General features: G+C 39.3%; 2 protein-coding genes across 2 annotated transcripts; both read right to left on the bottom strand.

Moving 5' to 3' along the window:
* Nucleotides 1–11498: 11498 nt before the first annotated feature.
* LOC100135389 (myelin and lymphocyte protein) lies at nt 11499–20404 on the bottom strand. The gene is made up of 5 exons (XM_031902699.1): nt 20333–20404; nt 19776–19988; nt 17183–17350; nt 15086–15205; nt 11499–13546 (listed from the first exon to the last, which is right to left on the bottom strand). The coding sequence occupies exons 1-5, from the start codon at nt 20402–20404 to the stop codon at nt 13469–13471; spliced, it is 651 nt and encodes a 216-aa protein (XP_031758559.1). The 3' UTR covers nt 11499–13468.
* A 3750-nt stretch (nt 20405–24154) lies between these two features.
* Nucleotides 24155–39455, bottom strand: LOC100494563 (myelin and lymphocyte protein). The gene is made up of 4 exons (XM_002940339.5): nt 39163–39455; nt 28717–28890; nt 26883–27008; nt 24155–24415 (listed from the first exon to the last, which is right to left on the bottom strand). The coding sequence occupies exons 1-4, from the start codon at nt 39259–39261 to the stop codon at nt 24341–24343; spliced, it is 474 nt and encodes a 157-aa protein (XP_002940385.1). The 5' UTR covers nt 39262–39455; the 3' UTR covers nt 24155–24340.
* Between the last annotated feature and the right edge of the window lie 14529 nt (nt 39456–53984).

Genomic DNA, 53984 nt, shown 5'->3' with positions numbered 1-53984 from the left:
TGGCAGCTCATCTGCACTTCCTGCTATTGCAATGGTTTGTGCAATGAGCACGTTAGAAAGGCAGCCTTAAGCCAAAGGGTAGCAAACTACCAGATAGTATGGAAGCCCTAACATATATATAAATTGGGAATCTAAAATAAAGTCTTTTTGATTTTTTTACACAAAGTCCTGCGAGTGCAATACTTTTTCCTTCTATCCATGTATTTTTATTAGCACCCAGGCAGTCTATTTGTCTTACACTCGAGTGCTCCTCTTGGCTACAAAAAGAAAAATAAAATAAAAAAAAAAAAATATATATATATAAAGCATACCGAATCACATCATTTATTCACTGTGCAATCCAACGTTCCGGTCCCTCCTGGGACCTTTATCAAGGACAATGTGCAATACCAATACCAATATCCAATACTATCACAGTGCAGGTCATATACTTTTAACCAATCAATTTATGTTGATATATAAAATATAGTCAGTGTGATTTTAATTTCTCATAAATTAAAATCACACTGACAATATTTTATATATCAACACTTTTGATAAATGTATTGGTTAATAGTATATGACTGCACTGTGATAGTATGGGATAATGAGTTTATGCAAATTGTGATGTCACTGGAGCTTTTTTCAAATTTTTGTACTATTTAAAGTCTGTCTGTCACCCAGGCATAAAAAGCTGTATAATAAAAGGCCATTTCAAACTCATTTTTTTATTAACACATCCATACCCATTATAAAAGAATTTAAAAATCCCAACAGTCAATCACATATTGCCTGCCCCACCTCTATGCTTTAAGCATAGAGGTGGGGCTGGCAGTTACTTTCACTTTCAATTCAGATTCTTATGTTGCTGAACTCCTCACATTCCCCCTCCCTTCTCACAATCTAATTATGTAACCAGTGCATGGGTATGGGTATCAGGTCCCCCCATACTGGCACAGAAACAAGATTTTGACAGGATGCAAAGCTTGCCTTAATAACAGTGTCCACAAAATGCCCCCTGCCTAAATAAGATTAAACTAATTTTTATGGTGTAAGTGAAGTTTATCTTGCTTGACAAACACAATTGAAAACAATCTGGAATTATTTCTTAGGATGACAGGTCCCCTTTAAGTTTGTGTTTTTTACTTGCACATTGTTCTTGATAAAGGTCCCAGGAGGGACCAAAACGTTGGATCGCATGGTGAATAAAAAGAAGATATTAATGTGATTTGATGTGCTGGTCCTTTCTATAGGTATATATATATATATGCTGTTTTATCAACTTTTCTAAAAGGACATGTCAACCCCCCAAATTCATTTTTTGCCTAATGAAAAAAAAGATATTACTGAGCAACTTTCCAAAACGAATTTATTAAACGTTTTTAGTGCTTTAAAAGTTATTTGTAAATGTAATTGCTACTGAAAGCAGCATTTGCTGAACTCCTGGTTGTTACTTTTTAAACAATGTTGCAAAGGTCAGTCTCCTCCAGCAATACAGGTCTGTCAGTCTGCTGCCCTGTGTTACATTGTTTCTGCCAGAGCCCCCAGGGCAGAGAATAGAAAAGGACAGACAAATAATGCTTTTAATAGCAATTATATACACCAATAACTCAAAACAATTACAGATTTGTAATAAATGTAAATTGCAAATTTGCTTAAAATATTTTTTCTTTTATTAGGCAAAACATTATATTTTAGGTTGCTCTTTAAGGACCATGGCAAATCTATGTGCTACATAATGTTTCTGGCTCAAACTGAAGGCTCCTCCCACAATTCATGGGGTCCTAGGCAGAAGCCTGCAGAGACTTAAAAGGAATTATCTGGCTGTGCTGTCATTAAGGGGTGCTGGAAGCAGTGCTGTTTTTGATGCTTCACAAATAACCACCCTGTTCTTACTACAGCCTTTGGCAGTGATGGGCCAAGGTCTTTTAGCACCCAAGTCAAGTGCTTTATTTGCCCCCCACCCAACTTCCTTCACTATTCAATCATGTCAGCCTCAGATGAGATTAGATTAAGATAACTGAAAGGCAACAGTGCCTGCTTAAAGGAACAGTAACACCAAAAAATGAAAGTGTATAAAAGTAACTAAAATATAATGTGCTGCTGCCCTGCACTGGTAAAAGTTGTGTGTTTACTTCAGAAAGTCTACTATAATTTATATAAATAAGCTGCTATGTAGCCATGGAGGCAGCCATTCAAAGGAGAAAAGGCACCGGCACATAGCAGATAACAGATAAAACACTATTGTATTCTACAGAGCTTATCTGTTATCTACTATGTAACCTGTGCCTTTTCTCCTTTTTTCCAGCTTGAATGGCTTCCCCCGGGGCTACACAGCAGCTTATTATATCAATTATAGTAGTGTTACTGTAGCAAACCCACCAGTTTTACCAGTGCAGGGCAACAGTGCATTATATTTTTATTACTTTAAAGCTCTTTCATTTTTTAGTGTTACTGTTCCTTTAAACTGAGCTAAGCCAAAGTGCTACATACCAACCACTCCAGGACAGGCTTGGGGCGGAGATCAGGCCTGGCAATCTGTACTTTTTGGCAAATGCTGGGGGAAGTCTGGGTGACAGAAATTATTTAAGCAAAAAAATACTCTCCCTCCCCCTGTGAAATGCACCACTAATGATTGTGCCCCTGGCACACGCCTCTTTTACCCTAGTTTTAGCCCTGGCCTATGTTTGGTCCACTTCTTACTGTACTTTTATGGTGGCAGCCTGCCAATATCCTTTTAGAATTATAAGGGCAAATAGTTAGCACAGGAAGAGGCTGTGGAGAAGAAATAAGTGTTTGCATGAATTCATGATTTATAGACAACATTTGTTCTAGAAAACAAGTGGTTGGTTTCATTATCCCCACTCAGACACATGCAGTTCTATAGGGGATGGGAGTATGTGCGCATCACCGGCACAGCAGCCATCACCGGGGAAATATTGGGGAATACTGAACATGCGAGTCAGATCTTATACTAGGATCTTGCAATCAAGGCATGAGAAAAATGTGATAGTGATACATTGTGATGGAATGTTCAGAGCCATGAAACTGAGTTAATAGCTAAGTTACATGAGCAAAATGTAAGCCAGGGTTTCAGGTACTATATAAAAGGGTAAAACAAGAGCATGAAAAGGATCTACAAAGGTTCAAAATTACGGAAACTGATCAATAAACTGATGCTCTTTTAGGAGGTAACATTAAAGAATGAACAGTGATGCTCTTAATAAGCATGAAATAAGTGCATCTTTATATATAAAATGCATAAATAAGTTTTAGATTTTGAACTGCCAAACCTGAGGTTTCTTGAGACTTGATTGCTTTGTTGTGGGATTGTGGTTGGAACCCAGAGTCCAGGGCTATTAGGAATTCTGTAAGGAATTAATACTGGGGTGGGTTCTGGCGCCAAGTGGCAATTGTTTTTTCTAGAACAGTGTTTCCCAACCAGTGCCTAATGAGCAACATGTTGCTTGCCAGCCCTTTGGATGTCGCTCCCCGTGGCCTCAAAGCAGGTGCTTATTTTTGAATTTCTGGTTAGGAGGAAGGCTTTGATTCCATTAAAAACAGTGTAATTGCCAAACAGAGCCTTCTGTAGGCTTCCAGTTAACATAGGGACTTTTTTCATGCTTGTGTTGCTCTCCAAATATTTTTTTAGACATCATGGATTCCTGCCAACACTTATACGTTGTTCAGGAGGTAGCACCCAGAAATAGCTTATGACAGAGTAACATAGTTAGTAGAGGCTTTCATAAATGTCAACACCAATAGTGTTGAACAAAAGTTTTACAGAAAGACCTATTCTAGATAATTTACTTGAGTGACAAATGAAACAAGAGGTATCAATACTAGTGCTGGTCTTGGCTAGTTTGTAGGGCTGGTAGGATATCATTGGTAATTGGGATAAGTCTTCTCAAAGGAACAGGAACAGGACCAGAGAAAGAAAGGATTTGTTTTGGTAACTTTGGAGAATTACACATAGTTACATAGTTACATAGTACAAAAAGTTTTAAAAAAGTATGCAAGTCTGTATTGTTTCCAGGGCTGGCTCTATATTCAAATTCCACCCTTAATGCATTTTTTTTATATGAGGCACAAGACCCCCAGATATTCAAACAGCAAAAAAGAAAAACAAGTGGTGAGCGCCTATAATATGGTTTGTAAAAACATTTTAAAAAATGGCAAATAGCCTTTTCCCAGTGTGCAGGTAACAGTCTGTTCAATTAGGTTACATAGCATGTGGACATTATTTGGCATACTTTTTCTTTAGAGACCTGGTATGTAAATTGTAATCCCATATCATTCAAATGAATTTTCCTTAGAAACCCTTCCACCCTTCCAATTTTCTAAGGAAAATTAATTTGAATGATATGGGATTACAATTTACATACCAGGTCTCTAAATTAAAAGCAGAATTTTTAGATCTAAATATCTGGCATGACAATGGGTCTATTATTACCACTACCCATCATAAAGAAGTGTTTGTTAATGGGTTTCTACATTACAGCAGCTGCCACAGTAAAAAATGGCTTAACAATGTTCCAAAGAGCCAAATGATTAGAAGTAAAAGGAATTACACTAAGATAGAATCTTTTGAGAGTGAGGGCAATCGGTTTAAACATCAATTTATGGAAAAGGGATACCCGAATAGAATTGTGGAGCAAGCATATAATATAGTCCTGGGAACAGCAAGATCAGACACCCTAAAGAAAAAACAAAGGTCAGTGAATAATGAATTAGCACAAATGTCAGTTTTTGTCACAGAATTTAATCATTCTAAAAAATTACAAAATATTATTCACAAACACTGGGGTATCCTCCAAGCAGACTCTATGTTAAGGTCTGCCTATCATGGGCCACCTAAGGTGATCTATAGGAGAGCTCTTCCAAGTAAATCTATTATTGCTAAGGGGAACTGCCTAAATAATACCCCAACAAAAAAGGAAATTAGAGAAAAAAGAAGGGGGGCGGTAAAATGTAACAAAAATAAATGTACACATAAAAGGGACGCATAACTGTCTGTCATAATATGTAATTTATGCATTAGAATGTGGATGTCCAGGGATGAGATATATATCGGAAGAACAACCAGAACACTTAATACACAATTCTTGGAACACAATAGAGCCATTAAAAAAAGGAGAAGGAAAATATACAGTTCAAAACATATTAATATGGTACACATCAGATTATGGTAGAAGTGCTTGAACAAATTGCAGAGAGTTATAATGCAGGTGATAGAATGAGAGCATTATGTTGAAGGGAAAACAATTGGATTTTCTTTTTGGATGCACTAATACCTAATGGGTTAAATGATAGATTGGAGACCCATATATTTTAGAATCAGTGCTATAAAACAGGGGTTAGGAAAGGTAATGTAACAATTCATGTAATATATCTGTTTGTCCAATTGGATATGGGATAATGTAATTGGAGTTAACTTGTGCCAGCTTGCCTTTAAAAGGAAGGGGAATTCAGAGAGGAGCATCCCCTTATGACGGATCACATGACCTGAAACACGTAGGGAGCTGCTATACAGGTTTTCCCAAGGAGCAGGAACAAGCTGACCCACCTTCCTTCACTGTTTGCTGGGGATATGAAAGAAAACTGAAATTCCTTCAGCCAAAAAGACCAGGAGGAGGACTGCAAAGGTTCAAAAATACTGGTGTTCAGTGGAGGAAAAGGGCTCTGATATGTATACTAATTAATGTCCACATGCTATGTAACCTAATTGAACAGACTGTTACCTGCACACTGGGAAAGGCTATTTGCCTGATATGTTTTTATAGAACTACGCTGAGAACAGTGTTTTATTGAATAAAATACTTTTTAAATGTTTTTACAAAACATATTATAGGCGCTTGCCACTTTTTTTTTTTTTTGGTATAAAATAAGTATTCTGCTTCTCTAACTAAAATCAATTTGTCATCTTACAATCCCTGCAATGCATTTATAGCTAAAAAAGTTACAGTAGGGATCCACAGATCAAAGATATAATTATAATGAAAAAAATTAAAGGCATGGGTCAAATATGCGATGCATCTGTAAGGTGGAGTACAAAGAAACAAGCATTCATGACACACAGCTAAGGTTAAGTGAGAATATTTTGTTGGGGTGGGGAGCTACAATTTGTTTTATAATGTTTTTAGGCACCTTGGTTACTACTGCAGCAGCAGCACAAAATAACCGACAGCAGCAGCCAATGTGGACTCAACAACCTGAATTTTCAAGACCCATAAGAACTACATTACACTACACTTCACTGTTAAAAAATTAAGATGGGAGCAGAGAGGGGAGAGGTGGTGACTGAGGCTGATAGCATCTGCACCCCATGAGTGTTGACAGTTCTGATTCACAAGTCCTGCAGCTAGAGGAGGTATTTTTTCCATGGAATCAGTGCGCTGCCTTTACCCTATATGGGCCGCAAATGACTTGCAGAATGTACCTTACAGACATACGATGCTTACTCATACAGACTGTACATTTTTTTGGAAGGTGTGTTAAAATCTTGCAAATTCTTATTTTCTCAGAAGTACAGAAGTTGATTTTACAACAGGTTAACAGGTTTCTAAAAAAAATAAATATGCTCCCCATTTATATCTGCACATGAGGTCTGCCCTCCCACCCACCTCTGTTAGTTCACTGTTAATGGACAGGGTGTTATTCCCAAACCCAATGACAGCTGAAAGAGACCCCCCCCCCCCCCCCCCCCCCCGGTACCATTTAGCTATATGTGATCTGATAGGGACACAGTAATTGCTTTTATGATGTACCTTATTGTGAGCAGCATTACACAGTCTGATCACTGATAGGGCTCCTGACTTCTGCAAAACTATATAGGACCTAGGGCAGAGCATATTTGTTCCGTGCAATTTAAATTCACAAGGACATAATTTTTTTTTTTTTTACATCATCCTTATTATGTAAATGATAAGTAATAAATAAGTGTCTAGTTGAAATCCCATACATCCTCTCTGGCCCAAATTTGAGTTATGAGTAGTGGGCGTGTCCTAAGAATTCCAAGAAAGACAGTTGGATGTGAGTAGCCAGTCACAGCTCTACCTCCACACATGGAAAGATAAACCTCCTTACTGCTGGCTGCCCACCTATGAAATGGCTTTGGTTGACAAAAGTTCGAAAATGCTTTCCTGCAAAGCTTAAAAAAGGAGCCAACTGGAGGTTGTTGCTAATAGTAAGTTTTTAGAAAATTTTCATTAAAACAATACAAAAGTTAACTATTAAACACAAAGCACTAACATGGTTGTAACATTGAGTAATTCACACAATGCACTCACTAATTAGTGCGCACTGCCCAATTGTACACAAGTTATGGAGGGCACAACATATGCTGGAATTCTGGCTAAAAAAAAATCTGCATTGTCAGTAAAAAAAAAAACACATGGTGGGTGCTATCACTACCCCCACCCCACCAAACAGTAGGCAGGCCATAATTTAATGACTAAATTGTAACGTGATCACTTTACATAAAAATATTATACAGGGATAGGATCCCTTATCCGGAAACCCGTTATCTAGTAAGTTCCTAATTATGGAAAGGCCGTCTCCCATAGACTCCATTATAAGCAAATAATTCTTATTATCTGTAATAATAAAAAAGTGCATTGTACTTAATCCCAACTAAGATATAATTAATCCTTATTGGAGGCTAAACAATCCCATTTTGGTTTAAATGATGTTTATATGATTTTTAAGTCGACTTAACGTATGGAGATCCAAATTACAGAAAGATCACTTATTCGTAAAGCCCCAGGTCCCGAACATTCTGGATAACAGGTCTATTAAAATATTTTTAAACTGAGGCCATTGTGAATGAATGAAGCAGAAAACCAAATGAAATGTGTCGAAGACAGCATAGACATAAACCAGAAGAGTAAAGCTGGGCATACACAAGCAGATTTAAACTGACCATTTGGCCCTTTCAGATTGAGTTGGCAGCAGTTGGACTGGGCCGCCAGACCCGACCCCCACAGAGAGCTTCAAAGATCCTCTGGTCTCTCTCCCCATTTATAAGTGCTTGGGGGAGGCAGAAGCCCCGGTGGGCCTGCAAGGTGCTTATTATAATTCAAGAATGCCATATGATCGGCCCAGAATGTACGTGACCAAATTGAGTAAAAATTCACTCGTTTAGCACCCACAATGTGTTTTGCCTCCTTTACTCTGATTTAACTGCTATTATTTACCTGGACTGGAGCTGTAATCACTGCCAGTTGGAACAATACTGTATATTCCTCTAAATTTTGACAGTCTTTATTTTTGTACCCTCCCTTTTTTTAAAAATTGTGCAACAATATCACAGGGATTGTCTGGGCGCAATTACTGAATTAATAGCATCTGAGGTAGTGTCTACATCCGTGTTATAAGGAACAAAGGGACACTGCAATCCTTTATAGGATAGATCCAGCTTCTCTGCATTAGAGAGCTTTGCTAATGACAAAGGAACAGCTTGGTTAATAAGGCTGGAAAAAGGTTTTGTGATTCAGATTCCGTAATTTGAATCACCATACTTAAAGCCTTCTAAAAAATCATTTAAACATTATATATACCCAATAGGATTGCACCATAGTTACCATGCAGCTTAGTTACCATCAAGTACAAGGAACTGTTTTATTATTACAGAAAAAGGGAAATCATTTTAAAAAATTAACATTATTAGCTTAAAATGGAGTCTATGGGAGATGGCCTTTCCCCATCAGTATAAGAAAAGGTTTTTTTTTTTATTCTGAATTCTGTCAGATTTTGGAGTTAACTACCAGCAGAGTAATTTCAGTTTCACACATTTATAAATAAGGGTTTTTGCATTGCTGTGTTTTCTATGTTTTGGAGTAATCTGATATATTGCCCTATGGTTCTGTGGGCAGGCATCCAATCAAAAGATTTTGTAAGGCATACCCAATACAAGTAATTCCCTGACTTGCTCCATGGCCGATCAGCCCTTTTTAAATAGAGACTGGGTATATCCCGCCCATTTTGTCACCCCACACACCCATTTCCCTGCCCTTACGCCCATTCCCCACCTAGCCCACCCACTTTCCCACCCCATGACGTCATTGACCACCCTCAAGTGACATTACTACCAGCTCCCCAAACCCGAACTGTAAAGAAAAAAAGGTGGCACCCAACTCCTAACGTATTTGGCATTGTCCTGATGGGGGCCTATTTTGATTTGGATTTCTGAAAAGGGGGCAGTTACTGAAAGAAAAAAAAATACAGTGGAACGCCCATTTTACATTTTTTAATGGGGCCAGAAGAAAATTATGTCAAATCTGGGAAGATGTAAAATCAGGGAAATGCATTGTGCATTATATATTGGTGGAACCACAGAAAACTGTGTAAAATAAGGGAAAACTTAAAATCAGGGCATGTAAAATTGCATACAAAAAAGGGGCTACTATCGGGGAGATAGACCTTATAAACTGGACAGACAAAAGCAGGTCTGCTAGAGGCATGAAATATTTATTTTGGCTGCAGTTTTGCTTAACGTATATGAATGTCTAAATTGCTAAATGCTAAATTGTCTATACATTACTGGGATCACAACTACACCTCCCACCCATGGACCGACTGACTTGCCGTTTTCCTTTGGATGAAATAGACTACAGAGCTCACCAGTAAGACTGCACAGAGCTATAGCTTGTCCCTTTGCCTTTGGTTAATAGCACGTTAATAACATGTGCTAATAATACTAGGGGAGTCGGTGCAGTTGCAGCAGGGTTAACACAAACAAACTCAACACAACACTTTTGCACCTGAATCGATTAAGCAAGGAACAGGTTTTTCCAGGTGGATTAATCTGTCACATTCATCAGATTACATTAATACACGTGAACAGCCTACAAATAAAAACTTGGCAGCAGCTAAATACAATAATCCCTTGTTACCAAACAAGCAGCTTCTTTTATTATAGCACTCTCTAACTGGCCCTATTCACATGGCCTCACCCGTCACCTTCACTAGTGAAGGTCATAAAATAGAGTCCATGCAAACAGGAAGCAGGAAAGACAACAGCATACCGCCCAACATTTTGAAAATGAAAAGAGGGACAAAAAGAAATGCCGAAATTTTTTTGACCACACCAATTTTTGCAACCACACCCCCTAAATAGTCCCATTTGACTAAATTTGAAGGTTATTTAAAGTTGAACACATTTCTGGGGGTTTTGGGGGTCTTGTTTTATGTGTTATCACAGTTTTGTTAAAAAAAAAAAAAAAAGCTGAAATTGCCCTTTAAGCTGCAAGTCTCAGTTCCTCCAACAGACTTGTTTAGCTTATTAGTTACAATTGTATCTTAGTGCAGGTGTGGCTTGTTACCTTTCTGGGCTCTCTGCCAAAAGCCCACTTATTTAATTAAATGAGAGAAACAACGTATCTAAGTGCAGGTGAAGCTTGTTTAACTTTCTGGGCTCTCTGATAAAAGCTACTATTTGATTAAATTTGTACCTTTTTTAGCTTCAGTGCAGGAGACCAAAGGGAAATGAGGGACTTTTCAGTAAGAATCCGAGACTGCGGGTTGAGCTGTCAAAAGAGGGACTGTCCCACGAAAATTGGGAGCTATGCAATAGTACTAGCGGGGCTTTCATAAAAATATATGTAGAAGTCACAAGGGCTAATTTATGAAAGCAAGTGCAAAGTGCAATTTTGAGCTCAAGTGAACTTTTTTTATTTTTAAACTATAAATTCAGTTTCACCACTACACAACATACCTAGTACTAATGCAAGCCCAGACTGAGATTCAGCAGCCCCTCTGGAATTTGCCAGAATCCACAGATTGCCAGTCTGGCCTGCACTGATGGTTCTCACAAACCTGCAGCAACCCAAAAATAAACATGAAATGCTTTTTAGCATTCCCCAAAATTTTCCTAGCAATTTATAAAATTCTGACTGCTTTGTGTTTTTTCTGTGTTCCCAATGCCACTACTAAAGAGGGTATGGCCAAAGCCTATGAAAAGATGGCATGTGTTTAAGGAGACAATGGGTTGGGTTAAGTTTTGGTGACTGTGAGGCATTAAGGGAGGGTCATTTACAGCCTGGCACTCCACCAAGAAGTAGAAGGTGCAGCATCCTAATGGGGTTATAGAATGCAGAGAAGTCTAGCAATAGCAAGGCCACATTCTTAAAGTGACAGTGTTCGACAAAACTCTTCCCTAGCTCTTCAGAGTCAGCACCCTTTTAAAAAAAATATATATCACATGATATTTTATTACATAGGTATGGCTAGTGAATATGCAGTGAAGACATAACATCAGTGCTGCCATTCTGCTTATAAGCTTATGGGAATATGTAAAGGTTATGTCCAAAGTTGTTGGCTTTCTTGTAGCTGCAGAAGCTGACATTTTACCCGGCCTTGTAATAACTGTGTTAAAGTGTAGTCTAACTTTAGTTGCAAAATTAGACCCAAACTCCAGTGAATTTTTTTTTTTAAAAATGGATCTTTAACTTGCCATATGCTCTGAATTTTAGTTTTGCCTTAATTCCATATTATCGACAGAGGCTATTCACACTTTCAAATTCATGTATAAATCTTTATTATACAGCAATACTTACACTCCTACTTCCATTAATTCTACTGTACAACAATATTATCATACATAAGAGCAACAAATAACTTTAAATATATCCTTATAAATGGTGTTTATTGTCAGTATTTGCTGATATCACATGACTTTTGTATCATAAATAATAATGTACCACTGCTGTAAAATATTAGAAGCCGCCTCTGAGTTCTCTGACTTGTATAAAGACACTTGTCTTGCTGCCTTGTGTACTTATAAGTTATAGATCTCTGCAGTGACTTATTATTTCATTATAGTACACAAGAGCACTGAATATCCTTATAAATGGTGCTTAGTGATGTCATCAGTTATAATCAGTGCTTAGTGATGTAATTTCTGTCACATAACTTGACTTGTGTTTTATAAGAAATAAAATACCCTTTATTGTAGACTATGGCCTTTGAACTCATGCCTTTATATGAGCATGTAACTCCTCAGTAACTTATAATTTGCTTATATGTTACAATAGGGGAACATTATTTACTATAAGGTGCATTCATGTAACCAGACACAGTGTGCAAAGTACAATTTTAAGTGTAATCACCATGTTTTTTCCCACAATGCATTATTAAAGAAAGATTATAAAGAAAAAAAATCAGCATCATTTCTGATTCAAACAGGCAAATATCTTGATGTAATTGTGTTGTGCCTACTGCAGCTGTGCCTAGCTTGCCAAAATGGATGTAAATGCATGTGCAATTCATTTCAAATTGCGTGCACTTGTGCCAAATATGTTCTAAAGGTGGCCATACACGTAGCAATTTCGATCTTTCATGCAATCATTGGTCACACTAAAGATCGTTCCCAACCTCCACTGATGTTCAGGGCTGAATTGTCAGATATGGAGGTAGAAACAATAGGAATTCTACCTCCACCCACCGATTCAACCCTGAACGTAGATTTTGCCTGGGCGCCTTCAATGGCACCCGATCAAGAAATCGACCGTTATCCGCAGCCTTTTGCGATATCAGAGCAGCCATACATGCAAACGAATATCATATGAAACGAGGTTTCGTACTATATTATTGGTGAGTGTATGGCTGGCTTAAGTCTTCCTGGCATCATTTCTGGTGTTTAGCGTGTTTCTGACATGTTTTATTTTCTGCCTTTCTGCCTTTTTTCAGCGCAATTGTGGGCCTAATAATGCAGAATGCCAAAGGAACCCCTGAGCTACCGCCTGGTCAGTAGGTGGCAGAATCTCCAGGATTTCCCTGTGTCAATAGGTGCAGAAGCACATGATTAAGAACAGAAGGCAGAAAGGACTAAGAGGTTCAGAGGGCAACAATATGGAAGTGCAAAAAGAGCATTTTGACCTTTAATGAATGTAGTTAAGGTGCAACTCACTGTGGAACAATAGGGGGTACATTATTCCAGTATAAGTAGCTTCTCTCGGAGCCAGATGAATAAAATCATGTTCTTTTGTGACATATTTCATGTGTTCCCATGGTCCCCACTAATATTTCCTGTATCACATAGGGATTTACAGCATGCAGTTGTGATTGAAACGCTTTTTTAAACAATAAATTTAGTTTCAAATATGAGCTTTTCCAGTTCTGTGTAAATGGTAGGAATCTATAGAAGTTATTTGTTTTCTTGTCATGGAATAATATAATTTTTTGCATACATTTCCGATGGCGTCTGTCTCTCCATATGGATAGATGGTCATAGATATAAGTAGATGTTTCCTATAATTTATTCACTAATTTAGATGAGATATTAGAAACCTTTCTATGAAAAAACATTCACAGTATGATGGACACAATGATGGAAACAGCTCAGTGGCCTGAATACAAAAATATAGATATCACATTATAAATATCCCCAAGTTTCTGAAATTTACTTTACAATATAAATAGCATTATTGGCATTGCTTGACCCATATGTCACTTGTCCTTGGAATGCATTTTAAAAAATGAGTATTTGGATTTATGCACTCTTCTTCCATCTCATTAAAGAGAAAATCGCATGGATTAAGTATAGCAATGTTGCAATAAAAGCAAATACCTGCAAAAAAATTAGATCAAAAATCAGTTTTATTGAGCATTTGAGCAAAATCAATTCTAAATAGGTAGAAATGCACTGCTTTTCTCTCAGACTAAGATTCCTGGCTTCATGGAGCTGTCGATGGAAATACCTTCATATTGCTGCCAGTGTACATCACTGTGTGTAATATAGTCCCATAGTGTAATGGGGTGGAAATGTGAAAGGCAGAGTTATTGAATAATTACAGTGTATGCACTAGAACTATCTTGCATGCAGAAATTCACATAGGCAGAAACACCAAGGTTTCCCACAGTCACAATATGCCCCAATGTGCCATTGCACCAAAATCCCAGCCTGAAAGTGAATTAAGTTGAGATTTGTATTGAACAATTTGCCTTTAAATTTAGTATGATGTACAATTTGCAACTGGTCTTCATTTTTTATTATTTGTGGTTTGTGCATTTTTCAGCTTTTCGGTCAGCATCTCTCCAGTTTTGAATTTCAGCAGCTGTCTGGTTGCTAGGGCCCAGTTTAACCTAGCAACTATGCAGTGGTTTAAAACTGAGATGGGAAGGGACTAAATGGTAAGACAAGCAATAATAATAGTCCAAAAAGAAAGGCAAATAACTAAAAAAAAAGATGCAAAATAAAAAAGGAAGAACAACTGCAGTTGCTAGGAACTGGCCATTCTATAACATAGTAAAAAATAATTTAAAGGTGAACCTTTAGACCAATGTAGCCAAACATGTTTTCCTGCACAGAATTTGAGAATCCTCATACAAGGCTCATTACAAAGTAAAAGTAAAAGAATATTGTCATATTGCTCCCTTATATACAGTAAGCTCAGCTATAGGGGGAGTGCAATGGAATAATTGCATTCATTTTTGCGCATGCCTGCAGCTGCAGTTGTTGTCATAAATAAACCCTTTTGTCTTGCAAATGGCTTTGCTCAGAAACCTTCCATTGCAAATCTTATGATAAAACTGTGTGTTTTGACAGTGTAACAATACCTATATGTCTTTATTTAACTATTACCCACCTGCAGGGAACATGGCCATATATCATTTTAGTAAATAAGCCTAGCCTAGTAAAATGGCCTAAAATCACACAGCAGTCAATTGGCAGGTTTAAAAATCCCATGTGGCGCGGAGCACATTGGCTCCTTGATGTTAACCTCGCCCCACCAGTCCACATCCTGTCAATGTAATTCATTTGTTTGGCCCTCTGGGGAAAGATCCACTAATTTTGCCACCTTAAGACTATATTAGAATGGGTTGCAAATTGTACAAAGAGTAACTGCACCTCATCAGACATTACAAGATGCACCAGGAGTTTATAAATGCTCAGGTGCTCTGTGTAGTGCAACAGCTTGTGGCCATTACCCACCCATTATTCTATGTACAGGAGGAATGTTCAGGGTGCAGCTAAAAGCCTCAAAAGTCTGCCACACCTTGAACGCTGCTCTGACCTCCCATGTGTTGTCATTGGAAAAATCAGGGTGTGGATTGCTCTACCTGTAAGTAAATGTTCTTAATTGAATTTCTAAGTGACAAAACTTACTGTTGCAGCAATATTTTCCTGGTATATCTTTTGCGAATTCTTGGTTGTTATTGTTGCATTAGCTTGTAACACAGCGGCACTTAGGTAGAAGAGAACAGCAATACAGTGATAAACGGCATCCTGTGGTTTAAAAATACATGATCATTAGGGATCAAAAAGCAACACTGCTTAATAATGTTTCTTTAAGTACTAGTAAGACAATTAATTCTATGGTCATCACTGGAGGCCTTAATAATTAGGGTGGCAGGTTGAGACATGGTTCGCAAAGGTTTTTTCCTTAACACCTATAACAGTGATCTTCTTCATAATGTAAACATTATGATAATTCAAGGATATACAGTTTTATATAAGATTGGGAAACCGAACCAAAATGTGTTAAGGAGCCCCACGCAACACAGAAACCCCTAACATACCTATCACTGTAATCTGCTACTTCAAAATGTATGAATAAATACAATTTCTATATGCTGAAATCTAGCTGCACAACAGTTCTCCTCTTTCTGAATCATTTGAAATCCTGGCAGGGGAAGAGGGACTAAAACATTGATGTTTTAAATTGTAACAACTCCACAGCTTACAGACAGCATGCATGAACTACATAACCCACAATGCATTGCACTGCAATGTTCCTTATTGGCATCACATGTGCAGGAGATTGTGGGATTTGTTGGATGCAGGCTGAAGGCAGGCTGAGGACAGTCAACTACCTCTCCCCACTGCTCCGTATGGGAGTTCAAATGTTTGCACATGCGCACTCGCGCGCCACCGGGGGGGGGGGGGTGTGTGCGCGTTTGTGCATGCAATCAAGGGGGGTGGCCTTGGGGCGCCTGGAATGCAAATCCGGCGCTGCTTTTAACTGATATGCAACTTGCATGTACATTATTCCCCTCTGCCTATTAGGCATTATCATGTGCAGGCTTGGCACTGAGAGCAACCACTTAGTATTCCACCTGGTTTGATAAGATGCCATGGCTGGGTAAAAGAAGGCTGCCTGGTGTAATTGAGTTGAACAAACTAGGAGCCTGATGGACAAGAGGAATTTAGTAACTTATGCTTTGTAAAATGCTACCCCCTGGCAGTTTTTTAGCTGTAATTGAAATAATCAGCAATTACAATATTGCTTTCAACTCTAAAAGTGCCCTTAAAAAAGCATAGCATTAAATTGAAAGAAACAGCCCTTTTGTTCTCGGCACTTCCCACATAGGCAGCCTTTATAGTTAACTGCTTGATTCAGGTGGGACTTCTGCAATAAACTGTGTTATTCTGACAACTGAGCATGTTCTTTAGGCCTCAGCATGAAGTTTAGCCATGTACTTTGGGAGTGCAAATGGAGAATGTAGTGAAGCCTTTAATTTTAGGCAATGTAAGAATAAAATTGGCTAAATTTATATGCTTGGCAGTTGCAACCAAACCCATATTTCCAATTAAATAAATACATGCCATGTTTATTATGTCCACTACAGGTATTATTAAAGTCTACTATAAAATATTGTAAGGTAATAACACCTATTATGCATTTATTGTAACTATTGGTGTGTCTTTAGTCATGCAAGTCCATTGAATCTTGCATATTAATAGTTGTACAGTAGATACAGGTGTATGAATAGGAGAGGCCTGAATAGAAACAAAAGTAATAAAAGTAACAATAAAATTGTAGCAAAATTAAAAAATTAAGACCAATTTAACACTTGCTAAGAAAAGGTAATTCTATAGCATACTAAAAGTTAGCCAGAAGGTGAACCACCCTCTTTGGAGATAAATATCACTGGTGATGTTGTCCATAGCAACCAATCAGCAATTAGATTTGGACAGTCACCTACAAGTTATAAATCAAAAGCAAAGATCTGATTGGTTGCTATGGACAACATCACCGGTGATATTTATTTCCAATCTTAGCAAACACGCGCCTAACTCCTAACTAGTTGCATTTTAGTAAATATTTTTGTATGTAGGAAATAAAATCTACTTAGCAGGTTCGTGTAAATCTAATTGTAATTTTGTCTGTGACGTTTCAGATGGGTGAGGCTTGGGTGTTGGCTATGGCAGTGAGGTGTAAGTAAATGTTTAGGAGAGGCTTCTCTAATGCACAGAACTTACCATAAGTATCCATGAACATCTATCTTTGTGGCTTCCAAGAATGTACATGATCAGGAGTAATAATGTTAAGACAAAGAAGGTAACCGACACAAACATCACCCATCCTTGTAGCAAAGGCAGAAAGACCCTCGTAGCAGCAACCAAAATCCACACCAAACCTCCAAATATCTAAAAGGAGAATATTTATGAATAGTTCATGTAGAATCAAAGCCAGAATTTAGAAGATCACATTTTCCTGCATATATATCTGCATCCATTTATCCCATAAATATTACTGTTTGAAAAAAGGAGTCTAACCTAAAGGGCACACCTATAATACTGTACATCCTAAGGTAAAATATTATACTCACATATTAGTGTATGCAGGAGAAATATCCATTTCTTTAGGCCATGATACTGCAATGTGTGCTGCAAGATGGCATCACTCTCTTAAACTATCAACATGGCTCTGCTTTGATACAGAATTAGTTCATGTCCTTAAAGTAATGTTGGCTGTAAGTGAATGGCTTCCTAATTATTTTGAGTATATCTCTGTTTAAAATCGATTGCTTCTTTTTTTTTTGCTTTATTTACATAAATTTTTTAAAATTTTTATAAAAGTTTTCTCAGCCTTATGGCTTCTGCATTATACCAATCAAGCAAAAATATGTCTTCCTAGCAGCAGATTAATTGCCCTAAAGAGCAGCCATTTACAACTTGCTCCTTGCTTTGCACAAAGAAAAAAATGCTGCTGGGCTGCGCCCTCCAAAACAGAGCCCAAGCCCATGGAGCCTGATGAATACAACAATGCCATCATTAGGGGTGGGGTGGCACTATTCAACAGTTAGCTTTTACTAATCTAGTTTCATACAGTTATGCATTTCCATTGTTTCATAAGTACATGTTAATCTTATTGGTTAGATACTAATACATTACAGAATGACAGAATTTTTAGAGAACTTAAATACTCAGCTTGGCAGTGGCACTTTGACCTGTAGCCATGGTGATGTTAAATGATGATAGTCACCAGGCCCGGACTGGGATTTAAAATAGGCCCTGGCATTTCAATACACAGAGGCCCAATAACCCCCCCCCCCACCAGCCCAATAAATAGTGACTGTCTATGGGATCTTCAGCAGCCCCTCTGGCATTTGCCAGAATCCATAGATTGCCAGTCCACACCTAATAGCCACTCCCTTAAAGATAAATAAAATGAGTATCGGCATGAATATATATATATGTTACAAATCAAGTAATCATTGTGTAACCTGCTATTACAATTAAAATAATTGTCAGCAATATTACAACACTCCCAGAAAGGGTGGGGGAAATTTTAGAAAGTTAGGGCGAGGGAATAAAGGAATCTCATACCAAAGCAATTAAGCAGTAAGGCTTCCTAATCAGGCTGACTGGCTATTCTTCCAAGACTAAACATACAGATGGGATTCCTTACCCAGAAAGCTCTTGAATTACAAGAGGGCCATCTCCCATAGAGTCCATTCTAAGCAAATAGTCCCATAAGCAAATAATTCAAATTTCTTTAAATGATTTTCTTTGTCTCTGTAATACTAAAACAGTACTTTATACTTGTTAGTAAGTGAGATGCATAAATTTGCTTTGGCAGTGGTGTTTCAGCCCCTAGTACCGCCCTGAGGCAGCATATGTGATGCCACGACCCTCTGTGCGTAGGTTTTTTGCGTTGGAGGGGGCCAAAGGCAGGGCCACATCACTAGTGCAGGGAGCGCAATAGCTTAGATATAGCTGCAACTTGTGAATGAAAATTTGCAAACATTTTGAATAAAAATTTGCCATTGGTATAAAGTAAATACACTTCTTAAAATTAACCCAAGGAGTTGTAAGAAGTGTGACATGCACATTGCTGTTAATAACTTGCAGTTTCTGGTAGAAGCTACTAGATGCAGACATATTCATGTTGTTTACATTTTTTGATTTATCAGTTTCTGTTACATTTCCCCATAACTTGAGTTTAATCAGAAAAGAATAATTTGCAATGGGTAGCCCCATCCCCTCTAAAAATGTTTATAGCATCACACAGCAAGCAGGCCACTTTAAATGCAAAAAAAATGATTCATATTTTGTAAGGATTGCTGAAGATCACTCCAATTTGGGAAGAAAGGTAAGTGCTGCAAGCAGCTGGATTATGCACCTGTCTGTTCGTAGAAAATAATGGCAGGTCCTGAGCAATTGCTGTGCTTTCCATTCTACCCAATCAGAAGTCCCCCATCATTAAAACTGAGATCTAACAGCTCCATGTACCATAGGCTTTAGAAAATAGTTACTTCTTACCTAAACCAAAAAATTATAAATTATTATTGGCTTTCAAACTGTTCTCTGTGCTTCAGGATACTGTTTAACCCAATATTTTGTGAATGGTGTTTTTTAGTAGACACAAAGGTGCTATATTAACTGAATATGGAATTTTTAGATAATAGCAATTTTAGGGGTCTAGTTACAGGTATAGCATCTTCAACAATCCATTGATGAATCCTGGGTTTAAAACCACAAACTGAGATCTAGCACAGAATAAAGCAGCCTGTGTCACTATATCTATTATAGTTCCCATAATCCTGTCTTCAGCATGCAATATACTCACCAATTCTAATATCATGAGGGCTTCAGGAAAACTTAGAAAAGTTCTTAATCCAGAGGGTAACGGTGAATTTGTTGCATAGGTCTGCGCTATATTAACTGCTGACATTATTAAATTTGATAAAGTTCTTGGATGTCTTGTTCCTTGCAAATAAGAGAGGTTTATAATGACCAGCTCTGCAACAGCAGCTTCCCAAGAGAGGAGAAGCTGCGAGAACTAGTATTTAGAGCTTAATTACCCACGTGTTACTCAGCAATTAAGGGATGGTAAATTTACACCCATTGCATATCCATACTGGTTTGGTGTGTATGTGTCACATCCCAGAGCCAAAAAAGCCACAATATAAATATTTTCATTTATGTGCATGGCTCAGCATATGAATGGATATGATGAAATATTATGAATTCTGTGCAATGAAAAACACTTGCTTTTATAGGACAGACCATGTGTTCTTAAACAATTCATCTATACTGCCTTGATACTGTGCTGCAGATTGTAAAAACTTTATTAAAAAATCATTTGCAATAGTAATTACTCCTATTTATTTCAGCAGCAGTCACCTGGGCAGTGTTTGTGTACAGTATGATATTGATGGGGAAGTTGGCACCATGGCTGAAAGAAACTGGCAACATGATCTGGGTTTTTTTTTTTGAAGAACTGCTGTAGTTTAGTGGAAAGGAGCTTCTTAACAAGGTAGCAGGTTGCTTTCCCATTGGACTCCAAAGCATTAACACAATTTCACAGTTTTTACTGAATTTTCAGGTTGGACAGAACAATGCTATGTCAGATTCACTTGCATGGGCTGATAGGTCAGAAATAGCGATGATGAATCTGTCACATTTTGCTTTCCCGAAAAATATGCAAAACTGTGAAAAAAAATTGCAATACTGCAAAAAATCTGTGAAACACAACTTTTTTGCAGTGTGTGACTTATTTGACGGCAAATTTTTTCTGCTCTGAATTTTTGTGCCCGTTTAAAAAAAAACAAAAAAAAAAACACCAATGGCGAAACTCGAAAATTTGCTGCAAATCCATGCCTGGCGAAACATTTCTCTCATTGCTAGTCAAAAAATCTGCAGCTTAGCAAGTATATGGCCACCATGACAGCAGAGAAAAAAGGTATTGTCATAAAGCATTATTGGCACTCAATTAAACAACAATATAACTGAGAAGATTGCTTTGATTGCTCAACATCTGAAATTATCCTGAAGGATTCTGAGGCAAAGATCGGATCATACTGTGTAATATGAGGACCCACTGGGAAAGAACAACATCAATGTGCCAAAGTGGTCCTCATCCAGCAGGCTCGTATAATCTGCCTGATAGCTATCTGGATGATTTTTTACCAGATATTGGTCACACAAACCATTCGAAAGCTCCATACAAGGACCAATAATCTTGCCAGACTAATTTAGTCGCCTTTTATGAGGAGATGAGCAGGAACCTCAATGCTGGAATGGCAGTGGATGTTATCTACTTGGACTTTGCTAATGTGTTTGATACAGTCCTTGGTCCTTTGCTTTTTAACTTGTTTATTAATGACCTGGAGGTGGGCATAGAGACTACTGTTTCTATTTTTGCTAGTTCCATGCAGGATGCTGCCGCTTTGCAGAGCGATTTGACAAAATTGGAAAACTTGGCAGCGAAATGGAAAATGAGGTTCAATGTGGACAAGTGCAAAGTTATGCATTTTGGTAGAAATAATATAAACGCAAGCTATCTACTAAATGGTACTTTGTTGGGGGTTTCCTTAATGGAGAAGGATCTAGGGTTTTTTTTTAGATAACAAGTTGTCTAATTCCAGACAATGTCATTGGGCAGCTACTAAAGCAAATAAAGTGCTGTCTTATAAAAAAAAAAGGGCATTGACTCAAGGGGTTAAAACATAATTTTGCCTCTTTATAGGACCCTGGTAAGGCCTCACCTTGAGTATGCAGTGCAGTTTTGGGCTCCAGTCCTTAAGAAGGATATTAATGAGCTGGAGAGAGTGCAGAGACTGCAACTAAACTGGTAAAGGGGATGGAAGATTTAAACTATGAGGTTAGACTGTCGAGGTTGAGGTTGTTTTCTCTGGAAAAGAGGCGCTTGCGAGGGGACATGATTACTCTGTACAAGTACATTAGAGGGGATTATAGGCAGATAGGGGGTGTTGTTTTTTCCCATAAAAACAATCAACACACCAGAGGCCTCCCCTTTAGATTAGAGGAGCGGAGCTTCCATTTGAATCAGAGTAGGTGGTTTTTCATGGTGAGGGCAGTGAGGTTGGGGAATGCCCTTCCTAGTGATGTGGTGATGGCAGATTCTGTTAATGCCTATAAGAGGGGCGTGGATAAGTTCTTGAACAAACATAGTATCCAAGGTTATTGTGATACTAAAATCTACAGTTGGTATTAATGTTTGTATATATAGCGTATGTAAGTAAGTGCATAGATAGGTTTGTGTGTGCTGGGTTTAGGCTCGGGTGCAGGCACATGTAGCCGATATACGCATGAAAACGCGAGAGAATGCAAAGTCTCGCGTTTTCATGCGTATATCGGCTACATGTGCCTGCACCCGAGCGTATTCCATTCATTCGGGTGCAGGCACAAGTAGCAGGCGTAGGGCTGATTTTTCGGCAAGCGTTTTTCCGCTTGCCGAAAAAATCAGCCCTACGCCGCGTGTGGCATCAGCCTTACTTAGAAGGGTTGAACTTGATGAACTCTGGTCTTTTTTCAACCCTTTGTAACTATAAGCTTGGTAGCTTATAGTTACATAGGGTTAAAAAAAGACCAGAGTTCATCAAGTTCAACCCTTCTAAGTTGAACGGAAGGGCAAAATTGGTCATATTATAGACCAATATATATATGTATGTATACTTTTATTTATAAAGCGCTATAAGGGTAAGCTACCTTTAGTCACACCTTTCTGATGTATCCTACATCTAGTTGATTAGAACAAATTGTTCTGTATAAAAATTATTTTTGTCAGAATTCCAGTTTATCTTATATATTTGTATTAATATGGCTGGTTTCTCTCTGGCCGTTGGTACACAGCACTCCAGTGGCTTATCATGCCAATGTTTAGAAGCTTCCTTCTCACTGATTCATCTCTACCAGTACCTGTTACACAACATATATATTTGTATTAACTGTCATTACACATTGCCCATTCATTCAACGTATATCTTTATACAATGCTAGTAAGATAGCATGTGAGCATGTCATATTTCCATGAAGTCAATTGCTATATGAGCTGGAAACAGATTTAGAATGTGCTTTTCAAAAAAAACTATGACTGCAATACTATGCATCATAATGCTCTAATAATCAGGGAAAATCACAAATCTTTCTTTATATACAGTTTTATCTTTTCTATATACTGGGCACATTCATTTTATCCTTGTTTGTAGGAGTACACTGAATCCAGAGCCGAGGTTGGAATGTGGGTTAATCCATGACTTTTTACTTTGGCACATTTTCAAAGTAGATGGAATATTCAGCCAGACCATGCAATCGGGGGTTTAGGGCAACCATGTCTATCTTTTCCATTCCAGAGTAGTCAATGGAGTATTGACAGCTAAATAGAGTTTCTGCCTATCTATCTTTCTAATTTTGTTTTAGCATATTAAAATGGCTTGATTGGCAAGCTGCAGCCTGCTTCTCATTGGTATGCCAGTGCTACCATTGCTACACATACTATGGCAACTAATGCGATAATATTGACATTAACTGCAGCACCACATGATTAAATGTGAACAAAAAATGAACAAAAAAAAATGTATATCCTGTTTGTGATAAATATATATATTTTAAACACCCAATTTCCTTCCAAATGCTTTGATGCATGATAAAAAAAACTTGATAGCAAAATATGACCAGCAGCCAAGAGACATTATCATCAGAACTTTGAATCAAAAGAACATATATATACAGGTATATATATATATATATATATATATATATGCCTGAAAGGGTACATGTCCCTGGTAAACAGGGACAGATGGGAACCGTAGTCTGATATATTGGTTACAGTTTAACAAGTTATTTGAGAATCATATACAAATACTGATGTTCTTTAGGCCCTAAAACTGAATAATAACCTTGCAATTGTAACTAAATTATCTTTGTAAATGAAGCCTTTATTTCAGTAACACAGTACTGCTTGTTGTAGGCACAGGTTGACAGCCAATGAGAAGGATTAAGTAAATGATATTGATTATAGCACTGAAAGGGTTGCAATATGTTGCAACATGTTGGATTGAAAAATGCAACTTCCTATGAAAAATGTAAGAGGAGATTTCCATGGAGTGAACATTGGTAGAGCAAACAGTAATACTCCTATTTCAGCTGTTTCAGTATCTTAATACACTCTTATAAACTCATAAACATTTAATTAGGAATCAATATGTTTTCATAATACATAATATGTATTTTATTGCATCAATGTATACAAAACAGGGATCCTATAAGGGGCAGTAAAAGAAGTTCTTCTAGTGTAACACATAATGGTATTGTAACATTAATGGCAGTTACAGTAAGGTAAACTGATAAATGATTTCTGTAGTTTACACTGAAAATATCTTTTTGGAATTAAGATCTCTTCCATCTTGATAAAGAGAAAATTGCGTGGATCACGTAAGATGTCGTTGCTAAATAGGCAAACACCTGCAAAAAAATGAGAAAAATGTTACTCCAATCTCTAATGGGTTTATACAATAAAGGTTTCTGGGCTCCTGTGCTACAAGATTGTGTAGAAGAAAATTGTTTCAGACTGTTGCAGATCATATAGGAATTATAGGGTCAAGGAAGTAATGCATAGCAACAAATCCAATTTGAGCATTAATGATTCTAACTGCAGGAGACTAGCAAAAGCTACTTCCTGATTGGCTGCTATGGCTTATTAGACCTGGATGAAACGCTAAACATTTCATCCACATGTAATGTAAAGGCTTGAGACATTGGTGTAATATTGGCAATAAATACATCATTTGAATCCTTCTGTGTCAAAAAGCCAACTTTTTTGTTAAAGTTCAGCTTTTCACTCTACTGCGCATGTGCAAGTGTGCGAAGAAGGAAGAGGAGAACACGCTCACAGGTGCCCCGGGCTGGTGCGGTTTTCTCCTAACAGGGGCACCAGCCGGGGGTAAAAGGTAAGCGATTAAAGTCACTTGGGGATGCCTAATATTTTGGCACCCCCAAGTGACTTAGCCTTTCCTTCTCCGTTAAAACCATTAAAACATTAAATAAACCCAATAGGATTGTTTTGTCTCCATTATAGATTTCTGCAGCTTAGTTACCATCAAGTACAAATTACTGTTTTATTATTACAGAGAAAGGGCAAATCATTTTTTAAAATTAGAATTATTTGCTTGTACTCAGTGGAAGATGGCCTTCTTTGCACACTTGTGCATGCGCAGTAGAGTTTTCAGGATAATGGGTTTCCAGATAAGGAATCCCATACCTATACCGTATGCATTGCCAGTTACAATTCGACTGCAAATCATGTAACACTATGTACATGTAGGAAATATGTAACCTACTACAAATTATTGATTTTTGGAGGTTTTAAAAAATATTGCCCCCCTTGACTTGCATGTGAATTGCCAGCGAGCACTAGTCGCTTGAAAGCAAAGTGGTCTGTATTTTCAGGCAACGATTGCCTGACGGGGGGCCGCACTCACAGTAATCACCAAGGTGCTAATGCCCTTAAGGGGGTTCTTCACTTTTGAGTTAACTTTTAGCATAATGTTGAGAGTAACATTCTGAGACAATTTGCAATTGGTATTAGTTTTTTAATAATTACGGAAAACACAACCTACTGTTCTTCCACTACAGTTTTAGGGGTACAACACCCAGACTCTCCACACTTCTTCGCCCTATAGCGGAGCAGGTTGCTTGTGCTTTTCTAAGCGATCCCATCCTTCATCTTTTTGTGGTGCCGCTCCGATCGCCCCAATTTTCCCATTGACTGTGACAGGGAAGATTTTCAAACTGCTGCCACTCTTGCAGCTTTGAAGCTACACTCCCCAAACTTGAATAACATAATCATGAGGTCACCCCAAATGATACAGCAAAATTTGTTGGATGATCCGAAGTAGGAGGAGCTAATAACAGCCAATCAAACTTCACTTATTGACTTTCAATGGGTAAATTTTAATTTGCTGCCACTTTTACAGCTTTGAGGCTACACTAACCAAACTTGAAACACATAGTCAAGGGGTCAACCTGAATGATATTTGTTATATAACTAAAAGTGGGCAGACCGCCAACTGCTAATCAGATTTCACCAAATGAATTTCATTGGTTTTATTTAAGCTGCTGCCTTTCTCACAGTATTTATGGCAGGATCCCCACACTTTGCAGATTTAGTCACTGGTGGATTGCAATTCAAGGTTAGTAAAAGTGGGAAAAGCCACCAACAACCAATCAGATTTCATTCAGTGACTTCACATGTTTTTCAAACCAACATAAAGTTTGTTTTCAATTCTCCTTTCTAACTTTTTTGTTCAGCGACTCCCAAGTTTGGAGTTTTAGAAGTTATCCTGTTGCTAGGGTCCAAATTACCTTAATAACCAGGTAGTTGTTTGAATGAGAGACGGGAATATGAATAGGAGAGGGAATGAACAAAAAGATAAGGAATAAAAAATAACAACAAAAATACAATTGTAGCCTCACAGAGTAATAGTTTTTTTTGCTACCGGGGTCAGTGACCCCCCATTTAAAAGGTGAAAAGAGTCAGAAGATGAGGGTAAATAATTCAAAAACTATAACAAATAAAGAGCAATTGAAAAAGTTTCTTAGCATTGGCCATTCTATAACATACTAAAACTTAACCTAAAACTAAACCACCCCTTTAAAGATAGATATGTTTATCCTTCCATAACCTGGGCTTGCTGGGAAAACTTTCAGTCGTAACATTGAAATGGTGGCTATAGGGGTTTTTAAGGTTTTTTGGCAATACCAGAAAAGTGTTTAAAGCCTCCACTGATGATCACTTAAACAAACGGGCTCCTTGATGCACACAGGCCAGCACTTAATGGACAACTATTACTTGGTGAATATCCATTTTCATTGGATTGGATTAACAAAAAAAAATTAAAAAAAAAAAAGGCTGTCCACTTTCCAAACTTACCACAGCTGCAACGTTTTCTTGGTATGTGGGCCCTGTGTATATGTAACCCATTAACACAGTCGCATTAGCTTGCAGCACAGAAGCACTAAGGTAGAACATTGCAGCAAAGGAGTGGTAAAATGCATCCTGGGGAAATGAAAAAAAAAATGAATGCAGTTTTAGTCATGGAGTGTCTAACTGAGAATATGTTTTGCATTAAAATTGACGCGCAAAAAAATGCATAAATCGCATGTGTTAAGTCGCATATCGCGTGCGTTAAATAGCGTGCAACCGAATGCGTAAATTTTACCGCATTGTGTTAATTAGCGCGCGGAAATAATACTAACGCATGATTCACAAACACTTAGGGGCTAATTTACTAAGACACGATTTAGAATCCGAATTGGAAAAATTCCGATTGGAAACGAACATTTTGCGACTTTTTCGTATTTTTTGCGATTTTTTCGGCGTCTTTACGATTTTTGCGTAAAAACGCGAGTTTTTCGGCGTCTTTACGATTTTTGCGTAAAAACGCGAGTTTTTCGGCGTCTTTACGATTTTTGCGTAAAAACACGAGTTTTTCGTAGCCATTACGAAAGTTGCGCAAAGTCGCGATTTTTTCGTAGCGTTAACACTTGCGCGCAAAGTCGCGCCTTTTTCGTAGCGTTAAAACTTAAAAGGCGCGACGTTTCGCGCAAGTTTTAACGCTACGAAAAAATCGCGACTTTGCGCAACTTTCGTAATGGCTACGAAAAACTCGTGTTTTTACGCAAAAATCGTAAAGACGCCGAAAAACTTGCATTTTTACGCAAAAATCGTAAAGACGCCGAAAAACTCGCGTTTTTACACAAAAAACATAAAGACGCCGAAAAAATCGCAAAATTACCGATCATTACGAAAAAAACGCAATCGGACGAATTCGGCCCGTTCGTGGGTTAGTAAATGTGCCCCTTAGACGCGCTAAATATCTCATTAGTCTGTGCGAAAAGTAACACCTACTTGGGGCAGGCGGTAATTATAGAAAAGTAGAGTTAATGAGCTTTTGGCAACACAATAAGGACTTTGCAGTGTTATTTATTCAAGTATGTGTTGGCCCCAGAGTGATGCAGCCTCCAGTTTGCAGGGAAATGGTCATTTTCAAAAAAAGTAGTTTTACAAACGTAATGCTGTGTATGGCTAATATGGCGTGCGCATGATAAGTAGCGCACGTGAGTTAATTAGCTTGTGTGACAAGTTACGCGCTGCGTTAATTAGCATTCATTGCGTAGAATACCGCACGAAAACAGTCTTCGCGACTTAAATAACGCAAACAGCATTGTGTCTAAATTAATGCAAATATCCTTTTAGTGAATCGTGCGTTAAGATACGAAAAATTAGACGCAATAAAAATTTTAACGCATGCTATAAATAGCGCTTGTTTTAATGCACTTTAGTGAATCAGCCCCTCTGTGTCTTTGTAAGTTTTTATTCTCTCAATCATATTAATGTATAACTTTTTATAAACAATTCTGCTCGTTGCTTCTTAAATATTCTGCATTTTACAAGCAGATACAAGGAATGGTTATTGAGAGTTTTGCATTCTGCAATTAAAATTTCATACATATTGCCCTTAAGGGTGAAGACACGATGAGCTTCTAGTAGAAGCTACTTTTTCATTGCTACTTAACTCCAGAAAATACCCTGCCATAGGCAATACTGAGAATTGCCTAGAGACAATTATCAATAAATGGTCAGCATTGTCTATTTTAGTAGCCGTGACAAGTAGCTGCTACTAGGATCTCCTTGTGTCTTCACCCTAAACCAATTTTTCTCAACATCAATGAAAATACAGTTTAATCTTAAGCACAAAACATACCAGAGATGTCCAGGAGGGTCTTTGTCCATGGGCTCCAACACAATACAATATCATAAAAGCAGTTGTAAATACAAAGCAGCCAATTGACACAAACATAACCCATCCTTGCGATAATGAATAGTCAGGAGGCATTGTAGTAGAAGCTACCAAAGTCCAAACCAGGCCACCAAAGACCTATAAGAATTAAAATGCAGATAACAAAGTTAGTTTCACATTTATAAAAATGTTTACCTTTTCATAAATATGCCATATATCAATTTGGATATAAAACAAATTTGCACGACTTGGAAGTTAAAGGGGTGGTTCACATTTACATTAACTTGTAGTATGTTATAGAATGGCCAATTTGAAGCAAATTCTCAACTGGTCTTCATTGTTTTTTATAGTTTTTAAATGATTTGCCTTCTCCTTCTAACCCTTTCCAACTTTTAAATGGGGGTCACTGACCCCGGCAGCCCAAACTCAGTGATAGCCCAAACTGCTCTGTGAGGCTACAACTTTATTGTTATAGTTACTTTTTATTTCTTATTTTTCTATTCATGTCCTCCCCTATAAATATATCATTCTCTCATTCAAACCACTTCCTGGTTGCTAAGGAAATTTGAACCCTAGCAACCAGATAACTGCTGATATTCTAAACTGGAGAGCTACTGACAAAAAGTGAAATAGTTAAAAAAACACAAATAATAAAAATGAACATCAATTCCAGATTGTCTCAGAATATTACATTCTACATGATTCTAAAAGTTAACTCAAATATGAACAACCCTTATAAGATTAAAGTGAGAAACTAACTTCCCTCAACTCTTAGGGGCACATTTACTAATCCACAAACGTCCGAAAAGCATCCAAATGCGTTTTTTCGTAATGATCGGTATTTTGCGATTTTTTCGGAAATTGTCGCGACTTTTTCGTAGCCTTCGCGCCGAGTACGAAAGTTTTGGATTCATTCAAGCTTCAGTATCGTGACTTTTCTTGGGCCAGGTTGGAGCTGCACAGTGCCATTGAGCCCTATGGGAGACTTTCCTTGGGCCGGGTTGGAGCTGCAGAGTGCCATTGAGCCCTATGGGAGACTTTCCTTGGGCCGGGTTGGAGCTGCAGAGTGCCATTGAGCCCTATGGGAGACTTTCCTTGGGCCGGGTTGGAGCTGCAGAGTGCCATTGAGCCCTATGGGAGACTTTCCTTGGGCCGGGCTGGAGCTGCAGAGTGCCATTGAGCCCTATGGGAGACTTTCCTTGGGCCGGGTTGGAGCTGCAGAGTGCCATTGAGCCCTATGGGAGACTTTCCTTGGGCCGGGTTGGAGCTGCAGAGTGCCATTGAGCCCTATGGGAGACTTTCCTTGGGCCGGGTTGGAGCTGCAGAGTGCCATTGAGCCCTATGGGAGACTTTCCTTGGGCCGGGTTGGAGCTGCAGAGTGCCATTGAGCCCTATGGGAGACTTTCCTTGGGCCGGGTTGGAGCTGCAGAGTGCCATTGAGCCCTATGGGAGACTTTCCTTGGGCCGGGTTGGAGCTGCAGAGTGCCATTGAGCCCTATGGGAGACTTTCCTTGGGCCGGGTTGGAGCTGCAGAGTGCCATTGAGCCCTATGGGAGACTTTCCTTGGGCCGGGTTGGAGCTGCAGAGTGCCATTGAGTCCTATGGGAGACTTTCCTTGGGTCAGGTTGGAGCTGCAGAGTGCCATTGAGTCCTATGGGAGACTTTCCTTGGGCCAGGTTGGAGCTGCAGAGTGCCATTGAGCCCTATGGGAGACTTTCCTTGGGCCGGGTTGGAGCTGCAGAGTGCCATTGAGCCCTATGGGAGACTTTCCTTGGGCCAGGTTGGAGCTGCAGAGTGCCATTGAGCCCTATGGGAGACTTTCCTTGGGCCAGGTTGGAGCTGCAGAGTGCCATTGAGCCCTATGGGAGACTTTCCTTGGGCCGGGTTGGAGCTGCAGAGTGCCATTGAGCCCTATGGGAGACTTTCCTTGGGCCAGGTTGGAGCTGCAGGGTGCCATTGAGCCCTATGGGAGGCTTCCAAAATCATGCTAAGTCTGAAAGTTTTGCCCGCAGTTAACGAGCGCTCAATACGAAAAAGTCGCGACAAGATACGAGCAAATCGTAATGGCTACGAACAATTCGCGCAAGTCGTAATGGTTACGAAAAAGTCGCAACAATTTACGAAAAAGTCGTAACGGCGACGAAAAAATCGCAAAAAATACGAAAAAGTCGCAAAATGTTCGTTTTCCAATAGGAATTTTTCCCATTCGGATTCGGATTCGTGGGTTAGTAAATCAGCCCCTAAGTTATTTCAAGAAATGCCATTGCCACAAACAGGTCTCCCAAATGCATGTTGGTAGGCCTTTAACTTTATTAGTTGGTCATTTTCGATTTTTCCCTATGGAAGAAAAGGGAATGGGAAAGTTGGGCTGAAGATATCAGGAGAGCTTAAATACACTGGGGAGACTAATAATGGGACAGATTTATCAGAACATACTGATTCGCTTCACCTTGGCTAAAAGGAAAAGTTGCTCTATTGTTTTATTTTATTATTTAATACACCACCCCTTTCACCATGTAATGATTTATAAGGAGCAGTGATGTTTTATATATTTAGCATTACTTATATGCAGTTTACTGAGTGATGTGTTAAAGCAACAGTTCTTTTTCAATCGCTTAAAAAAAGACAGACATACACACTCTACTCTGCCTCAATAACCCTCACAGCAGTTGAATCCTGCCATAGCACCTTTGCTTCTTTACATTTGCTTCAATACTCTACAGAAGCACACAGAACATAGAAGTCCATATTGGCACGTATTTATTCTGTAGCAAGGCTAACCATTGTTGCATATCATATATTATTCTTTAAATATTTGAAAAAAGATCACTCCCGACTCCTGTATCAGTTGTAGGTATATTCCTATTGCAATACATATTCTGTCTTTCTAACCCTCGGAGTTTAGTGTGTGCAACAGCACATATAGCAGGAACAGATTTATACTCAGACACAAGACAGCTAATTGCCATGAAATTAACCCAAACAGTTTATAAAATAGACTACCCAAGGGGCCAAAAGCAATGTAAATAGGCCTCACTTGAAAGGCTATTAAGGTTGCCATAAGATGTTGTTTCAGCCCCTTCAGAATGAATTGGCAGATTATCTGCCACTGTATGGGACACACTGATGGGCCTGTCCAACCAAAATCTGGCTGGAAATCATCAAAATATCAATTAGGCAGGTTTGAAAATAGAATGAGATGAGGAGCACATCCCCCCCTGAAGGTGTCCTTATCCAATGCATCTCAGTTGGACTCCCTTAATGATGCGATTGTTGGCTCTGAGGCCAACCATTGGAGCAGCTCAATATTGCCAGTTTGCTTGGTTTTTGCCCACCATGCCAGGCTGCTCATCTGGTGACCTCAAAATCAGGGTTACATATAAATAGGTGCAAGGTTCGGAACTGGTCTAATCACACAGAGCAACCAATCAGCAAGGACAGAAGCATTTACTAGTCACCCATGTGAAAGCAAACATCTCAGCATGGGCATTGTTTACCACACCAGCACATTTATTCTCCCAATGAATGGAGACACTTTATAGAATACGTTCTCTGTTAGAAATGAGGAAAAAAAAGCAAAAGGAATGAGCATGAAAAAAATCTCATGCGTCAGATTCTTTTCAGATGTCTTTCCTGTGAATTGTAAAAATATGTAGCCTGAACTTTTGGTATATACTGCATTATTTCAAACAACAAAGGAGAGGTACCTTGCCTCTGCTACGTATAATTCTTGTCTGTTTGATACATAAGATTATTCATATTTAGTTCTCTTGCCCTTTGCAAGTTTACGTGTGACCTTACTAGAACTAAGTAGCATACTGAGTTGACCTACATGCTCATGAGGAATTTTGACCACCACAGTATCTTAAGCAGGGGTCCCCAGCTTTGTTTTTACCCTGGAGCCACTATCAAATATAAAAAGAGCTGGGGAGCAACGCAAGAATGAAAAATGCATCTGGGGTTACAAAAATGGAGCTGCAATTGGCTATTTGGTAGCCCCTATGTAGACTGGCAGCCTATAGGAGACTCTATTTGGCAATATACCTGTTTTTAATGCAAACAAAACAAAACAAATACGTTGCTTCAACTTTCCGAAGTTGCTGGAACTCCTTGTGAGTTCTCCTTATACTATTGTTTTCTATGTCACCCTAAAAGTGAATTTAAAGGTGGACTATCCCTTTAGTACTAGAGAAAATGTGTAATTACCATATGATTAATACAGGAGGTAAAATAGCAAATGCCACTTCAGAAAAAACTATAATCCAGAAGGGGACCTGCCACCTATTAATTCCAAATTAATTTTTATTTTTCTGGTCAAGCAAAATAAACTTAACTTACACTATTTAAATTTTCTATTCCTTCAGTCTTTGAACTCATAATCACAGCAGCAGACAGGTGCCATTGTGTAGGTACTGTTATTAAGGCAAGCTTTGTATCATTCTCACAGTTAGACGATGAGGACAGAGGGGGGAAGAGAAAAGTGCAATGACACCTAGGTAGTGCAGAAGGAACAGAGGTGGGGCAGCCAATGTATGATTGACAGCTAAACATTTTTAAATACCCAACAGGTATAGATGTTTTCATAAAAAAAAACAGATTTTAGGTTTCAAGTTTTTACAATTTTTTTTATGTCTGCCTGACAGACCCCTTTAAACACACATTGGTGTTTGGTCGCATTTTATTGTTTTTTTACGTCATATTTTATTCTATGTTTTTAAAAGCCTAAGAGTGAGGGGTGGGTGATGATATCAATGGAGGCAGACAGTATCATCAGGGGAGGGTCTATGTGGAAAGCAAGAACTAAGCACTTATAAGAGGCGATAAGGCAGCAGAGTAGTGTTGAGCGAATTTTTGCGCCAGGCAAATTTCTACATTTTGCCATTGGCGAATTGTTTCGTGAAACTTCTGTGAAAATTCGTAAAGGAAAAATTTGTTGTGCGGTATTTTTTTTGTTGTGGGTCAAATTGGGCAAATGGGTCAGGTAAAATCGGGCGCTGTTGCGTAAAAAAAAGTTGCGGTCGCAGAAAAAAGGGTGTGGTCACACCAAAAAGCGCGGGCGACAAAAAGAATATACGCGGGCGACAAAAAAAAATCGCACAACAAATGTGAATTTTTCGCCGTTTTGCAAATTTTATGGTGAAGCGAAATGGGACAGATTCGCTCATCACTACAGCAGAGGACATCATCGGAGGAAGGTATTCAAATACAATGGCAGTACATTTGTAATACCGGCTCTAGCTTGTGATTTACTGGCTAGGCTGGTCAAATACCAGGAGGGTAGCAACCCTATATTAAAACTGAGCGCATTGAGCATAAAAATGTGGTAACCCATAGCAAATGTTGTGGCTTTAGGGTGGAGGCAATGAAAAAAACATCACTAATCCCTGCAAATACCTATATCCCTATTTGTACTTTTAGCAGAGATGTTTCTGATGGGCAAGGCCTGGGCGTTGACTGCAATAATTACTCTATGTGAGGCCTTGGGAGAGAAACCTAAAGCCCTCAGTATATTTCTATTTTAACTGGAGAACAAATTCTTAGTGACAGGTTCTTAAAAAAATACAGATAAAAGGCATGCAAACGCTATTTTCCCATCCGCTTACTATGTATCTCTGCATGTCACTGCACTGTCACTATCACATACATAAACAAGGATTCCCACCTAGAATTTCGAAACAATTCATGTCTATGAAGCTTCTCAATCATCCATGTCATGATATACAGTATCTAGTAGAATAAAGTCTAAAGAAATTGGAGTTTTTTTGAGTGGCTTGTTCCATTCAACTGAGTGGTAGGGAATTCGGTGAGGGAAACTCACGGGTGTGTGAAAGTGAGATCCAGTCACATGATTCTCACTGATGCAGGTGTTAATCTTTCAAGACTGAAAGTGTGAATTGTTGTAAAATGCCGGGGTAAGGACGTCAAAGCGGCATTGTATGTTGCTGACAGGTGGTGTTGCATCCTCTGTTCAGGGATGGTTTTTCCAGTTTGGCAAAAATGGCCTCTTTCACACCTCTTTCTAACCATCTGTCTTCTCTGTCCAAAATATGCACCTTCTTGTCCTCAAAGGAGTGTCTCTTTGAGATGTAGATAGACGGCTGCGTCTTAAAAAGTTAGCCCTCCTATGTTGGGCCGTTCTCTTACAGAGCAGTTGTTTTGTCTCCCCAATGTATAGATCTCTTCACTGCACTGGGCAACATAGATCACATAACTTTTTTTATGTGTTTTGGTGTTGGGTCTTTAGGGTGCACCAACTTCTGTCTCAGGGTTTTGCTGGGTTATAAAAACACAGGAATGTGATGTTGAACTGAAGCCATTCGGATGAGCGGTGAAACATTTTCAGGAACACTCAGAAGGTCCAGTTGCAATTCTACCAGATATGTTGTTTTGATGAAATGTTACCTGTGGTACTGAATTGAGCGTTTTCCACTTTTACTAGTAAATGTGCTATTTTCTCTATGTTATTTCCTATCTTGGCTGTGGTCCTACAGTGTTTGAAATAATTCAGCAGGCACGAATTCGTTGTGAATTTTCACGTTTTGCCATTGGCAGATTATTTCGCGAAAGGGGCAACAAAATTTGTTGTGCGTGTAAAAAAATGACGCGCGTAAAAAGAAAATGTCGCGCAGGTCAATTTTTTTTGACGCACAGCATTTTTTCCTGTTTTGTGGATTTTTTGCTGTTTCTAGATTTGCAAATTTTCAAAGAAGCAAAACGGGACAGATTCGCTCATCACTAATTATTATTTGTTCTTAGTTTTCCAGTAGTATTGCAATTAAAACATTACAGGACCTCACCCCTACTTACAGTAAGTAATTTCACCTTAGAAGCTATTTTTCTTTTGCAAGTCTCAGCTCCATCATTACTATTGCAGATATACAATGTTAGGATTTAAAAGTTGCAAACAATCTCCAAATGAACTTGTGTTTGTTTTAGCCATGCTTCCTTGCTCAAAGTCTCTTCCTTTAACCCCTACTATTGCCTTATTCTGTTCAAATACAGTATCTCCACCCATGCTCCCATCAATATATTCAGGCACTTACACACAATGCCACTTTTCCTCCAGCTTTTACTGACCTCAAGGGGGGTTTCTCTAAAAAACCATGGTCCCTGTTGCATACTTACCTTTGCCTAGACCATTTTCGCTCCTCTTTCAGATTCCCATACTTCTGCTTAGCTCCCCCTTTGTGTGCTCTTTTCAATATTTGGGCTTTAACTATCAAATCTCCATTGAAGGGGAATTGGCACCCAGATATAAAAAGCTGTATAAAATGTCCTTTTCAAATTTAACATGAATCCCCAATTCTATAAAAACATATATCTCAGCTGTCCAGGGCCGGAACTAGGGGTAGGCAGAAGAGGCAGCTGCGTAGGGCACAACGATTAGGGGGGGACCCCTAGTCCTCCTTCTTTGCCATTGCCCCTGCTGCTTGTCATTAGTGGTGGGGGCAATGACCCCTCGCATCACACCCCCCCAAACTGCCCATGCACGCCAAAGCACGGGGGAGGGGTTGAGGTGGCCAACCAGGCGCCCTTGGTCTGCCCCTGCAGCTGTCAATCATATATTGCCTGCCCTCATGCCTCAGGCACAGAAATTATTTTCACTTTTATTTTTGTATTTCTTAGAAATCACAGCCCTCCTCACGTGGCCCCGCCCTTCTCATTGTCTATAACTGTGTAACCTGTGCATGGGCATCCGTTCCCCCATTCTGGCCAATACATTAGATTTTGGTATAATTCAAAGCTCCATTAAAGGGACCATTAAACCAGTCACCCATACATAAAAAGATGTATAATAAATGAAACCCCAGTTCTTTTTTTATTAAAACATCCATATATCTTTAAAAACAAATACTTTTACTATTATTTCTGCACTTTCTAGAAGTCACTGTGCTCCTCACATGATTCCGCCCTTCGTACTGTCTATAACTATGTAGCCTGTGCATGGGAATATGCATCAGTTCCCCCATTCTGACCCATACTTGGTATAATGTTATAATGCAAAACTTGCCTTGATAACAGTTTCACAACATGGTGCCTGCCTATATGCTGTATTGAGGAATACAAAAGGAAACAAGATTTCAAAAAATGATATAGTGTAACTAAAGTTCATTTTGCGCATCTGGCATAATAAAATAGGATTTTAAATCCTTTGTTAAAGTAACAGGTCCTCTTTAATCCACCTGTTTTGCTCAGCATCATTATTTGTCTTAACAGAAATTTTCCCTGAATGATACTGCCATTGCCTCTCTGCTCTCTCATGGTGGCCCCTCCGTCTCTTATACTCCTATATATATGTATATATCTATACAGACCTACCTCAGCTGTTTCCACCAGATTCACTGAAGAATATTTACAGACCTGCTAGCTTTTGCTGACTTGGCCACCCTATTAGTCCAGTCAGTGTCAGGATAACTGAAGTCACCCATGATAACAACTTAACCTAATTGGGAAGCCTCTTCCATTTGCAATAGTAGCTGAGCCTCACTGCACTAAAAATGTTGGAAGTGTCAATTCATATTCTATTATTTTATTATTTCCTGTTAGCTCTATTTATGTATTGTTTGAATGCACAGTGCTAAATATACAATTAGCTCTATAAACATACACTTACATACATACAATTACATACAATTATTTAAGCACTTTTGAATGTAAAAATGAGAAATGATACTCTTCAAGAGCGCAATGCACATGTGCCAATCACTGGGGAAGCAGGTATCCCTCTCAGCTCTGCTGCTGAATTTAGCAACTATGTAGCGGCAGGCTGGAGACATATTTTCTGCATTTTTTTAGTTTACCATAGAAGTACCCACAGGCAATAGATTTTTCTGATTATGGTTCATCTGGCCAGTTAAATTCACCCTAATTGTATTTCTTTGTAAAAGTAGGAGAAACATATCAGAGTGTCCCTAAAATTGGACAACAAAAGGAAAAATTTGATTGAGTGCCAAAGGGAAGACTAGACTGGGATTCAGATTAGGCCCTGGCATTTCAAGTAAACAGAGGCTTTAACAGCCCACACCAGCCCAATAAATAGTGACTGTCTATGGCATCTTACAGCAGCCCCTCTTGCCAGAATCCACAGATTGCCAGTCCAAGCCTGCCATAGAGTACTGCCCAAGTGCAAATTTCCTAGTGTTGATAGATGAGATCTACAGTGTAATGTAAGGGGAATCCTCTCTTTAATGCCTCAAAGACAGGCAAATGTGTTAATTGAATATTTATTTATTTCCTGATTTTATATATAGCACAGACATTTTCACAACGCTTTACAGAAATTTAATGTCATTCACATCAGTCCCTGCCCCAGAGGAGCTTACAGTCTAAGGTCCTATCACATTCACACACACTATGGTCAGTTTAGTCAGAAGTTAGTTAACCTGCCTGTATGTTTCTGGAGTGTGGGAGGAAACACTTACAGACACAGGGAGAACATACAAACTCCTTGCAGATAGTGCCCTCACTGAAATAGAACCCCTGCACAACAAGGCATTGCACCAACGTGCTATGGGCGAAGTTGCTTGAAATTATGTTTTCATTTATTAGGCAAAATTTTATCTTTGCGGTTGACATGCCTTTTAAAGGGGACCTATCGCAAAAGTTGAAACCCAATTTGAACTCTCCAAACATAGATCAATGAAAAATTCTGTACCGGTTGCAAAATAATCACGTTACTCATCACTCCCTACGCTTACTCTCTTTCTCAGCAGCTAACTTATTTCATTCAGGTCTCAGGTTTCAGAAGCCTGATTTGACAGTTAGGTCTAATACAGCCTTTGGGGGCTCCTTTGATAACTTAAAATCGCCAGAAATCCTGTCTCTATATATCCAGGATTTGCACCAAAGTCAGTTATGTTGTTAGTTTTGAGCAAACACTAAAACATGTTATAGGAAAGAGAGTTCCCCCCTCTAAAAGATATATTAGATCTGTCAATGAATATCTGACATCCAACTCCTGCATGGTGAGAGAAAGAAGAAAACAGATGCTGAGAGGGGAAGAGTGGGGACTAACTTGGTTATTTCAGAAATAAAACTTTTAATTGATGGCACTTAGAGACTTTCTTATCTCAGCATGATGCCTATTAAATGTTCATTTTCGCAATAATTCCCCTTTAATCTGTCTAAAAAATAGCATTTTTAAAAACTAAATTCTAAGCAAGTTTAGCTTTCTAGAGCAATTGTATTATTTGCCTCTGTAGTACATTTTAGCTTATGTAAAAACTTTTTCGCCGCCTCAATCAAATTAAGCAGAGAAAATGTAGCTCAAAAAAACCACCAAGAATAAAACGAAGGAATATTTGGGATTGACATCTGTAGTCCATAGAACATTCTCTGAACAATGCGCCACTGCAAGTGTATCAGACAAATATATCTAAAGAGATGTATCAATCGCACAAAACTACTTACAAATTCACATATCATAAGCGCATCTGGAAAACTGCGCAGGGTTCCACAACCTGATGGTAAGGGGTCGCTGTAGACAGGTGCTGCGGCGCCAGATGCCATTGTAGAATTTGTATCTTCTGCTGGATATTCTTTCGAACTTGCAGAGCTCTCTCAAAAGAATCCTTCTACCCTCAGCCACACCAAATACAGAGCTTTTGTGCTTTCTGCAGAAAAATTAGAAACTCAGAGTCATCACCCCACCTTTTTGTGATGGCTAAATTATGCTCAATCACACATAAATGCCTTCATTTGCTTTAAGAGTCAGGAAACAATGTCACCAAACCACTCTTTCATTGTCCTAAAGAGGTGGGTGCAAAACATCCTCTTCTATAAGGCTCTCCTCCCATGGTTTATATACTAGTATGCCTATTCATGTGTGTTGCTTTCTAAAAATATTTGTATGCTGCTGCTTGTGCTTCATAACTGCCAAACAATACAAGAAAAATTAGAGGTGCTAAAAACTTTCCAGGTTAACATACCATAACATAAAATATGTGTAAACTGCTCAACATTACCAATAGCTAACAGTCAGCAATGCCTTTTGATTTGACAAAAAGTAAAAGCAAAGATCCGAGTGGGGTTCCACTGCAAGTAAAGTTTAGTAATAGTGATGAGCAAATCTGTCCTGTGTCAAAACAAAAGGCGCATACGGCAAAAAAAAAAAAAAAAAAGGAAAGTCGCGTGTGTCAAAACAAAATGTTGCATGCATCCAAAGATTTGACATGCAACATTTTTTTGATGAGCATGATTTTTTTTTGACACGCACTGGGCGCTCACTGATTTTTTACGCATCTTATTTTTGTGAGCCATTCATGCAAAAAATCCGCCAATGGCAAAACGTGGACATTCAGCACAAATCCATGCCTGGCGAAAAATTTCGCTCATCACTATTCAGTAGTGAAGTGGTTAAAAGAGGTTGTAACTGAGTTTCTATAATGCATCTGCTTTATATTTTGTATTTGTTAAGAGTCAAAGTATAGCACAGCACTACAACCATTCCTTTTGTGATTATACAAAAGGCAGCTAAGCATTAGTGATGAACAAATCTGGCCCATTTTGCTTCACCAGAAAATGTGCAAAACTTTGAAAAGAATCATGAAAAAAATGCGCAAAAAATGATACGTGTCAAAAATTTTCCCATAAATCCATGCCTGCCAAAAATTTCACTCATTACTACTAAGCATCATACACAAACTAGGACAGCAATAAGCAGTAGAAGAGGTTGTTTTTTATTCTGTTGCTGCTGTTGGCAGCAGAGTTTGCAGCTGATGCCAATTCTCTTCTCACTGAATAAACCCAACTTTATGAATGAACCAAGCAGTTGCAATCCCCAAAATTTCTCCAAGGTCAGTTACATGTAAAACCTCTCTTAATATACTGTTAATACTTGGGTGAAAATGGACTTCTGTATAATTGCGTTCTGCTCCATCTCCAGACTCGATTGCATCTCCAGGTCACTCTCACCAAACACTGGAAATGTCTCCAGAATTCTGTCCGAATTGTGATGAAATTCGCACACAGTTGCCGTAATTTTGGTTAATTGGCCGATTTGTAGTAGCCACAGTGCAATGGCACCAAGAACATTTTCCCCTTGTGAAGGCAATAGCACTCATGCCACCCATTGCTACAGCAATAGGTTACGTAATATCTATGTGTAACCATATCAATAGCAGGCAAGGATCAAAATAATAAAAAAATATTAAAATAATAAAATTATGGACAGCTTTACATAAACTCATGCATGCTGAAGCTCACACATGCCTGCTTCCACTTCTGGCCCTGATATTTGTTGTGTTGATGTACAGGATAGGCCCTAACATTTTAGAGTTTTGTAAGACTGAAGAGGTTCTTTTAAGTTGATAAAAAATAGTTCTACTAAAGATATTAGGGTTCATTTACAAAGGAGTACTTTTATAGAAGGAAAAAATTATATGATCAAGTGGTGCATCAACTGACAATCACTAGGTTTTGCCCTCATAATAAAAAGGATAATATTCAAGCAAAGTTTTAACATTTCACATTTATTCTTCCTACATGTAAATGTTATACATCTAAATACCCACAGCTAATGATTTTACCCCCCGAAAAAAAAGTCTCCATGGAATGGAAAAAGTCTCAGCGAAAAAACGCCTATTGACATCAAAGCATTTTGCAAAGGTTCACAATGTGAGCACAATGTTTTGAAGATTTTTCACCAAAGCAAAACAGGACAGATTCTCTCATCGATATTTTAAACACTTAACAACTTAATAACAAACCTAAATTGTTGTAAAAGCTTGCATGTTAAGCACAAGGGATTATTCTACAAGTCTAGTTGTGGTCTCTGCAATTTCCCCGCAGTCAGTAAAACCCCTTTCATTAAAGTTGCACTTCCATATAGTTGCACTCAGGTTCCCTTCCTGCCTTTTATTCTAAATTGAGCGCTGCTGCACCTATTGACGCAGGGGAGCCCTGGAGCTTCTGACACCTCTGGACCAGGTGGTAGCTCAAGGGTTCCCTCAGTGCCCTGTGTAAATCGCTGCAGTTCTGGTACACAGAAAGAATAGGGCACACATGTCACTTGCATGCTGAACACGGGAAATGATGCCAGGCAGACTAAGAAATTATGCAGTGCAGTTGTGCCTGATTTGCAACAAAGCACACAAGCAATGTTCATTTTGGCAAATCGGACACAATTGCAGTAGGTGAAGCACAATTGCATCGAGAGCATCAGCACTTTGCAACAGCAATGAGGCCTGAATTCTTGGAAAAAATGGTGTATGGTGGCAAAAAGCATTCTGCGCTCAAAATTGTTCACTGCACTATTCATGTTCCTCTTCCTATAAAAGCCATACATAAAATCCAGTATTACTGGGGCACCAACTATTTTTGTTTAAAAAAGCACCCAAGCTGGCCCCCCTGAACTAGTACTATTTAGCTCAGAAATATGCAACTTGTGTGTGGGAAAATGCTGCATTTTGATTAAAGCCATGGTAGAGTGTGTGAAATCTTGTTCTGTAAAGGGCCTCTATGGAATGTAAAGTGCTCTTCTGGCTTCATCCTGTATAGCAGTGACACGTGTCAAGTCTCTGCATCACAGTATGTTGCATTAAAGTAGCTTGATTAATTGAACTTTGCATGAAGCTTTGTCAATGGTGGTTGTCTAGTATCTGCTGTCTGGAGCCAGAAGGAACTCATTAAGGACAGAGACACACAAGGAGATTAGTCACTCCGCAATTTATCTCCTCTGAATGCTTTCCTACCAGCGAAACTTTATCCGACTTCAGAAAGCCATAGCAACACATATGTATTCCTACTGCAACTAATCTCCTTGTCTGTCTCTGGTGTAAATGACCCCTTATTTTTAACCAGATTTTTTGTATTACAATTGAAAGTTTTGAAAGACCTTTCCAGCTGTAAGTGGACACTCAAAATGAGATATTTTCTGTGTTACAATTCTGTGCAATTGAAACTAATCTCCACCTATCTGTGGTGTCATGTAGAAATCCCGGATCCCCCTATCAAAATTTATTCAGGGGGTTCCCAGAAATTAGGCTCTTTTAGTGCAAAGAGCTCTCTGTACTATTGATGTGGGCCCAATCAGTCCAATGGGAGTGCAGAAAAGGTAACTGTGACGGGGGATGAGGGAAATAAAGAAATGCCCCTGATGACTGTGCATTTTTGTGAGTGCAATGAAAATAACTTGTGGGTGGACTTATTGTAGTTTCTGTGTTTGGTTCTCAGGAAAAAGAAAGTGGGAACCACAAAATGAATTACTGTTACAAGTGCATTCTTCTGTGACTATAATCCCTACTATCGCCATGTCAGTCATCTCGTTGTTATCCAACATACTAATATAACCATGCAATTTTTGCTTATCAAGGCAAGCTGTAAAAAAATGGTGGATATAGAGCTCTCTAGGTTTGCAGAGCTAGAACTAGAAAATAAATGTTTAAACCTTAACTACAAGTAAGCAGAGCCTTCAGTATTCTTATTAGATGATCCTTTCATCTGACCCTTTGGCACTGGAAGGCTTGAAAAAAGTTAAGTTTTATTATGCTTAATTATATACCTAATGGGAAGTTTCAGAGGATTTGTAAGCCAATTTTTGTGCAAGGAAGTAGTGCTGATTGATACCCTTGTCTTGCATCACATAAAGATGTTGTGCTTACTATAGAGGAATTTATATGGGGAACATGCATGTCTGCAAGTACCGTGAGCAAAGTGCAATTTTGAGGGCAATCACTATGTTTTTTTCCAGCATCAGAGGGCAACATTGTGTCCAATCACTGCATGTGCATTTTGTTGCTCTGAATATTTTCTAAATCTGCCTGGTGTAATTTCTGGTGTTCGCCATGCAAGTGACCTGTGCGCCCTATTCTTTCAGTGCACCTGAACTGCGTGGCATCAAGCACAACTTCATGGAGGTGCAAGGAGCACATTTTGGTGCAAGTAACTTTAGTGGTAGTGGTGTTAAATGCAACTTATTGCGGAGAAATTAGAAGGACCACAACTGCACTTGCAGACATAGATGAGCGCTATAGTGTTTAGCAGCAACCCTTCTAGGGGGAGTTTGTTATCTTACTGTACAGCCAGCTGAAAATAGGGTGCACACTTTATGGTAAGAGAGCTAGTAAGCAGTCATTTGTAGCAAGGCTTAGATTAAAGAAACCTTGAAATCAACGTTTTTCTGTTTCATGTGAGAGTTGCATCATTACAAGATTTTTTTCCCCAAAATGTTTATAAATTCTCAGTAACTGCCCATGCTACATCCCCAAATCCACATTACAAATGTTAGATTGAATACAAGCTGATTTTGTTTGGGCCACAAAAGCACCAACGATGGCTAGGTCAACACTGCATGCCCCAACTTTGCCCCATCTAGGCTTAGCTATGCCCAACTTTGAACTGCACCACCTAGCCTCTCAGGTAATATTGATACTGAAAACATTGCATCTGTATTTAAGGCTCTTTATTCGGGGCTCTATAGAAACCTTGCACCATGCTCTATACAGGCCTCCTCTTATCCCAGTATTAGACTCTACATTAAGAGCATAGAATATACTGTACCAGCTGACAAATAGGGAGGGCCTGATATCTCCTGAAATGCCCCTATCGCAGAACACTCTTCTCCGTCCTTCACCCAATAAAGTACCTGGACAAAGGCTGGGATAATCACTCTCCAATAAATGAGTTTAACACCTCTAAAGTTATTCAAATGGATGAAACTGCTGGACTCTGTACAAAATGTCATGCTTTGCTAGAGGATGCCCACAGAAGTTTGAAAAGAAAGAGCGTCCCTGGACAGACTTTCCTGCAAGCTTCACTACCTACCGGGCTTCTCTTATACCCCTCTTCTTACTTCTTCTTCTTTAATCCTTTGCCAAATCTTGTTATTGTAAAATTAAAAATAAAAACATTTAAAAGGAAGACATGATGGGAACACAACCTTCTATAATGCTTGCGTATTTCTGCTCCCAGTTTTTCATAGTGAGAATCCCAGACTTAAAGGGGACATATAAACATATACCTTTCCTTAAACTGACCCATATGCTCCATCTAGATGTTAAACAGATACCCTCTGTAAAACACCATTGTATTCTACAGAGCCTGTTATCTGCTATGGAACCTGTGCCTTTTCTCCTTTTTTCCAACTTGAATGGCTCCCCCTATGGCTACACAGCAGCTTTGTTTATGAACTATAGTAGTTGCTCTGAAGCCAATACGCAACTTTTACCAGTGCAGGGCAACAGTACATTATATTTTAATTATTTTAAAACACATTCATTTTCTGGTGCTACTGTTCCTTTAGGCAAAAATTTGAAATCGTTTTTTTCTAAGGAAAATCATACTTATTGGGGCTGCTTCAGTTTCTCAACTTGCCTCAAGGCAGAAACAGTGCTGTATATAACGTTTGGCTACAGTGTGGTATTGGCCAGCCAAAAGATCACAATATTGCCCCTAACAGGGTGGCGCCTAACCAGTTGAATTGACCAGCTGCATTGGCTCACTTCTTTTGTTTCAGGGGTTCCAATGGTTTTAGATCAAGTGTAGTAAAAACTTGTTGTGCTTTCAGACAGTGTCTGGATAAAGTTCCTATGAATATAATTACATACCTAGGCATTTCACAATACCTGAAACCAGTCAAACCTGCATTTTACACTGACGCCAAGGTAAGGCTACAGAAAGACATAGTTAAACAGACATTGCCTTTTCACCATTTCTGTTTGATTATGCTGCTCTTTGGAAGCAAAAAAAGTTCATTACTCTCACAGGCAGCCAAAACATCCTCCATCCTCCTTCCTCTTTCCATGTGAACATCCCCCCATTCACATTTTTTTTTAACACTTAATTATATTCTTAAATAAAATACTTTCATATAATATTGTATTATAGGCTTATTGGGGAAACGTAATAAATTGCATGACAGGTGCAGCGTCGAGCTTGCAGCCCTTAACCCCCTTTCCTGTTTTAGCCCCCCAACTTTCTCCCGGACACACACATAGACGCTGTAGTTTGGGAAGAGAAGGCCGCAGTTATTTATTTATTAACAATAACTTACATCCGTTAACATTTTAACATTATAAACTTGTACAGAACCGTTTGTATAACAAACATTTACAATACCCAACATTTACAGTAACAACAATCCCTGAGCCCGAACGTAACGCCTGGTTCCTGCCTCCTTTTCCCCCGACCTAAACCGAGGCTAACTGCCGATCAGGACCCCCAGGCCTACCGGGCTACAGTCTCCTTGACAACTTAAACTTCCCCCTGAGGGCACGGAGTAAGGTACCCTCCGCTAACTGCGACAAAACAACCCCCGTTTTATAGGAAGGGAGGGTGGGACGTCACGAGCTGCCAATCCTCACGCTGCCTGGAACAAACTGAAGGTATGCTTGCCTTCCCTCCCCTTACTAAGCCCGGGAATTTCCAGGCCCCTCATTGGCCAGCACCATTAACCCAAAGGAAGAGCGGGAAAGGGGGGCGGGCTGCCCTCCTTAACCCTGTCATGCCCTGCTTCCCTACACTCGTTATGGGTCATTGGGCCCCCTTATTGGGGACTATAGTATAATTTAAACAAGTTCTGAGCTCAGAACAGCAGATTTGCTCCACCAGTGTTGTGTTTCTACAACATTCAACATTTCTCAGTGTTTTATTAAAGGTTAAAGAGGAACAACTCCCCCTCCCGCATTATTTTTGTAAATAATAACCCCTTTGCACTGTCCTCCCCTTTAACGCTTTCCTCATAACAGCTGGAGAAATGCAGAGCAGCGCAGTGGGGTTGGGGAACCCATATTGGGCCTTGTCCCAGGCTCTTTACAGTGATCAATGAGCAGGAGCTGAATAATCCGGGAGTTAGTTCCATTTTCACTGACGGCATTAAACATATTTCTCAGAACACAGTAAAAGGGCTTTGTTCCTCCCTTCACTTTTTGTGTTATTACAGTACAATATCTACAAGCCTAAACTACACTGTAATCTCAGTACAGTGTGTTACATAACAGTGTGGTGATGGATATAGCACTGCCATCAATAAATCTTATTTGATACACATCTAGCATCTTCAATTAGGTAGGGGGAGCTTACTTTGGAGGTCTAGGGGGTGCAAAGTTAAGGTTTTCATAGAATGTTTACATCGCCTTTAAAGAAGCTCTGTTTGATAAAACCTGTACCCTGCAGTTCAAGTCTTAATTTAACAGGATCCTCTAATGGGAATATCCTGCCATCTCTGTTTAACACCAGCTTCTAGTTCTTATCTCTAGAAATGTAAAAGGGAATATAAACATCGCAGGAAACTCTATTATTTGCACCCTCTAAGGGTAATGACATCCTGATGATCTCCAACATCCAAGTCCATCGAAAATGAGCTTGGGCCCAGAGAAGGCAGCTGTGTTTCTGGGTCATGTATATTTATGGGTTCTTCTTTGCATGGTTACTTTTTAACTTGCATATGTGGTGCAGTGACTGTGCTCACAGACAGTGGGTTTCAGAAGCTTTCCTGAGCCCATGCAGTGATTTCCACTACAGAATTGTGTCTGAATTGGGCCTGAAGATCATGGGCATCCAATGTTGGCTTTCAGCCTTGTTCCTTGTGTACAGAGATTTCTCTGGATTCTTTAAATCTCTTAATTATATTATGTACTGTAGCTAACAAAATCCACACATTCTTTGCAATTTGAAGTTATTCTTAGATTGTTGCAATATTTGTGGTGTAGTGATTCACACAGTGAGGAACCTCTTCCCATCTTCACTTCTGAGCGACCCGGCCTCTCCGGGATCCGCTCTTATTAGCAATACACAACTTTTCCATTGTCTCGTTCCAACTCTTTTTTGAAACATGTTCTTGGTATCAAATTCAAAATAAGTATATATTTTTTAGAAAACAAGAACATTTATCAGTTTCAGCAATAGAAAATTTGTCTTTGCACTATTTGTAATTAAATATAAGGTTTTTATGATTTACAAATCATCACATTCTCTTTTAAATTACATTTTATATTGTCCCAAGTTTTTTGGAAACAGGATTGTAATTGGATACTACATGGCATGGAGCTATACCTGCAGCTGAGCATGGTCAGCCATACACTAAACTCTTTTTGTGCATGAACACTAAATGCCTTCAGAAAATTCACCGCACCATTGATTTTATCTTTGTAGAACTGTTTGACTAAAGATAAATGTAAATCCATAGGATCAACATGTTGTACTCACGTTCTATATTGACTTTGTTCCTCTGCTTTCACTAGGCATTATTCATACAGACAGGACCCTTACCAGTGCCTAACAAGTGTAAGTGATATTATAGAAAGTATAACACCAATACACTGTGTAGAACTCAAACCAATAAATGAAGAAAAATGCCATGGTTCATCAAAAAAAAAAATTCTGAGCTGCCTAAATGCTTATGTCCCATGTTAGGCAAAGGCATCCTGAGAGACAGGGGTGAAATTTCATATTCATTTATCCAAGTACTGGTAGGGAAAATCAGTAAGCATTACTTCTACAAAAATATTTTTTAATGTCTTTTTCCTTTTTCGACTTATACATAAGTACAGATACATTATATAGCTTCAAGACGGGGTTGGATGGTTTTTTAGCAAGTGAGGGAATACAGGGTTATGGGAGATAGCTCTCAGTACAAGTGAGGGAATACAGGGGTAGGGGAGATAGCTCTCAGTACAAGTGAGGGAATACAGGGGTAGGGGGGATAGCTCTCAGTACAAGTGAGGGAATACAGGGGTATGGGAGATAGCTCTCAGTACAAGTGAGGGAATACAGGGTTATGGGAGATAGCTCTCAGTACAAGTGAGGGAATACAGGGTTATGGGGGATAGCTCTCAGTACAAGTGAGGGAATACAGGGTTATGGGAGATAGCTCTCAGTACAAGTGAGGGAATACAGGGTTATGGGAGATAGCTCTTAGTACAAGTGAGGGAATACAGGGGTATGGGAGATAGCTCTTAGTACAAGTGAGGGAATACAGGGGTAGGGGAGATAGCTCTCAGTACAAGTGAGGGAATACAGGGGTATGGGAGATAGCTCTTAGTACAAGTGAGGGAATACAGGGGTATGGGAGATAGCTCTCAGTACAAGTGAGGGAATACAGGGGTAGGGGAGATAGCTCTCAGTACAAGTGAGGGAATACAGGGTTATGGGGGATAGCTCTCAGTACAAGTGAGGGAATACAGGGGTATGGGAGATAGCTCTCAGTACAAGTGAGGGAATACAGGGGTATGGGAGATAGCTCTCAGTACAAGTGAGGGAATACAGGGTTATGGGGGATAGCTCTCAGTACAAGTGAGGGAATACAGGGTTATGGGAGATAGCTCTCAGTACAAGTGAGGGAATACAGGGTTATGGGAGATAGCTCTCTGTACAAGTGAGGGAATACAGGGTTATGGGAGATAGCTCTCAGTACAAGTGAGGGGATACAGGGGTAGGGGGGATAGCTCTCAGTACAAGTGAGGGAATACAGGGGTAGGGGAGATAGCTCTCAGTACAAGTGAGGGAATACAGGGGTAGGGGAGATAGCTCTCAGTACAAGTGAGGGAATACAGGGGTAGGGGAGATAGCTCTCAGTACAAGTGAGGGAATACAGGGGTATGGGAGATAGCTCTCAGTACAAGTGAGGGAATACAGGGGTATGGGAGATAGCTCTCAGTACAAGTGAGGGAATACAGGGGTAGGGGGGATAGCTCTCAGTACAAGTGAGGGAATACAGGGGTAGGGGAGATAGCTCTCAGTACAAGTGAGGGAATACAGGGGTATGGGAGATAGCTCTCAGTACAAGTGAGGGAATACAGGGGTAGGGGAGATAGCTCTCAGTACAAGTGAGGGAATACAGGGGTAGGGGAGATAGCTCTCAGTACAAGTGAGGGAATACAGGGGTAGGGGAGATAGCTCTCAGTACAAGTGAGGGAATACAGGGGTATGGGAGATAGCTCTCAGTACAAGTGAGGGAATACAGGGGTATGGGAGATAGCTCTCAGTACAAGTGAGGGAATACAGGGGTAGGGGGGATAGCTCTCAGTACAAGTGAGGGAATACAGGGGTAGGGGAGATAGCTCTCAGTACAAGTGAGGGAATACAGGGGTATGGGAGATAGCTCTCAGTACAAGTGAGGGAATACAGGGGTAGGGGAGATAGCTCTCAGTACAAGTGAGGGAATACAGGGGTAGGGGAGATAGCTCTCAGTACAAGTGAGGGAATACAGGGGTAGGGGGGATAGCTCTCAGTACAAGTGAGGGAATACAGGGGTAGGGGAGATAGCTCTCAGTACAAGTGAGGGAATACAGGGGTATGGGAGATAGCTCTCAGTACAAGTTGATCCAGGGACTGGTCCGATTGCAATTTTGGAGTCAACTAGCAGTTAGGCAGGTTATATATAGGAATCATGGTTGAACGTGATGGACGTACGTCTTTTTTCAACCAAACATCCTATGTTACTATGTTACACATGCAACAAACACAAATTGATTTATGATATGCATCATTAGGCTGATTAGCCCTGTTGTGGTCCAAACTCACTTTTCAGATATCTGGGACACATTATCATTTGCAATTCTCTTTTTCATAGGCAAAATAAAGATGTCAAAAAAAATGTATATTGGGGAACTGTCATAGTGGTACAAAATAAATATCTCTGTTGGCTGTTTGACTTAATTGGGTTTAAATTGTCTATGGACATATGTGTTCAACCTGCACCCCAGTATATTTAGCTGGTCTCAAAAATGCACTCTGCTTTAATTCATAATAATAAAATATAAAAATATATTTTATTATATAATAATAAAATATAATAAAAAATAAACACTTGATCACACCTTACCAGGTACCAGTAGAGACAAAGAATGTGGCTGCAACTCAGGAGAAGGGCGGGGCCATTTGTAAAGAACTTGCATTTGAACAACACTCAACAAAATGGCAAATTCAGAGTAACTCTTTTATTAACTCCTGGGAGGTTGACCAAAGAGCAATATTTTGGGTAGTGGCAAAACCTCCCTTATATGCACAGCAATCCTTTAGATTATAATGAATAACATTTTCAATTTTTTAATGAACAAAATAGGCAGAGCACTGTTAGCAATTTGGGATACTAAACTGACCTCTTCTTAGGGTTTCCACCTTCTGTGGCTTTGGCATTCAGGCAGGGGGAGGGGCCAATCTTGATGGGGGCAGGCGGATGGCATCAGGGGCTGGGTAGGTGACATTTCAGGAGTGGGCCTATGATATCTGGGGTTACGACATGGTGATCAGCAATTGGATGATTGCCATGCAAGTCCTATCTGGATTTCCTAACTAAATCTGAACAGGCAGTTTTTACCCAGACAGGCCTTCTGAAAACCAGACAGGTTTTCTTCCTTTTAGCACTATTTTATTATTAGGGTACAATTCACCCCTGTAGTCTGAGGTTAAAAGGGCCACATTTTACCTCTTAGTCAATGGCAAAAGTGAAGTAGTAGGAGCTTTGGTTGACATTTTGCTTTAATGTACATGTTAGTTTAAAGGAACAGTAACACCAAAAAATGAAAGTGTATAAAAGTAACTAAAATATAATGTGCTGCTGCCCTGCACTGGTAAAAGTTGTGTGTTTACTTCAGAAAGTCTACTATAATTATATAAAAATAAGCTGGTGTGTAGCCATGGGGGCAGCCATTCAAAGGAGAAAAGGCCCAGGCACATAGCAGATAACAGATAAAACACTATTGTATTCTACAGAACTTATCTGTTATCTGCTATATAACCTGTGCCTTTTCTCCTTTTTTCCCAGCTTGAATGGCTGCCCCCATGGCTACACAGCAGCTTATTATATAAATTATAGTAGTGTTACTGTAGCAAACACACCAGTTTTACCAGTGCAGGGCAACAGTGCATTATATTTTTATTACTTTAAAGCTCTTTCATTTTTTGGTGTTACTGTTCCTTTAACATCTTGCACTCTCTACAGGCAATTAGATGGCAAATAGTACTTACTAAGAATAGAATGTTATGAGGACTGGTATGAGTGTGCTACACTATGTGCATGCTCTCTGCCGTTTTATATTCATTATAAGCATAACAGTAAAGATAAGCAAATTAACAAGTTCAGCTTCATATTTCATGTACCGAGCCCTGAAGAAAAGGAAACCGATCCTTCCACTTACAAAAGGTCATGGTTTTAGTAATGCAAAGTGTGAAACATTAGATTGTTATGTTTAATGTGATTTAGCTCATACTTAGATATCAAATATACATATCCACTCAGAAATAGTCTGTGGCTGTGAGAATGGTTAAAGAGAAAAAACTCTAGATTCTGTAGGAATAGAGACTAACCTCATGGACCCCTGCTACCAATTGGTTCACTTTCTTGAGGAGAGTCTGTGCCCCCCTCCCTCCCATGACCTTCCTGGTGCTGTGCTTCCTGCTGCCTCTAGGGGTACAACCATGGTACTACAGCACTGAGCAGCAAAGAAATAGCCCCGAGCAGGCCATAGGCGCCAAAAAGCAGCACCAGTCTATGTTTTTTGGTCATAATTGCCAGCACATTTCTTTCTCCCATTGATTTTAATATGGCACAACTGCTATGTGTTCTGAAACATATATTTATATAGGTTTGTGGCATATAACATAAAAACAGAACACTGGGGTTGAGAACATTATGGGTTTTAAATTCTGTACAAAAAATAGAGGAATTTTTGAAATATAAGGTAAGGTATGTCATGTGAAATACCAGACCAGACATTTCATTTTAATGAAAGCAAGTGCAAATGCAGTTGTGCTGAAATGAATGCAATAGACATAGTCAGTAAAGGTCACATCAAAGATTCACAAGAAAACCCTGGGGCTGCTGTCATACTAAACATTGTGTCCAGGATTCCCACAGCAGGATACATCAATAGGCACAACAGACTTTAAAAAATGCTAATGCTGTTTTTACCCCAACGCAGTCCTAACTATGAACATTTTAGCCACAACAAATATGCCCAGTTGCATTCATTTGACATATGGGACACAACTGTGGTGAATGCAATGCTGCTTTTGGCGCAATGACTCAAGCATTGTGGGTATCCAGCTGCATTGTGGATAAAAAAACAACAATTTGCTTCCAAATTGCACTTTGAACATTGCAACTGGGGTCATAAATAAGCTCCAGTGCCAGGGTCTAAAGGTTAGAGTGCCCATGGCAAGACCCAACCCCTTGATTGCCCCAAACCCCACAGAAAAACAGCAGTGCATTGGTGAACAGGGAGATTTGGTGCGCCGGACTTACAGAAGCCCTGAAAGTGGGGAAAGGCAGGCAGAAGGGGTACATGCCCAGCACCCCCACCACCACCATTGAGTTCCAGGTATCTGCCTCTTCTGCCTACCCCTACTCCCAGCCCTGATCAGCCCTAATATGTTCAGCAAGAATTCAATGTTATTTTTCATTAAGACTCTCCCTAACCACGCTGATGCCTTATGTTAGGAATGCTGATTTTCAAGAAAATACAATGAGATCAGCTGTTAGGATGTCACTAAATGTCACCATTACAATATATATATTTAGAATTTTTTTTCTTTAGCTTCCTACTAACTTGCTATAAAAGTACAGCTGCCTGGGGACAGAGCAACAAGTTTCTAAAATATTTACTCTAATAGGACTGCATTTCACACACTGCAGTACAAAAGGTATGCCATTTTTAGTGCATAAAAACGAAATATTGCAATACCATATAGGAAAAGCATACTCTATAACCATTACTGACCTTTGGGATGTACTGACCAAATTGCAGGGGTTTTCTGACTTTTAGCCTTAAGCCCACCCCTTGAGGTCCTAGACTCAATCAAGACCACATCTTTAGCTCAAACCAATATTACAAAAATTACCCTTACACTGGCCGATTGTAGTTGCCGATACCGGTTCCTTGGACCGATTTGGCAGCTTATCGGCCGTGTATGGGCAGAAACGAGGGGCCTGCCCAACCGATATCTGGCCTGAAATTGCCCAGATATCGATCGGGAAGGTTAAAAGATTCAGTCGTATCAGGGACTGCATTGGCTCGTTAATGCGGTCCCTGAACCGAATGTGCCATTGCCGCCGTTAGAATTCAATCGTTTTGCCCCAGAGCCAAATGACTGAATTAGCCTACATTTTCCCGCTATCCCCACCTACAGGGTGAGCAGATCTTAACATGTATGGGCACCTTAAGGGTAATGGCATACAGAGTATTTTCCAACTCACCAGGTAAATGTCAAAGCACTCTGCTCATTCTTTTGATCACTAAAAAACACATTGGCGAATGCATTTTCATGCGATAATCATTCAATGTAAGATTTCAGCT

This window comes from Xenopus tropicalis, chromosome 5 (genome assembly GCF_000004195.4).
Source record: "Xenopus tropicalis strain Nigerian chromosome 5, UCB_Xtro_10.0, whole genome shotgun sequence".
Classification (NCBI taxonomy): domain Eukaryota; kingdom Metazoa; phylum Chordata; class Amphibia; order Anura; family Pipidae; genus Xenopus; species Xenopus tropicalis.
This window is presented reverse-complemented; position numbering and strand designations above follow the sequence as displayed.

Bases quoted from the DNA above. Each gene is read 5' to 3' on its own strand.
- LOC100494563 (XM_002940339.5), bottom strand. From the start codon at position 39,261: ATGGCATCTGGCGCCGCAGCACCTGTCTACAGCGACCCCTTACCATCA. The intron at 28,891-39,162 runs GTAAGTAGTTTT...TAATTCTTATAG, and splicing joins CGCTTATGATATGTGAATTT to GTCTTTGGTGGCCTGGTTTG. The intron at 27,009-28,716 runs GTATGTTTTGTG...TCATTTCCCCAG, and splicing joins GACCCTCCTGGACATCTCTG to GATGCATTTTACCACTCCTT.
- LOC100135389 (XM_031902699.1), bottom strand. From the start codon at position 20,404: ATGTTGCCAGTTTCTTTCAGCCATGGTGCCAACTTCCCCATCAATATC. The intron at 19,989-20,332 runs GTGACTGCTGCT...TCTAAATACTAG, and splicing joins TGTACACAAACACTGCCCAG to TTCTCGCAGCTTCTCCTCTC. The intron at 17,351-19,775 runs GTGAGTATATTG...TTCTCCTTTTAG, and splicing joins CCCTCATGATATTAGAATTG to ATATTTGGAGGTTTGGTGTG.